The 70,233-nt window shown below is 37.3% G+C and overlaps 10 protein-coding genes across 14 annotated transcripts; all 10 read left to right on the plus strand.

Moving 5' to 3' along the window:
- Positions 1-4,093: 4,093 nt before the first annotated feature.
- On the plus strand, positions 4,094-4,704 carry LOC108972419. The gene is made up of 2 exons (XM_018938980.1): positions 4,094-4,209; positions 4,297-4,704. Exons 1-2 carry the CDS (start codon positions 4,128-4,130, stop codon positions 4,680-4,682), a joined length of 468 nt encoding a protein of 155 aa, XP_018794525.1. The 5' UTR covers positions 4,094-4,127; the 3' UTR covers positions 4,683-4,704.
- Positions 4,705-11,363: 6,659 nt separating this feature from the next.
- On the plus strand, positions 11,364-11,930 carry LOC108972413. The gene is made up of 2 exons (XM_018938974.1): positions 11,364-11,461; positions 11,673-11,930. The coding sequence occupies exons 1-2, from the start codon at positions 11,422-11,424 to the stop codon at positions 11,876-11,878; spliced, it is 246 nt and encodes an 81-aa protein (XP_018794519.1). The 5' UTR covers positions 11,364-11,421; the 3' UTR covers positions 11,879-11,930.
- A 6,021-nt stretch (positions 11,931-17,951) lies between these two features.
- Positions 17,952-19,191, plus strand: LOC108972368 (dentin sialophosphoprotein-like). Its single transcript, XM_018938921.1, has 2 exons — positions 17,952-18,432; positions 19,106-19,191. The coding sequence occupies exons 1-2, from the start codon at positions 17,952-17,954 to the stop codon at positions 19,189-19,191; spliced, it is 567 nt and encodes a 188-aa protein (XP_018794466.1).
- A 2,194-nt stretch (positions 19,192-21,385) lies between these two features.
- On the plus strand, positions 21,386-22,114 carry LOC108972416. Its single transcript, XM_018938976.1, has 2 exons — positions 21,386-21,447; positions 21,577-22,114. Exons 1-2 carry the CDS (start codon positions 21,408-21,410, stop codon positions 21,942-21,944), a joined length of 408 nt encoding a protein of 135 aa, XP_018794521.1. The 5' UTR covers positions 21,386-21,407; the 3' UTR covers positions 21,945-22,114.
- Positions 22,115-26,279: 4,165 nt separating this feature from the next.
- LOC108972407 (clumping factor A-like) lies at positions 26,280-27,555 on the plus strand. Its single transcript, XM_018938968.1, has 2 exons — positions 26,280-26,331; positions 26,459-27,555. The coding sequence occupies exons 1-2, from the start codon at positions 26,292-26,294 to the stop codon at positions 27,436-27,438; spliced, it is 1,020 nt and encodes a 339-aa protein (XP_018794513.1). The 5' UTR covers positions 26,280-26,291; the 3' UTR covers positions 27,439-27,555.
- A 1,878-nt stretch (positions 27,556-29,433) lies between these two features.
- On the plus strand, positions 29,434-30,269 carry LOC108972414. 5 transcript variants are annotated; one of them, XR_001993631.1, is made up of 3 exons: positions 29,437-29,524; positions 29,579-29,692; positions 29,846-30,269. XR_001993631.1 is itself a non-coding variant. In XM_018938975.1 (2 exons), the coding sequence occupies exons 1-2, from the start codon at positions 29,485-29,487 to the stop codon at positions 30,166-30,168; spliced, it is 363 nt and encodes a 120-aa protein (XP_018794520.1). In that variant the 5' UTR covers positions 29,434-29,484; the 3' UTR covers positions 30,169-30,269. The 5 variants fall into 5 exon arrangements, 1 of the variants encoding a protein (XP_018794520.1); XR_001993632.1 differs by having other exon boundaries at positions 29,579-29,672; XM_018938975.1 differs by lacking the exon at positions 29,579-29,692 and having other exon boundaries at positions 29,434-29,524.
- Positions 30,270-34,080: 3,811 nt separating this feature from the next.
- On the plus strand, positions 34,081-35,013 carry LOC108972418. Its single transcript, XM_018938978.1, has 2 exons — positions 34,081-34,299; positions 34,602-35,013. The coding sequence occupies exons 1-2, from the start codon at positions 34,260-34,262 to the stop codon at positions 34,868-34,870; spliced, it is 309 nt and encodes a 102-aa protein (XP_018794523.1). The 5' UTR covers positions 34,081-34,259; the 3' UTR covers positions 34,871-35,013.
- Positions 35,014-37,517: 2,504 nt separating this feature from the next.
- Positions 37,518-38,543, plus strand: LOC108972369 (dentin sialophosphoprotein-like). Its single transcript, XM_018938922.1, has 2 exons — positions 37,518-37,687; positions 37,990-38,543. The coding sequence occupies exons 1-2, from the start codon at positions 37,648-37,650 to the stop codon at positions 38,541-38,543; spliced, it is 594 nt and encodes a 197-aa protein (XP_018794467.1). The 5' UTR covers positions 37,518-37,647.
- A 2,712-nt stretch (positions 38,544-41,255) lies between these two features.
- On the plus strand, positions 41,256-42,107 carry LOC108972370. The gene is made up of 2 exons (XM_018938923.1): positions 41,256-41,346; positions 41,674-42,107. The coding sequence occupies exons 1-2, from the start codon at positions 41,298-41,300 to the stop codon at positions 42,105-42,107; spliced, it is 483 nt and encodes a 160-aa protein (XP_018794468.1). The 5' UTR covers positions 41,256-41,297.
- A 2,362-nt stretch (positions 42,108-44,469) lies between these two features.
- On the plus strand, positions 44,470-45,843 carry LOC108972417. The gene is made up of 2 exons (XM_018938977.1): positions 44,470-44,560; positions 45,325-45,843. Exons 1-2 carry the CDS (start codon positions 44,521-44,523, stop codon positions 45,714-45,716), a joined length of 432 nt encoding a protein of 143 aa, XP_018794522.1. The 5' UTR covers positions 44,470-44,520; the 3' UTR covers positions 45,717-45,843.
- The last annotated feature ends 24,390 nt before the right edge of the window (positions 45,844-70,233 follow it).

Consider the following 70,233-nt stretch of genomic DNA (forward strand, 5'->3'; position numbering starts at 1 on the left):
TTCTTCCCCCAATAAAAACTTTGATTGACGCGACGTGTGTTGAAACTAAATGTCGCCGATATCACAAGCTTCAATTACAGGCTCAAATAGTCGGTTATGATGGCGCATTAACGGTTGTTATTGAAGGATATGTTCTTATTGGTCGTATATTTGTAGAAATAAACCACACTAAACCATAGTTTTTTCTGGATGAAGTGGCAGATTTTGAATCTGTTCAGGTTGCCCTTCCTTCTAAATGTTTAAATTTTTCTTATTTGCACCCTTTGAGCAAAATTTTTTTTTTGAAAAGTCAAGTGGCTTCTGTAAGCTGTATTTTGTTTGTTTTCAATTTATAAGCGGCAAGTCGTTCCATATGTTAGTCCGAGTTACTGTAAACGGCGCCGAATCGACCGTCCACGGTCTTCATGTACACTTTCAGCTATAAGCAGGACTTGAAAAAAAAAAAACAAAAAAACAGAACAAATGGGTTTTTCGGCAAAATCCATTTATTTTATTAAAAATAGTCTCCTTCTGCTGCACGGTCCAAAAGGATGTCAAACGAGTGATTTATCTTGTTGGCAGGTATGGCCGCCAGGATGCCGGTGCAAGCCTTTTGAATGGTCTCTACGTCTGTATAACGCTTTCCTTTGATGGGTACGGTGCCATATCAGGTGAATACGGGGAGTGGTTAATGGTTAAAATGTGATTTTTGTTCAAATAATCGTCCTTCTAATGTGGTATTCTGAGTAATTTTCGGTCGTCAGTCAATTTGTGCGGTACAAACCGTGCACACACCTTTCGTAAGTACAAATGTTGAGTCAAAATGCGATAAATCGATGTTTTGGAGCTGTTCAATTCCATTTCCATAAATTTCCATGATGATTTCGGCTGATTTTCGATGAATTCACGCACAGTTTCGATGGAATTTCCGGTGATCACGGATTTTGATTGGCCCACATGTTGATCGTCATTTATGTCCTCACGACCACTTTGAAAACGTTTGACCCAACCATTCGTGCACTCTGCTACGGGATAGGCAATCACCGCCATAAAAATTTAATGTTGTCTCTTTGTTCGAAGTTTAGTTTTGCACCGATAACACAAACATACTAACCTTAAAACGCAATAACTTCCCTTCTAATCCATGGGTTGTCATGAAATTCTCACTGAGCAAAATCGATAAATATAGTAGATTCTAACGCACCAGTTGACAGGGGGGAGCGTTGGTTTCAAAAATTCTCTACTTTGGAACTTACCTTGTAGTTCTAAGGAAATATTGCACATTTACATATTTATCGATTATGACTGAGTGGAACCCGATTAAATGTGGACGCAATTCTTACATAGATTGTAACAAGAAGGCACCCGGAAATTGCCAATAAAACGCAAAATATTTCATTATTCATAAATATTTAGTTGGTCGCCTTCAATGTAATCCCCACCAAATATAATACACTTATGTCAACGATTTTGCTCGTGCTCAAAATTGATCTCTCGATCCACTTTGAAGGCTTGGTACCACTTGTAGACTTGTGTTTTTGATAAAACTGAATCACAGTAAATTCCGCATACGAAATTTGGTCAGACAAATTTTTTGTTCGATATTTTTATCCATTGTAAAAATCGCAATGCACTACTGTGATGTACCGACATAAACAGCTGTTGTAAATAAACTTGTTGACAGATCGCGCTCATATTTGACATATTTGGCCCCGATAATCCAAAAAAACTGTGAACATAGCCTTGATTTTTGACCTAATTTGATGTGTTTTTTCGCCTTACCTTTGCCATGACATTAGGTGTATTAATCGTCTGTTTCCGGTTGAAAGCATAAATCCTAGACTAATTTTTTCATGACATCTCGGTAGTCGGAAAGCATGTTTTAAGGACGTTAGCGCGACGCTGATTTTCGAAAAAAATTGAGTAGTTTTGGAAGCAACAGTGCTTTCACTTTTCTTAGGGCCTTACATAAATTGTAATAACTGTTTTGAAGGAGATTAAATTCATTTATATTCCGATATTTTTTTTTGCATGCAATTTGTATTTATTTTTATTTAATGCTTGTTTGGTATTTTACACAAACATATTGACATATTTGAATATAATTTTTAAATTTGCAATTGCTGAGGTGTGACTCTTTTACCCAAACCTCAATCGTGAATGCCTGGACTACGCCTTGGAACAGACTCATCATCTAAAACTCCTTCAGATGCGCTGTGGTATTCGCTGGGATCATCATTCCCTGCAGGCTTTTGACATTTTTTACTAGCAGCGCTATCTGGCAGTTCGCAGGCGATTAAAAGCACTGTAATGTATAAACATTTTATGGATTTAGGATGAAAAAGTATAGATAAGCTTGCTTACCAACGAGCATGACAACTAAAATTTTTTTCTGCAACATCCTTCTAGAAATGTAATCGGAACTTGAAAACGATTGAAGACACCTTTGCGTAAACTGAATATTGACAAAACTGCGCACGTTCTTTTATAGTACCAATCGGGAGATAAAATACGCGTTAAAACCACAATAGAATAATTGATTTTACAATGAGGTATTGTTGAAAGCGAAGATCGTGCAAGTACATATTAATTGTTTTAGTTTACACGCAGATAATTTCAATTTGCATCAGGATCATATGTGACAGATATTCACAAATTGTGTAAGATTTATATATAAGATATATATGAGACTTGCGATAAGTTCAAGCTATAAAAAATATAACAAAGTACAGGTTTTGCTGCTCGAAGGTATTTAAATCTGATGAGCGCAAAAGTCAGTAGTACTAATTTGTTAGGAAGAACTGTACTCCGAACTCTCTCTTGCCATAGCTTCAACAAATAGTGAAAAGAGCTGTTTATTGCCTTGTTTGAATAAAGGATACGTCAAAAGCTGTAATAATTTTTCCTCGACTTCAACTTAAATTACAATCTTCTCAAGCAATCTTTAGTCCTCTAATGAAGCGATCAAATCAAGGAAAACTTCGAGTTAGACTGGCATGTTGCATTTCGTGATCTCGACCAGAAGATGGGAGTTAGTCACCAAACCATCTGCCGAAGGCTGGATACACAAAAAAGCTTGATGTTTGGGTGCATTCTGGACCGAATCAACGTCTGCGATGTGCTGCTGAAACGGAACGAACTCGAGCCATTTTTGAAGCGGATGATGACTGGCGACAAAAAATGGATCACACAAACAACATATCAAGCGGAAACGGTCGTGTTCGAAGGCCTGTGAATCGTCTCAAACAGTGGACAAGCCGGGATTGGCGGCCAGAAAGGTTTGGCTGTATGTTTGGTGGGATTACAAGGGAATCATCCACTATGAGCTGCTCCCGTATGGCTAGACGCTCAATTCCACCATCTACTGCGAACAACTGGACCGCTTGAAGCAGGCGATAGACCAGAAGCGTTCAAAATTGGCCAACCGGAAGGGTGTAGTGCTCCACCAGTACAACGCCAGACCATACACTTCGTTGATGCCTTGTCAGAAGTTAAGGGAGCTCGGATTGGAGATTTTATCGCTTTCACCATATAGCCTGGACATAGCGCTAAATAATTACCACCTGTTCCCGTTCATGGCGAACGCCCCTGTAGGTGCAAAGTTGAACTCAAAAGAGGCTTGTGTTAAGTGACTGTCCGAGTTCTTCGCAAATAAGGAGGGTGGCTTTTTCGAGGGGCGTATTATGAAGCTGCCATCTAAATGGAAACAGATTATCGCACGAAACAGCGCATATTTGAACTAAATCCGATCACTGTAACACCTTTTATAAAGCATTGAATAAAGCGGAAGGGAGATATTGACAATCTATTATACAGAATTTACATTATATAAATAGAGGGATAGGTAAATCAAATATCGCAAATGGCAAATGCGATTGAAAAATAGTTGTACGGTGCTGTTTTATCTAACTGTGTTCAAGAATGTAAAATATACAATATTATAGGTATATCTAATTAGCAACTAACTAATCGAGTCAATGTATATTTGCATTTCATGCGAAAAATTTTTACTTATTGATATGCAACTACACGCTTCTGTTCGTAAACTTTGAACACTTTCTTGACAGCATGAAGCATATAAAAGTACTCAGTTCGCAAATATAGGCGTTATTTAGACTATTCTATTTTTACTCTCGAACAAACTTCTCATGTCACCGCAGGAAGGGCTTTTCAGTTTATTCAATCATATAAACAAGATGTGGCCAAAGTACGTATATCTAATCGTTGAAGGTAGGGACCATATTTCATAAACATAGCAAATGATATTTCAGAGAACTAAAACTTATCAATTATTCTATTCTTACAATATTTGGGTAGCTTTTATAGTCACAAGCCTGTTTAGAAGATCTCATGCGCAATCTGTGAGTTGCGACAATGCGGTGCAAGCTCCTCTAATTTCAGCAAGATCATCTCTGCCGATATTCCAAATCGCTAATCCAAGAGATACCGATGCAATAAAAGCATTGATCACCGATTTGCTGGCCGAGTTGGCATTTGATGATAAGGAAAGGCAAAATCCTGAAAGTGAAAGCAGGTGTCCATTAATGGATATAGATCGTGAAGGAATTGAGGGATTAATTCAAATTCTTTTGGAAGAACTAAAGGACAATCTTGGGATAAATGAAAATATATCAAATATATTTGTAGAAACTTCACAAGCCAACTTGAATGCCAGAAGGATGAGGGCATACATGGATAGATAAAAATAAAGTAATGAGCAGTATACAAAAGCAGATAAAAGTACAAGAACAATTTTTTTATGTATTTGAAACTGTAGCTTCAATTTATAAATAATTATTTAACTAATAGGGAAAGACAAAGCTACCCAAATGTTCGAAATGTTTGAATCTTCTGCGCTGACTAAGTCATGTTGTTAGGGTGCAAGAGGGCAATTTGGCTTTGAAGGCTTGTGTTTTAGTACCCGCCGGTGGAAGCAGAGCGAGAGGAAGGTCTCCACTTCATTGCGGAGATCAGGTGGAGAAGAACTTAGCTGCACTTGGTATCACGAATTAGTGTTAAAGAACGAAGAAAAGAAAAAACAACTGGATCATATGGTTTGCTTTAAAGATCTAAAAGATTATCTACATTCGACTGCACCGATAGCTGTTGAAAGCATTTTAGATCATCAATGCTGCTGGCAATAGTTGTTTCTCTATTGGACTCTGACCAGCTTAGGCTATATAGCTCAGAGCTCTCGGGGAATGTGTTTCTTTAAGAGTTGTATCAGAATATGCCTTCTGGTTTCGAGTTTTTTGACTTGTTTTTGTTAATCTGGTAGGGTTAAAGAATCAAAAGAAACATTGGTACAATACTCAAGAGCCGACCCGATTTAACCCAACCGGAATTCGCAAATCGACTATGCTGGGAATGGTCTTTTGGACCAATTAGAAAAATCTCTACTATTTTTATTGCGAAATCATGCCTTATATGCAAAAACATGATGTAGGATAATGAAGCGGAGTAGATGCCCTTAAACAAAAAATAGAAGGTTCAGAGTATATTATGTATGCTTTAGTTTTTGTACAAGTATAAATGACTTCGTTTAAATCTTCGTTTAAAACCCTCCAACTGCTGCAGAAGTGGCAGAGATTTTAAAGAATAATCACATGGCTTCCGTTATATATTTTCTTCGTTATTTCCTTACATAATTGGTGAACAGTGCATGCTTGAGTTAGTCGTAGTGCAACTAGGTGGTAAATAATAATGAATTTAAGTGAAAAACTAGGGTCTATTATATCAGAATATTTTCTTTGGAATTCGTCACACTTTTTTAATAAAATTGCTTTATCAGCATGCAATAGAAATTAAAAAAAAAGTTACAAAATCGAATTTATGACAAACTGCACTCACACCAATAAAACGTGTATCTAATTGAGTTAGTTACTGTGTCTAGTACATTATTCGAAATTTTAATTTTAAATATATTTTCCTGGTTTGGGAATCGCTGATCAGCAGCAAATTTATCAAAAAGTTTTTTAACTTTTATTTAACTTCACAACGAAGTGCCAAACAAATGGCTAAGGAACTGAAAAGATCCGATCGCAGCATCCGACGCATATTGAAAGATGAGCTCAAGGTCAAGCCTTACAAGTTCCAAAAGGCCCATGATCTCATACCGAAGCAGCCAGAAGTAAGACTTGAGAGAGCAAAGCAGTAGCTTCGCTTGGCCGAAAACGGTCAAATTCCGAACATTGTGTTTTCTGACAAAAAAAAAAATGTTTTCAATTGAGCAACTCGTAAACTCTCAAAACGGTAGGGTTTACTTGACCGACCATTCTAAGTCATCGGTTGGCCACCAGGAAGCAGCACCCGCCACAAATAATGGTTTGGGCCGCTGTCACCGCAGATGGGCGCTATCCAATTGTTTTCATCGCGCCCGGCGTCGAAGTAAATGCAACATATTATCGGGAAAGTGTTATGAAGGCTGCTTTGAAACATGGGCAAACAAAAGTTTCGGTCGCAAATCATGGACGTTTCAACAAGACTCAGCACCGTCTCACAAAGCGTGAGTGAACCAAGAATGGCTGAAAAACCACGTTCCGAATTTCATTACGACCACACAATGGCCCTCGAATTCACCAGATGCGAATCCAATGGATTATTCTCTCTCTGCCGTTTTGAAGAGCAACGTCCGAAGTAAAAAATATCCAGTTTCGAGATGCTGAAGAAAGCCGTAGTAAGTGAGTGGCAAAAAATACGAGCAAGTCACATTCGGGCAGCTTGCGATTCGTTTTTGATCGTCTCAAGGCCATAGTTAAGGCAAAAGGTGGTCATATCGAGCAAAAGTGAATTGGTCCCGAATTTTTAATTATTTTCATACAGTTTGTACTTTAAAATAAATAAAAATAATTTTCAAACCAAATTTCGAATTAAAAGGAGAATGTAAATTATCATTTGAAATAATATTCTTTGGAATTTATTTTTTGAATAAATGTTGGCTCTGTCGCAGATGGTCCATCCGCTGATTCTAATTTTTGATGACTCGTTCGAGCATTTCGACTGGTACTTGACTTGACTTTGACATTACATACTATCTCTACAGCAAAAAAGTTTAAAGGTGTAATATCACACGGTCTTGTTGGCCAATCGACCGGTCCGAAACGTTAAATTATCTGCTCACCGAAATGTTCTCTCAATAAATCTATTCATTAGTACCATATGTGGAAAGTGGTGCCAGTTGTATTTTGTACGCTTCCAACTTAAGATCTCTACGCGAAATGCACTAAGTCGTTCCATACGTCAGTCCGAGTAGCTGGGAACGGCGCCGAATTGACTTTGCACGGTCTTCGTGTACACTATTAGCTACAGCTGCTCTATTTTCTTCCCTGTGTGATGGAAATGGCCCATTCGGTCGGAAATTATCTAATAATGAAAGCAGGGTTTTATTTGCCTAAGATCATGTTATCAAGAAAAGTGGACCGTGTTAGGTAAAAAAGCTACTAAAACTACTTACAAATTTATGTGAAATGGAAATAAGGAAATACTGCTTTATGTAATGATTTAATAATTTTTCCAACTCCCAAAATATATTTACATGTTAAATTACATATATATGTGTTGTGTCATAGATGATTATGTAAACTCTAATAAATTTCTTGCGGTTTTGCAAAAATTCCATTGTTTGGTATTCAACTTGTCGCTCTTTCAAAATTAAGTTGGTGAAAACACTGTTAATTTTTTTTACAGTTAGTACGAAGGTACATCGGCCATAACATGTTGTTGTTATTGACCGGCCTTCTCGTGTACTTTTATAGGCTGTGAAAATACAACTATTTCGATTTGTGGTGGATCGTATTGCGGAATTATTTCGTCATCGTCCGGAGGATACCTTGGATACTTTGGTAGATGGTTCGGTGGATACTGCTTCGGATATTGCGGCAGAGCTGATCTTGCCTTTCTTATAGAGGTTGGCGTCAGGTTGTCATCATTTGCCGATTTTCCAGATGTATTAACGACTAGGCTTAAAAGGAGACAAGCTGCAATTGAAATGTAAGAATGAGCTTTTGCAATGGAAAGGGAAAAGATATAAATTTATAAAAAAGAACTCCTGTCGGAATGAAGATTTTATCTGAAGAATTATTCTACAAATAATTAAAGATGGCGGCATTGATATGCTCTTATTCCCTCTTCTCTAAATAATCTTGTTTTTAATATTTCTGCTATATGTCCTTGTAATACTTGTAGATAGTTATAGAATATAAATACTTGCCACCAATCAATACATATACCCAGTTGTTTTCCGACGCCATCCTGCGTGACTGATTTTGTAGGATGTGTCTAGTTTATAATGAATTTTGGTGGTGAACACTTTCCCAATGTCTCTGAGACCTCTTGTTTGGGTTGTTTAAATAGTAGTAAGATCGATCGCAAGTATTGATCATTTATGAGCTGATTATTCGATTTACACAAAGGTCTACGAAAATATGTATGTATGYATGTACCTCTCATTGTTTGTGACCAAAACGTGTAGTTGCATTCCAATGAAGCATCGCAGTGTTATTTGAGATGTGATTAGGAATTAATGCATATAATTTTTTTTCTAAAATTAGAAAGTTAGAAAAATAGTCGATAATACCACCCAAAGTATAGAAAGTTTTCAATAAAAAAAGTACGGTGACTATAAGCAGAAACCAGACTTCTAACTTATCTTCTCTTCTGATAGTTTTTGAAGTATGGTATCAAAAAATGTATATTTGCAATATGAAAAGGAACATTTACGCAAAATTTATTTAACGCAAAATTTATTTAACCAAAATTCATTTAATTTAAAAATAAAAAACCAGACCTTTGTTCTTTTAATTTTCACATTAATTTTGAGGTTAATTCTTATCTTTTCCTTACCTCTGCATTCCAATATAACATTTTTTGAAAAATCGGTAGTTTTGTCGCGAATCGCGATAAACCGTTTTCAACTCTTAAAAATTCAAGCAATTCCTCGCCTTACCTTTCTCGACCTCTGATCATCAGTACATTAATTTTTAATTAATTTTTACTATTTAATAAGACTTTTTTGTTTTGCTTTCAAGAATTACTTACACTGGTCTATATAAAAATATATTTAAATTGTTTCTTACTTTTTAATATTACGTGATCGTGAACAAATTTTCATATACCCATACTAATACATTTACATATAAATTGTTACCCTCACGAAGATCCTGTGGAACCTAAAACAGGAAAAGGCAGTATTTCAGGGTTTCTTTCCGATAGCACAGCCAGTTTGCTGTATATTTTGAGGCGGTTATGAATAATAACTCCCCTTTTCCACGACAGATCAGTCCATATAATCGTAACCAAGAACTTTTGCTTCATTTGATTATCCTATACCATTACATAGAATGCAATATATCGCAATAATTCAAGCCCATAATATACTCTGCCTGGAGGTCGTAAAGGCCGCACTCATCAACCTCTTGCATGTTTCATTTTTGTTTGAAGAACACTTGCACTGTCAGCTTGAAAAAAAAAAACAAAAAACTTAAAGAGGTCAAAAGAAGAACGCATATTCTGATATAACTTTTGAAGAAAGTCATTCGGCATTAAGAAGTAAGATAGCTAAGGGATATGTAGGCTAAGCTGAGCTGAGCGGATTCTCATAGTCTAGAAAAAGCAACAATCGCCTTATGATAACCTAAATTATTATCATTAACTATAGATGTAATTGAATTTATCGGATGCTTTGTTACTTTGATGAAAAGAAAAGAAGACGGAGACAAAGAAAGACATCGTGGTTGAATTTTTATTCGCTAAAACGTTTTATCTTGAAAACTACTGGTCTAATTATATACGGATTTTTCAATAGGGACGCTACAAAAGTGGAAAAATAGGGACCACAAACGATTCCATATTTTTTCACGCTCTTTTAAACATTTCTCTTCAGTAAGGTTTGCCATTTCATCATGGAGAGATATACGATCCAACAACGAGTCGAAATTTTTAAAATTTACTAATAAAATTGAGAGTCAGTAGCCTCAACTTTAAGAGCGCTATGTGCACTATATGATCCTAATAACCGTCCTGTCAGATCAACAATTGAGCATCTATTGGAAAAATTTGAATCCACAGGCTCAGTAAAAATTACTCACATACCAGTGAGACAGAAGAAGACACAAATCGGTCTCACGCACGTCGTTTTCGAGCGTTGGACATCGCTGAGACGTCGTTGTTGTGAATTTTGGGAAAAGATCTTGGCCTACATCCTAACAAGATCAAATTGGCGAATGAACGGAAGCCGCTATGTTCGTGAATTGGGCTGAGCAACAACTTGAATATGATCCGGATTTTCATCGAAAAATCGTCTTCAGCGATGATACTCTTTGCATCTCGAAAAATGTACAGTTTGGTGTGGTTTATGAGCCGACCGCGTCATTTGGCCGCACTTCTTCCATCATGATCAAGACCGACCCGTTACTGTGAATGGGAATCGCTAACGCTCAATGATAACCGAATATTTTTGTCCGAATTGGTTGATATGGACGAGGACAATAAGTGGTTCTAACAAGACGGCACCACAAGCCACACAGCGAATGTCACAATAGATTTTTGAAAACCGAGTCAATTGGCCGCTTCGGTCGTAAGATTTGACGCCGTTAGACTATTTCCAGTGGGACTACGACTAGTCTATGATCTATGCCAGCAAGCCAGTGGCGATTGATGAACTTTGCACGTATATCGAACGAGAAATTGCAGCAGTATCAACTGCTTCGTGAATGAAAACCGTCGAAATTACTTATAAAACTTAAACCAGTGAAGGGTACTATAGCTTCGGTGCAGTTGAAGTTCTTGTTTCTCCATATTTTGTTTTAAATCGAAAAAACTAACAGGACTGCACTAGTCGAGAGTTTAGGAAGCAGAGAGAGCTGATTTATTAGGATTATTTTGGGTATTTTAATCATTTTAAAATGTTCAGTTTCTCAAAATTAAAATTTTGATAGCTTCTTGCTAATTTCTGACAGTTTTCCGTTTCAATATTTTTTTGTTTTTTCGCTCTTTGTGAGAGTAACTTATCAAATTTTAATATCTGCTTCTTCCCGAAAGCTTACAACTACTGGCACTCACGAAACAGACTCATAGTGATAGTAGTTTTTTTATTGAAATTTTCTATATTATTGCTGGTGTTTCCGACTATCTTTAAAATTCACAATTAACACGAACTTAAAAAATATAGTAAAAACATTAATTCCTAATCACATCTCGTAGAACACTTCGATGCTTTTTGGCATGCAACTACACGTTTTAGGTCACATACAATGAAAGATACTTACATATTTTTGAAAACTTTTGTGTAAATTGAACAATCAGTTCATAAATGATCAATACTTCCGTCCATTTTACTATATATAGTGGTAACCAAAAACAGAGGACTTCGCAGAGTTCACCATAAATTCAAAGGTTGAATATATACTCAAAAGTTTCTACACTCTATAAAATCATTCACGCAGGATGGCTTCGGGAACAAACTGGATATATGTCATAATTGGTGGCAAGTATATTTTTTCTATAACCATCTATTTTCAAGGTCATATGGGAAGAGTTTGCAAAGATTGTCCATATTCTCAAACAACTTATTTGTGCCAACTTTAAATGGGTAGGAAAATAAATCTGTAGAGAAAATCTTAGTTTCAATTTGTATATGTTTTAATCAATACTTTAACTGTCCATTGCAAAAGCTAATTCTTAAACTATAATTACAGTTTGTCTGCTTTTAAGTCTAGTCTCTAATACTTTTGGAAAATCGGCAACTGATGACAAGCTAGCGCAAACATCTATAAGAAAGGCAAGATCAGCTCAGCTGCAGTATCCGCCGCCGCGTCAGCCAAAATTTTTGGGCCGCATAGAATATGAGTTCAGGAAAGAGTTTAATCGTCCGGGGTCACCATATCAGCATAGAGACATTTAAAAAGAAATAAGATATTACAAAAAAAAAAAAAAAAAAAAAAAAAAAAAAAAAAAAAAAAAAAAAAAAAAAAAAAAAAAAAAAAAAAAAAAAAAAAAACAACCGTTAAAAGGAAATAAGGCGATGAATACTAGCATGAAAGAGAGATGACTGCGACGATATGAGTACAGGAGAAGGCCGAACGCGAATGCCTAACTAATTTGAAGAACGAATCTGCCTATGGCAAATAAGATGTATAAATTTAGACAGTATTTTCACTAACTAAGTTGTGCAAGACCAGAAAGATAAATTAAATTACTATATGAAAAAAAAAAAAAATTGTTATATTTAATGAGTGTCTTACATTTTCCTTTTGAACTGATGCGTAAGTATTTTTAATCGATTTTAGATTGTGGACTTAACATAGCCGCCTTGACAGACACTTAATCACTTAATGCCCAACTAGCTTATGGCATAACCTACGCCACATCTTAAAAGAGCCACATCCTCCTCTGCTTTCTAATTCAGAAATAATTATTGGCTCGGAGAGTTGTGTCCATTTCCGGAATCTATTGTCTGTTTACATCCCCTGTTGCAGGCATCTCTCGTTTCGCATCTGTAACAGCGAGCGTAGAATCCTGTTTTGCCTTCTCTAAATATATTGCTCAACGTCCCTTGGTCGCTTCTGTTCTCGTTTGTTGCTTTCATTATTTACGTTATTCATGTATCTCGGCTCGATCGTACGGTTGCATTTTCACCTCTATAGTAATCTGTGCATTTCAGACCACACGAGGATTGATGCGAGACCTTGTGGGAGCCAGTCTATAGCACTAGTCAGGATTATAATCAACTGAGGCTGTACCGCCAACCTAATGTAGACATCGTATCGAACGTACATGAACACTTCCGTAGAAACGGAGGTAACAGCAGACCACAACCTTCAGCCCCAGTTGAACGTTTCCAAATGGTTGGTCAAAATCACGGTTTTTTTTCCGTTGTTTAATTTTTTGGTATGTCGTCTGTGTGTTGCTCCAGGTCGGTGGCGGCTTGTTTGATATTTAGAGTTAACCGACGTCTTGCAGACCAGAATCTGTGACCCCGACTCAGCTGAGCTAAGTAATTGAGAATTCCGACAGCTTCCGTTCGAAGCGTTTGGCCTCGGATTTTTGCTTACCTCTCAAGTAAGGATGGGATGCTTATTTGCTATCTTGCTGATTTCGAGCTCTTTTAAGCTGAATCTTCTTCTCCTGTCGCTCTTGATCAGGAGCTGGTTGTTTGGTATTAAATAGCTGCTTAGGCGATCAACTGTTCGTCAAGCGTAACCCTTGGTGGTTAGAGCTTAGCCAAAAAAATATTTGGTAGTACTACGAAAACAACTTAAGAGGTTTTTTTTTCAAATCACAAATGAGTACGTTTGAGTTTTTTGACAATTTCAAAACCTTCGTTTCAGTAAACGCAAATCAAGCCCCTATAAAGACGGGTAAGGAGGTTTCCATTTCGTCTCTGGAGAACGCTTAGTAAATTCTAACTGGTCTACAATAGAAGGTTTTAACTACAAGTCTGTACGTGATTCCCGTAAATGCCTAAGCGTATTTTATTAAGAATTAAATAATCAATATATTTACTGGAGTCACATGTTTTTTGACGCAAGCAATGAGCCTCATTAAAATGTTCGAACTTTCGTGTAATTCAGCAAAAAGTCCTACTGATAAAAGTGCAACAAATTTGTTATAAACCGACTGATTTGACTATTTAAACAACTTCAAACGATGTCTTCACTGGCAGTGTAGAAAACTGCCTTTATACGTCCAGACCTCCGGTCGATCTAGTAAGAACTGGAACGGTACAAACTCATGCCTACAAGATGGTTAAGAAAATATGCTTCATATATGCGGTCGTAATTATTTCTTCTAAAACATTAAGATGAAATGTGAACCCAGAATGTATCATAGTCAAAACCTTCAGGACTAGAACCTGCGGGTACTATTTTAATTTAGATAAAAGAATAAGATAGCAAAGGGCAGCGGAACTGGCAATCAATCCGATTTTTCGATTATTATTTACTACTGAAATGGTAATACTCTTCCTTCATTATATCATTGCAGCTTTGTTCGTCATAAGCCACATCTCAAGTGTCTGTGGAAAATGCTTAAACTATGAACATCAGTTAGAACAAATACTACAGATCACTTTACAGGGAGGCACAAAGGGTACAGAAAAATATTTTCATGAATAAAATTTAGCAGCAGATAAAGACCAGAAAATTGATCCTAATGTAGCAATAGAGATAGAGGTTTTAAAGGACGACCATCACCAGCTGCCGTAAGAATCATCAAAAATTCTTGAATTATTGGATGTTTATAGCTTTTCAACATCGCTTACAAAGAACTTAAAGAGATGCGAGGTACAACTGTCAAAAAGCGAAAACAGTTCGAATGCTAAATTTGTTTGTCGGTGAAATTATAAAAAATTTCTTAAAATATTGCAAATTTTTGCTGAAGATACATACGTAATGTAAGTCTAATGAAAATGTAAGAAAACAGGATATAAAAATATGTCCCATTGACCCAGATATGGGCCTCGTTGAAAAATAAAATTTGTGTAGAAGACTTTGGATCTTCTTGGAACATTTCAAGAACCCATAGAGCGAAGCGATATCACTTGGGAAAGTCTAGCGGCTTCAGTTCTTGCAAAAACTGTGTTCTGTATGCTTTTAATTTAAGATATTTGACATGAAATGCGCCAAGTCGTTCCATACGTCAGTCGGAGTGGGAATTTTCAAACGTTTGTAGAATATCTATTCTTGTCCCGTCCATCGCATTTCTTGGACGGCGCTGATGTCAGCCCTCATTTTTGCGAAGACATCCCAATTAAGGGACGGGACATTCCAGGTGCATGCCCTCAATCATGTCGTCATCAAAGTGGGGCTTCTCATCCGATGCTGTTGTTGCTTTTTCATTAGGGGTATTTTTTTACGAGGCGGGTCCCAAACCCAGTGCACAACCCTATGCAGGGGATGTTTCGCCTTCTCACTTTAGCTCGCCTTCAAACGGATGTTCTTAGGCTACCCAGAGGATACTTGGCCAAGGACGGGAAGTCGTGAGCTGCTTGAGTCATTTGTAAAAGAATCGTTTCTGGCCACTCCCAAGTGTATGGCAAACAGAGAACTTTCCTCACTTGCGTGAACTTCTACACATGACTTCATCCCACGAGGACATGACGAAATATTTCCTGTCATCAAACAAACAGTCGCCGCACACGCGACTTGGCACTCACGTCACTGTTGACAGTCATAGCTTTGAAGTTGTAGATGATTTCGTCTATCTTGGAACCAGCGTAAACACCACCAACAATGTCAGCCTAGAAATCCAACGCAGGATAACTCTTGGCAACAGGTGCTACTTCGCACTGAGTAGGCAATTGAGAAGCAAAGTCCTCTCTCGACAAAAAAAAAAACCAAACTCTATAAGTCACTCATAATTCCCGTCCTGCTATATGGTGCATATGCTTGGACGATGTCAACAACAGATGAATCGATGTTGCGAGTTTTCGAGAGAAAAGTTCTGCGAAAGATTTATGGTCCTTTGCGAGTTGGCCGCGGCGAATACCGCATTCGATGGAACGATGAGCTGTACGAGATATACGACGACATTGACATAGTTCAGCGAATTAAAAGACAGCGGCTACGTTGTCCGAATGGACGAAAACACTCCAGCTCTGGAAGCTCTTCCTCCAGGAAGAGGAATACCTCCACTCCGTTGGAAGGACCAAGTGGCGAAAGACCTGGCTTCACTTGGAATATCTAATTGGCGCCACGTAGCGAAAAAAAGAAACGGCTCACTCGCTGTTGTTAACTCGGCTATAATCGCGTAAGCGGTGACTGTGCCAATTAAAAAGCAGAAGGATACCTATTATCGTATGGTAGATCGTAGAATACGTATTGTATTGACTTAAAAATTCCTTGGCAAGACAATGAAATATTAACAGTTATTTTCCGCTCTGCCAGCTATGATCTCCTATGTATTCTCAGGAACGTAACAGTAAAACAGTATATTAAGTTGTGGTTCTAAAGTAAGCGCTTACTAATAAAAAGTGTGGTTTTCTAAGTCATGTGGTTTCCAAGAAGAAATAAAGCGCATATAATTTATATGGACAAGAACTTAGCTTTATTGTAAAGATAGGGTTTGCCATAGTGTTCCAAGAATAATTTTGGGCTGGGGTCACATGCCGCCGTTGCGAGATAATACGCTCTCGAAAAGTTTCCATCAATAAATTATTTGTTGCATTCGGTTGTGTGGCATGTAGTGCCGTCTGTCGGAACCAATGTCGTCCACATAATCGAATTATGGCATGAAAGAGTCATTAATTAATAATTACAACATTTTGGCCAGCTTCAATTTTGAAGAAATATTTATCACTGTTTAACTCTGCCCATTGAGGATACCAAACAGTGACTTTTTGCGGATTTAACGGCGTCTGAACAATGACTTGTGGATTAACATCACTCTAAATCCGACAATTTCTTTATTAACGAAGCCATTTAACCAAAAGTGAGATTTATCACTGAAGAACATTTTCTTGTGAAATTAGATCGATGGCGATCGCGTTTTGACCCATTCAACGAACGTGCGACTGGCTTGCTGGTCGTTCTGCTTCAATAAAAAAAATAAAAAATAAAAAGTGTATAAAGCTAGAATGGCCAACTTCAAAAAAAGTACGGCCTCATGGAATGAATTATTGATTGATCTTTAGTCTTACTATATTATAGTAGTATAGCTATCGATCCTCTGTCATTATAAGAGAACAAATATAACCCACTATCACTGTTAAAGCCAGATCTCAAAATTATATCGCCGTTATACAAGTGGGGTTTTAGCACTGATCTGTAAGAGGCTAAAGAACTGAAATACTGATACAACGAAGCAAAAACTGTAAAACGATTCTACAATCGAAATAGTTGGTGTTGCGTCGAAACTTTGTCGTGCTTTTAACAAAAAGGGGAACAAGTAATTTATTTTACTATCAAGAGCGCTACATCGTAAATAATTTAGTTCATGCTTTATAATAACGAGTTTGCGATAGGGTTACAGCAAATCCCAAACGTCATTGAAAGTTTCCGAAGCACAAGAGCAAAGGGATTACAATTATACTTTGGGACTACAAAAGGGAAGTTATTATCGTGGTGTGGTGTACCTATTCATTCCAACGCTTTGAGCATATTATGGACGAAGAACTCTTGGCTTTTTCATCACGATACAGTCATTGGTTTTATTTTTTGGCAAAAGCGCACCGCATATTTTTCCGCAACCACCTTGTTCGCCTGATTAGGCTCCTGGCGATTTCTGGACTTTCTTTTGACACGATTGCGGAGACAAAATCCGAATAGAAAAAGGTCATGGCTATTATGTTGACAAAATAGCGTTTTATTTGTAAGAATAAAAAAGAACGTAGATTTTTTAATCAAACTCATCTTACTTTTTGATCACGGTTTAAATACTATAATTTTTTCCTTTTCGCTGCTGCTCTCTTCCCTCTGACAACAAAGAAACCTAAACCTTTTCAAAAACCATTCTCTGTTTATGAGCTTTGACTTAGTCTCATTGTCTACTCAATGCACTCACATGTTTAGTGGCGGTTAAAAGATCAGATAAGTATGTGGATTGAAAGTTATTGTTTAAATGACACTATACTAGACTGGTTATACTGCATACTGTACTCGTATTTAAGACAAATAGCATAGCGTTAGACAGTTATTTTCCATCTATCGAACTGTACACAATATGAAGCCGAAATCTCTGTGCTTATGCGTCCTCATAGTGGGTAGGTATTAAGTATTCGTCAAGCGCAATGAAAGCTGGAGGTCTACTAGGCCGTTCTATAGAAACTGTGTATCCACCGATGAACTAATTTGTAAAGGAATAATTTATTAAAATTATTTAACTTTTTTTCAGCGTTTCTTCTAGCCTCTGAAATGCCAAGAGTCCATGGAATATTTTTACCTTTCGAGTTGTTAGGATTTGCTGCAAAAGAACTCAACTCTTTGATAAGAGGGATAGCTACTGGCGTTAGCGGTATTCTGTTATCAGAACGTTCCACAATGCAACCGATTCAAATTGTGCTGCAAAATCTAGAACTAGAGAAAGATGAAAGGATGAATAGAGAAAGTCAAACGTATGTGGATACATATAGTTTGCAAGAACCAGATACCTCCGACGAAAATAAGGAGACGGAAAGCTCAACAAAGAATAATGAAAGCGAAAATGGGAATAATTCGAACGAAACAGATACCACCAACGAAGATAAGATGACGGATACCTTGGAATCTGAGAAGAATGAAAGCCAAAGTGGAAATAATTCACAGGAAGATAATTCCCAGAAAACAGATGGAACCGATGAAGAAAAGGAGACAGARAACTCGGCGGAAAAGAATGGAAGCGGAAGTAAGGAAGGCGAAGTTTCTATGGAGACGGCTAATACGCAGAAGTCAGATAATTCACAGGAAGATAATTCCCAGAAAACAGATGTAACCGATGAAGAAAAGGAGACAGAAAACTCGGCGGAAAAGAATGGAAGCGGAAGTAAAGAAGGCGGAAGGGTTTCTGTGGAGACGGCTAATACGCAGAAGTCAGATAATTCACAGCAAGCAGAAAAATCATCAGAAAAGCAAGAATCAATAGAAAATTTATTAAATTTGGATAATTTTGTGAAAAATCTTATAAAGAGCTTAAAAAAATGCGAGTTCAAACAATCAAAAAACAAACAAAAATCGTATTCAAATATATTATGCCGTTGGTAATATAAAAATTTCTTCGAATATTATAGTTCTTACTTCACGCAAGTACTGTAAGTCAAAAAGAAGTGTAAGAGAAGAGTAAATAAAAGTAAATGAAATACCTAATGTTATTGAGTCTTTATTCATTTCAATGTTGCAACGGGTATTATGTACTACGGTCGGAGTTTTGTTAAATATGTAAAAGGAGGAGTCGCACTGTAGATCTTAAAAGCCGCCGAAGTATGCGTCACAAACTGTGCTTGACTCGTCTTTCCAACATGTACCTTTATTGCCCAGGTACATATTTTCGAAGTCCATTACCAGAAAATGAATGTTTCTCATATATCAGTGGGATTATCATTAGTAGGTCTAGTAGAATTTAATTGAGATAATGCCAGGGATAGCGTGGCAATCCATCCCTCAATATCGTAGGATTTATTCTACTGTTTAACCGTTAGATTGAGTTTTAAATTTTTCAGGAATTTTCAGGAAGTTTGAAATTCGCACACAAGAGCGTGTAAATGATCAGAATGACGAGCTGAATCGATTTTGCGAATCCTTCTAGATAGTAACAAATGCTTACTCTTAAGTCGTTAAATTGGTTAACATAATTGGCATTGCTTTTAGAAAATCTCTTGTAGTTACACGAGAACAAATATAGTCTACTGATCCCTATAAAGCGTGATCTTGAACCTTGATTGCCCTTAACTTACCTTTTCGTCATTTAGAACTTTCAGAGATGATCTAGTGTTTGTACTGATGCCCAGAGCATGGTAGAATTATGGAGGGAACACTTCTCCAGCCTGCTGAATGCCAGTGAAAGCATAATACCTGGAGATGTTGAACCCGATTCAATAATCGATGGCAATGGAGCAGATATCTCATTGCCCGACCACTAAGAAGTCCGAATAGCAATTACTCGCATATAGCGTATTTCGTGAAAAATAAAAGCCCACTGTCAACAAATTGTTTGGATCTTATCATCATGCGCCAAAACTAGGAAAAGAGTCGTGAAAAGAGGATCGACATAAGCCACATCTTCGTTGATTTTAGAGCAACTTGTGGCAGCAATGCCTTTATGCCGCTAATATGACGTTGAGCAATACCAATATCTCCGTTAACATGCTTTCCTCCAAGCCTTTAGGCACAATTTCCTAAAAGCTGACGTACGCCGATGACACCAATATTACTGACCATAACAACCGCGCCTTTAGTTCTGTATTCTCCAGGTTGGACAAAGAACCGAGTTAAATGGCTCTGATGGTGATCGTGGGCAAGACGAAGATATATGCTGCTTTGCGCATTGACAACGGCGAATACCGCTGTCGATGGAACAATGAGCTGTAAGATATATACGGCTACGCTGCCGTTCGAATGGATGAAAACAGATCTGAAAGTCGTCGCAGTATACGCCGGGCGAATTAGAGATTTATTATATGGTCATCAGCGTTGCGGAGAAATATCGTCATTACTTGAGTTGACGCATTATCTAGTAATAATAATATAATAATTATATATTTTACAGCAAATTCCTGACGTCATTCGATGTTTCCGAAACGTTTTTAAACGCAAGAACAAAGGAGCTAATTAGACTATATAACATATACGAGTATAATTTTGTTTTCTTGTGTCTGACAACTGCTAGTACATACTTTTCTTCTGCTTCTTTAATGGCGTAGACACCGCTTACGTGATTATAGCCGAGTTAATAACAGCAGGCTGATTGCAATCAGAGAACTTTCCTCACATGACTCCATCCGCCTAATAATTTTACAACAATCAATGAAAATACAATGGAATGGAATAGAATAGAAGTTTTTCAGAATTCCTGTTCTGTTTATAAGCTTCGACGTAGTTTCATTGTCTACTGAATGCCTTCACGTGTTTTGTGACGACTAATACATCAAGAAGGTATTTGGATTGGAGTCTATTATTTCAAAGACACTAGTTCACAAAATTGACGAACTGAGGAAATCGCAAGTAGCATGAAGAGCAGCACAAAAAAAAAACAAAAAACCAAAAAAACAAAAACAAAAAAAAACTTCCGTAGATCTTTTAAAAATACTGAATATTAAGTGGTATGAATTTTAGACTTTATCCTTGCTTTGCTTTGCAAAAAAATTAAAAAAATTGAAGCTCGCATAGCTGCGTCTAAAATCTGCATTGATGCTTTGACGTGCCCGAGCAGGAGCGAGAGTAAGGATATTATTTCAGCTACATTCAGTGACATCAGGTGTAGGTAAAAAGATTTAAGCTCACTTAAAACTTAGACTTTGTATTGATAAAAGGATCTATATCGCAAAATACAACAAAGGGACCAAACGAAGATTTTTAGGCAGTCGATAAACAGATTACTTACAGAACTACTTAGACTTACAGATTGAAAATGATGTTACCCCCCTTAGCATATAGTAATAAAATGAAAATTTGCTTAATACACATTTTAAATTGTAAAACCTATGTAAACATGTAAGGCAAAAGCAGTGCACCGAAAATACTGTCAGTACTTCAACCCATGCGCATCATGACGATATTTTGACGAAAATTGCAAACTTAACCGGATTTTTTATGCTATTCCCTTACAGACTCACAATGTATAGTGTTAAAATGAATTCTCTTTAGATCTCTAAGTTCCATTAATTTGGGTTAAATAAAAAAGTAAACATGTGTTAAAAGTTATTTACAATTTGTAGACTAGTTAATGGATGGATTCTGTATTTAAGGCCCTACAAATAAGCTATAGTTTGCCAGTTATTTTCCATCTGTCGAACTGCTCACAATATGAAGCCGAAAACGCTGTGTTTGCCGTTCCTCATTGTGGGTAGGTATTAGCGATTCCTTCAGCGCGTTGGTAGCTGCTAAACAATTCGAAGGAAATTATTTTTTAACTGATGGACTAATTTGTTGAGAAATAATTATATTGATTTAAGTTGCAAACTTTTCTTTACAGCGTTTCTTTTTGCCTCTGACATACCAAGCGTTCAAGGAATGTATTTAACTAACAATTTGTTAAGCCGTGCAGCGCAAGAACTTAGTTATTTGATAAGCGGTGTAGGTACTGATATTAACGATGTTCTGTTCGAACGCTCCAAAATGCGGCCATTTACGATTACCGTAAACAATCCAACAGAGGCGGAGAAAGACGGAAGTGAAATTGGAGATATTTCGCAGAAAACATATGTAACCGACCCGGATAACGCAATGGAGAACTTGGCAGAGAAGAATGGAAGCGCAAATGTAGATCCGCAGGAATTATCAACATTGGTGGAAAAGTTATTGAATTGGATAAGTTTTTTAAATATCTTAAAAAGTATTTAAAAGGACACAAAGTAAAACTGTCAAAAAGCAAACACCAAACGAATACAAAATGGGCATGCCATTGGTAAAATATAAATTTTTTTAAATAACAAAATTTTTACTTCACAAAAGTTTTGTAAGTCTATTGAAGGTGTAAACAGGAGTAAATAAAAATAATTGAAGCGCCTAAAGTTATTGGGTCTTAATTTATTTTGGCGTTGCAACGAAGATTATGGTCTAAAATATATAGAATGAAAGCCAGATCGCAGATCGTAGAAGCCACCACAGTATGTGCCCAAGAAATTGCTTAGCAAATGAAGTTTTCGTAGATATATATATCAGTGAGACTATTATTGGTAGGTCTAGTAGAACCTAATTGAATTTAGCGAATAGCGTGCTGTCATGTACGATAATCAATCTCTCAATATCGAAGGGTTTATTCTGCTGTTTGAACGTGAGGTGGAGTTCTAAATTTTATGGATAATAATGTTGGTTCATTAAGTGAGTAAATTCCTAATCACATCTCAGCGAAACTTGAGCGGTTATTTATTGGTATGCAATAACACGGCTCATGCTACAATTAATGAGCTAATTACATATTGGACTCCATTGTCGAATTTTTAAGAATTCTGTTATTTGAATTTTTTATTTTATTTATATGCAGATACATGAAAAAGTTAAGATTTAAAAATTTGAAAGTAAAGTTAAAATAAAAATTTTGTTGAAAGTAAAGTTAAAACTTTTGAGGTAAAAATATAGCACATCTAAGTAAACTTATTGATCACCGAATAAATCTAGAATTGAGAAAAGTGCCGGCAAATATCAGAAATTGTAGTAAAATGAACTGGCAGGTGCAAATGCAAGATTTTTTTTTTTTTTTTTTGCAACTACCTGTCTTCATTTAATTAAATAAAAATACAATTCGATTTCGCCATTTCCATCGAATGTTTGAGCATTCATTTTGTGAAATTTTGAATATTTCATTATCATCGTATATTCAGCATTTGTTTGTCAACTCTCTTCATTGATATACGTCCAGGGAAGATAGCAGCAACAGTGAGATAACGTCCGTGTCGTGGATCGCAGGCAGCCATCATGTTCTTGGCAACGAACATTTGTTGTGTAAGTTCTGGCACGGTGAGAGCATGGAACTGTTAAGATCATCGTGATGTAAAAGTACCAAAGTAAGGCATGAAGAAATGCAATCGAGTAAAACGAACATATTCACTAATTTGTGTAAGTAAACGTATATATAAAAGTGTGGATTAGTGATAAATTGGATTCCTGCAGGTAAAGTGTTAGAAAATAATGTAAGTATATTAAGCGAAAAGCAGTTTCAAGTTCTTCAAATCGCCGGTACCTGATTTATTATGCCCGTATTCAGTGACTGCTCAGTCACAGGACTACTTTAGCAATACCCAGGACCATTTTTGAAGGGGCGCTACTATATTCTCTCGTTATTGAGGAAAGTCAAAAGAATATATAAACTAAAGGCATGACAAAGCATACATACGGGTCCAAAAGATTTGAGATCAGTTAGTCTTCCCACATTTCTCATAAAAATGTAGGATAATGTATTAGAAGTACATATTTTCTTATGTTTAAATTAAGCCCAGAAAACTGGAAGTTTCAAAATACGCTAAGGAAAATCCACAGAATCCGCTTTATGCTCGGTAAAAACTTCAAAACGTAAACGAGTACACCCTCGTAGCTTTTATAGAAAAAAACTTCAATAATATCCAGCTTAAAAATTTGTACATCTCTGAAACTGTAGAAAAATGTATTTATTATACGGCGTACGCTGATGATGTGCCAGTTTCGGTTAGAGGTAAATTTGTAAACTCTCTCGCTAAACTTATGCAAACAATATTAAATGACATAAATCGGCGGACTGTTTCTGGCGCAATAAAATTAAATGCTAGCAATACATACTAGATTTGTTCACTAAGGAACACGGAACCCAAAAGTCATGCCACCATTATGAAATTGTAGCAGGCTAATAATTGGGTATAAGTCAAGCTTCTTAGGACAAATTTTATACAGGAAGCTTTCATGGAAACTAAACTCAGACAGTATAGCATTTCGTCTATTAGAACATTGGCGTGTCCTCCTAGCGCTTATCACAGCAATAAATGAAACATTCATGAAGTGGAAACCATAAAATATCATCTATACGACTGCGAAGCTTTATATACGAAAGCGACTGCAATTATCGGGAAAGGGTTTGTTGGTGATACTTTTAGTATCTGTGAGATGGTTTATCTAACAATCTCATTACAGCTTTCCTCCTCCCCTTTCAAATCCACAGCAGTGTTCAGTGATCTGTCTAAAAAAGATAACATCGATGGGGTTTCCAAAAATATTAACAGAGAATAACATAAAATATGATGTCTCTGCTTGCTACTTTTTCCTTGGTCTCTCTCTTCCATCTTTTCAAGCAGTTACTTCGTTCATTAAAATAACAAGCGTATAGGGCGACATTGTGGAACATTTCTAAGATATCCTACATCTTAACTGGGATATAACGGGTAAATTGAAAAGTATCCGGCCTATCATAGCAAACAGACTTATTAGACAAAATTCTTCCAACTTTTCGATACCATTTTTATAGCACGATTTGTCCTTTGCTTCAAAATAAGAATCTGTGAGCAGGAAATAATCGCTGAGTGCATGATCTGGATAACACGATAGATGCAGAAGTAATTTGAAGCCAAGTTCATGGATTTTTGCCGGCGATTTCCTTCGGTCATTCCTTTTTAAGGTATTCAATAAAACTACTCATCCCAAAATTCGGAGGCCATAACATTGTTAGCCGACTTTTGCGTTTTTCCACGCTTTTGAGTGGGTACAACGTGTGCAGTTCGTTCGTACGACGGACGAATGTACTTTGCAGTAAAATGATGGAACCAAGTTTCAGTAATTGTCACATACTGACGCAAAAGTATGGGTTTATTATGACTGAATGTCTCCAAACACTGATCCGTAAAATCGACCCGTCTTTGTTTTTGGTTAAAAGTGCTCACGTGTGGCACCCGCTTTGCACAGAGTTTTCACTTACCTAAGTATTCGTGAATGAAGTAATGTAAACATTCAGTTGATATTTTAGAATGCCTGATAGCGTGAATCACTTCACTTTACAGTCATCCAAAATTACTTTGTGGACCTTTTTGACATTTTCGTCAAAATCAAAACTCTTTTGGGCGTCCACTGTGCCTGAGGTGGTCATGTTGATGGTTGATTTTCCTGGGGTCATGTTCGGCGGATGGAGCCATGTGTAGAAGTTCACGCAAGCGATGCTCAAGCAGTACACGACTACTAGTCTTAGACCAAGTATCTTCTGGGTAGCCAAAAAACATCCATTTGAAGTAGAATGAGAGACCCCCTCTTTTGATTCGTTTAGTTTACCTTCCCTTACACAGTCTTATTTTTTGACATCTGACAACTGCTAAACATTATTTTACATCACTCGAATTAACAAATAAATCTAAACGTGTTCAAAAATTCTATTATGTTTCCAAGCAAACTTAGACTTAGAATGCCCAAACACGTTTTGTGGCGATCAAGAAACAAGTTACGTATCTGGTTTGGTTTAAATGACACTGCTTAACCAAATTTTCGAACTGAGAAAATGGAAACGAAAAAAAGAAAAAACATAGTAGGCTCAGGAAAAATACCAAAATGCGTTCGGTAACACTTTTCCAAGATACTGAGTATTTTTGACTTTTTCTTTGGTTTAATTTCCACAAACATTTAACCTTACGTATTTGCAATCTCTACAATATATTGACGACATAAATGCCCGAGCAAGAGTGGGACTGAGAATAATTTTCCAGCTACATTCGAAAATATAAGGGATGGGTAGAAAGGGTTTAGCTCACATAAAATTCAGACCTAGTATTTGTGTTGATAAAAGGGGAGATCTATATTGGAAACCAGAATAATAAGACAGAACAAAAGAAGTATTTACACCTCGCACATAAAGATATTGTGGAGATTGAAAATTATGCTTACCCCTTTAGCTTGTGGCAACAAATTTGAAGCTAGCGTAAATTCGGATTAATTTTTAACCGCTATGTAACCAGGTACAGTTCAAGCAGTGCCCCAAAAATAGTATCAGTCCTTCAAATTACTGCAAAAGACTTAGAAGAAAACTTAAGTGGAATTTTCTATGCTATTTTCTCATTTAGTCTTAATATACTAATGTGAATTTTCTTTAGATTTCCAAGTCCTATTAATTTGAGGCAAATAAAAAATGAGCTCGTGTTAAAAATTATTTACAATTTGTAGACTGATTAAACTGGATGCTGTATTTAAGGCAAATAACTTATCGTTCGACAGTTATTCTCCAACATTTGAACTGTGCACAATATGAAGCCGCAAACTCTGTGTTTATCCGTTCTCATAGTGGGTAGGTAATAGAGATTTCTCAAGGGCACTGAAAGCTGGAAAGCTACTAAGAAGTTCGAAGGAAGCTCTCTTAACTAATTTATAGAGAAATAATAATATTAAAATGAGTAGTAAACTTTTCTTTGCAGCTATTCTTCTTGTCGCTGACATCCCAAGTGTCCACGGAATGAGTTTAAATTATGGGTGGCTAGGAATTGCACAAAATGAACTATTAGATTTTATAAGAATTATAATTAATTCCATAAACGATATTCTGCAAGGACGCCTCACATCTAAGATGCTTGAAGATATGATTGAAGTAAGCAATCTACCAGGGAAAGATGGTAGCAAAAGTAGGGAAAGTAATTCGCAGGAAACCGGTACAACCGATGTGGAGAAGGATACGGATAACTCGGCACAGAAGAATGGAAGCGAAAGTGGAGGTAACACCGATGAAGACAAGGATACGGATAACTCGGCAGAGAAGAATGGTAGCGAGAGTGGAGGCAACACCGATGAGGATAAGGATGCGGATAACTCGGCAGAGAAGAATGGAAGCGAAAGTGGAGGTAACACCGATGAGGATAAGGATACGGATAACTCAGCAGAAAAAAATGGAAGCGAAAGTGGAGGTAACACCGATGAAGACAAGGATACGGATAACTCGGCAGAGAAGAATGGAAGCGAAAGTGGAGGTAACACCGATGCGGATAAGGATGCGGATAACTCGGCAGAGAAGAATGAAAGCGAAAGTGGAGGTAACACCGATGAGGATAAGGATACGAATAACTCGGCAGAGAAGAATGGAAGCGAAAGTGGAGGTGACACCGATGAGGATAAGGATACGGATAACTCGGCAGAGAAGAATGGAAGCGAAAGTGGAGGTAACACCGATGAGGATAAGGATACGGATAACTCAGCTGAGAAAAATGGAAGCGAAAGTGAAGATGAGGAGAAGAGTGATGGTGGAGATAGTTCGCGGGTCATAAAAGAATCAGAAACTCGTTTGTCAACGGTAATAAATTTGGAGAATTTTTTGAAATCTCTTACAAAGAACTTAAAGGGATGCAAGTTACAACAGTCGAAAAGCGAAAACAAATCGAATACAAAGATAATCTGCCGTTGGTAATATACATTTTTAATTTCACACAAGTATTGTAAGTCTATTGAACGTGTAAGAGAAGAGTGAATAAAAATAATTGAAGCGCCTAAAGTTATTGGGTCTTACTTCATTTCGACTTTGTAACGAAGTTTTTGTATTATGGAGCAGATTGGAACGTAGAGCTTTTAGAGTTTTTGAAAGTTTTTATAATATCTACCAGAGGATTTTAAATATCCGAAGTCTGCAGCAGACAGTCCAATGGTCTTGATTCTCTATTCCATCGTGCGCCAGAAAATGAGGGTTTTTTTTTTAGTAACAATACGGCCTATAGATAAATTTGGAAGTCTTTGTTTTGACATGAGATCTAATAAAGCAAGCAATCAAAGAAATTGACAACTTAAAGAAGTGTAAGTGTTAACAATAAAAGTGAAGCAAAGACTTGGAATATGTCCGCATAAGAAAGCTTCAAATATAGACCTACCAATGTAAGTTGTTTTTGAGTATGATCGGGCTGGATCGGTGCGTAAGATTTTTCAGGCGGCTCACTTGTGAGAAGTCCTTTTTCGAACAACTAAGTAAGAGTAAGAGATTATCCATTAGACTAATTATAAACAAATAATCCTTTGATTGCGCAGTTCGTTGTATAAAAAAACTACGGTATATCTAGCTTTGAAAGGGTAATTCAAGATCCATTAGGCTTTAGGAAACTTCTGAAACTCTACTGAGCTCAACGACACCCAGTTTTCTAAGCAATTACTTGGCATGAGTGGGACCACATATCTAGGCCACAACAATATCATATTACAAACAGTGTTCGCTGTTCGCTGTTGTAGGAACCGACTACTATCGGCAAAATGCTTGCTTTGCATGTAAAAAGAGTCTTTGCACTTGGCTCTTTGTTACTTAAATTCTGAAGACAAAGCTTTAATCTGGTTAATAAACTGCTATAATTCAATAACGATTAGTATTTATAAGCGTTCTTGTTTCATTGTTTGGTCACGTCCCCACTAGAAACTGAGAGATATGCAAAAACACGCCAGTCTCCATTAAATAAAGAATATTTTCCTCCTACACTGAAACACCGATATTTATTTTTCATTTCAGAGTTTCTGAATTCAATTTGTACTGCATACGAGCATGATTATACCCTGAAGAGGGTATATTGAGCTTGCCACGAAGTCTGTAACCCTCAAGACGAAACGTCAGAATAGCGTGAGTCGTTTAGTTATGTCCGCATAACTGTCCGTATGAATATAGTTTTGAGATATCGGTCTGAAATTTTGCATTCATCCATTTTCACTTCTAAAAAATTGCTCATTTGTCAGAATCACCGGTATCCGACTATTACAGCATACAGCTGTCATAGAAACAGATCGATCAAACTCAAGTCCTTTTAGCTAAAATAGGACGGGTACATTGTCCGCTTATGCTCAATAACAGATTAGTTCGAGTACAATCATTAAATATAGAACAAGGTTAATATCCAGCCAAGCACAGTCATTGGGCCCAAAGCTCAAGCGCTAAATGACATAGGTTAGGTTAATCTTGTAGGCCAATAAGCCATAGCCCAGTTTTGGTTCTTTGACCAGTTGCAGTTCAGTTACTAGGTCCATGAGAAGTAGTGATGCTTAAAGATACCTCGACCTGAATTTTAACAGACTCTGTGGCCTCACTATCGATACCTCCATCAATATATCGTGCCATGGGGACACATATGCTTACCTACCATTTTGCACATGACTTTTGCAGTTTTGCACCCAGATAGCTTGTTCCATCGGGCTGCGATGACACAAGGGAGCGGTCCATGCAAATCGAAGAAGTATACGGTTTTAATCTGAGACCGCACGAGCTCAGTGGACACTAAAAGTTTCACGAATATTTCGTACCTGCCAATTTGCCTTACTCTTTTTGAAGAATTTCCTTCAAGAACTCAGTTCCAAAATAATACTAAACTGTGTAGACTAGTGTATAGCTGCGCCATATAAGTTGCCGTAAACCGTTGCTCAATGCAGTTCTCAGCTACTTATCTAATTGAGTGATTTAGCTAAAATTCTACTAAATTTTGCAAACAAGATGTCACCGTTGCCTATGTATTTGCATTTGATGACTGGGAGTAAGTACAACTTCTTTACCGATTGGATGAGCGTTTAGTGAAATACTTTTTAAGTTGTCTGGCTTGTCTTAAATTAAATAGAGAGCATGACTTCGGCACAAAAGGGGAACTGCTAGCGGATACTTAAATTGCGCATTACCGCAGCTAGGTACACAGCAAATCACTAGAGTAAGGTCACAGCTCATAACGGGTGGATTTGGAGATACGATTTCAAGTATCAAGCGTGCTCCGGAAACCACAAAAACTTTAGGAATAATATCCAATAACCTATGATAATAACAACACTTACAATTTATAAAATTTTAAAATTTTTCCTTATAGTTTTACTACTTGCCAGCAGTATACTAAGAATTAGTGGAAAGCCTTTGGAAGGAGATGCGAGTGCAACACAATTGATCTCAAAGTCAAACGATGGAAAGATGTCTGCAGAAGTAAACAATGACACAGTTAATCTTCAGATAAATAACTTTAAAGGAAGTGGAGCTTCTACGCACCGGCAGAGTATTGAAATTATGACAAAACAGTTTTTTGGCAAGCCATCTGCAACGGAAAGTGATTCTAGTGATTACAGTAGTGATTACAGTAGTGATTTAAGTTTTTTATCCTATATTTGGGGTATAAGTGAAAGCGACTCAAGTTATTAAGTAATGATGGAAAAAAATTTAAAGTTGAATGTATTATTCAAAGATTTGTATATCCGTTTATTATGATAATGGTTTGATTCAAGTTAAAATAATTTTGTTGAATTGCGATAATACTTTCTTTAAAGAAAAGTTATCTAAAAAGCGCTTATTATGTTACTAAGTAAATTGAATATATTTAATAAACTTAACTGCTTCGTTTGGTGATTATTGAACATAATTAAGTCGCCACAACTGGTCAAACCTTATGTTGAAAAAAAAAAAACAAAAAAAAAAAGAAAAAAAAACGACATTGACTTCAGTTGCACCGAAGCTATAATACCTTTCACATTTGATCATACGAAAAAGTAAAAATTAATCTTATCTCGATTTCGATCGGTCAGTTGTTATAGCAGGTATAATATATATTATCGTTGTCCGATATCGGTTCTGACACAACAAGTAGCTTCTTGTCGAAAAAAGAGCATGTTCAAATTTCAAAACGATATCACAAAAACTATGGGACTAGTTTACCCTAAGGTAAAAAAAAAATTTCTCATATGAAAAATTAAGTATTTTATTTGAAATGTATATACTATATAATCATAGTTACAAACATGCATTATTAACACCGAAATCATGAAAGTTATGGAAAAAAATATTTGACACTCAGCCATAGAGCTCGGATGAAAGAAAAAGAAATCTGAAAATTGGATGTTTGAAAGAAAATTAAAAAAAAAACAAAAAAAAAAAAAAAAAAAAAAAAAAAAAAAAAAAAAATTCTGTGAAAATTTCGCGTATTAATTTTTTTAAATAGTTGAAATGAAAAGAAGTCCTTCGTTCAAATCTTTAATAATTGTATTTCAAAGGCCTGTGCAAAATTTCATGAAGATCGGTTGAGTAGTTCTTGAGAAATCTTGCAAGCCGACTTCAAAAACACAGTTTCGAGAAAAACGCGTTTAAAGACGGCGCACTTAGCCCAGCTAGTCTCTAGCGCACTACTACTCAAGGCTGTATCTCCAAGACTATTACTCGGATCAATTTAAAAATAGGCGCAATATTCTAGAGGAGATAATGAAATTCGACTGTTGAAACCCGTAACATGTAACCGCCTTAAGGGATAATTTCCACATGTAAGTTCCAAAAAATGTGTTTTTTTGTTAATTTTTTCTGAAGAGGATTTTTATTGAAGATATACATAAAATATACGAACATTTAGCGAATTTAACGTATTAAAAAAATTCGCATTTTATTAACAAAAATAGTGGGTTTCGTCGTTCCTGTAGAAGATCTCCAGAGAGTCCTCCACAAAAAGGTCTTTGGCGGTGCGGAGGATATCCCTGATCCAAATTAACTGTAATAAAAAGTCAAAAATATTAATTTTAGCATAGATTAATACAAGTAATGTCAAAAATTATGATTTTAGACAAAATGGCGGCTTCCCAAATTTTTTTTTGCAAGAGAATTTGCACTTGAAAGTGACTTAAAAAGTTACGAAATTTTTATCAGAAACTTTATTCCTTCGATCATTAACTGACTAAGAAGATGCTGTGAAATCAAGTTAATCGCTCAAGCCGTTTTGAAGAAATATTCCTCACCGACTTACGGTTACGGTTACGGTTCCGCCTACTTTTCGGCAAAATCCATTTATTTTGTTCAAAATAGTCTCCTTCTGCTTCAATATAGCTTTGGAACGCTGCTTGTATATACACTTTATAAGGTTTTCGAAATATCTTTTTGTCAGTTTCAAACATCATGGCAAACTTAAAATACATTATGCACGGTAGAAAAATTGTTTGTCCGTAAGTAATCTAGAATCTTGTTACCATAATCATCTGAACGCCCCCCTGTGTTTCATTACGATTCGTCATATTTTGTTCATTTGGGCGGTGCTGGATTACAGAATTGAGTAAGATACAAATTATTGCTTTGGCTAGTCTTTAAGATATGTATGCAATTTTAGAAGAATACACCAGATAAGTCACTGGTTCTACAAACCAACGAATCTTAATAGCAAATATGCTTTCATAGAAGGATTCTTTATCTATTCTTCTAGGTAATACCAACAGTATACCATAAATCATCTGGATGGCTAAACAAATGACAACCAAAGACGATGCAGATTTTTGCCAAAGTACTTAATTACAAATAAAAAAAAAAAGGTTGATCTTGACAATATGAAAACGAAACGGAACATATTAATCAAGAGTTTTAAAATGCCTAGGTGATTAGCATTATCTTTTCGAGACTAGTTACGGGACTGTCAGAGTCGATTCAAAACTGGTAGGTGCGTTGGAGTTTCATCTTCGCTAATGATAAGCCAATGCCTGTCTTTACTTTGGGGCTCGTACCGGGGTTTAGGAGAATAACTACCTATTATTACTGATGCTGTTAATTGAAGAATGTACGCCTCCCTTTCTTTGGTAAAGGAACTATAAAAATTAGCTGCTTCTGTCCATAAATGTAAAGAGAGGCATTTTCTGTAGTGGGTTTTCTATATAACCTACCAATGTTGAACTCAATTTCATATTATATAAGTTGTTAACATTTTTTCATAACAGAAAGGTTAATGTTTAACTTTAGTGGCCGAGATGCGATAAAGGAAGTAAACCCTTTAAAAGAAATCTCGATCGAACTGAACTTTTCAAAATTTCTCCCATTTTCAAAATAAATTTGACTGGTTGCAATCCCACTTTAATCATGAGAACTCAGTTGAGAGAAATTTATTGTGTTTCTTTTTCCTTTTATTTTACTTTTAACGTCGTCAGTGAACAGTGTGTACCTACCTACTCGCTATCTACTCGAGCACAATCTAATATGGTATTGTTTAAATAAATTAGAAAACTAAAATTGTGTATAAAAAGAAGAAACCCAGGTGTGCATTTAAAAGCAAACAATGCAAAAAAAAAAAAAAAAAAAAAAAAAAAAAAAAAAAAAAAAATAAAAAAAATAAAAAAAATTTTGTTGATTTAGAAGTTGAATAGCGATTTCCAAATAGGGAATAATGTACTAGACACAGTAATTAACTCAATTAGATACGCGTTTTATTGATATGAATGCAGTTTGTCATGTCATAAATTCGATTTTATAACACCAACATTTTTATTGGATGTTGATAAAGCAATTTTATTACAAAAGGGCGACGAATTCCAAAGAAAATATTCAGATATAAAAGGGCCCAGGTTTCCACTTGAATTTATTAACATTTACCATCTAGTTTTACCGCAATTAACTCAAGCATGGACTGTTCAACAATTATCTAAGGCAGTAATGAGCAAATATGGAGTGCTAGCACTCACAGAGCACAGAGAAGGCGACCTAACGGAAATATTTACAGCATTGTTATTGTTCTTTACAAATCCTGTCCCTACTGCAGCAGCCGAAAGGTCATTTAGCAAATTAAAAATAGTAAAAAATTATTTAAGAAATAATGTAGGTCAAACACGACTCCGACAGTTATCGCTAAAAGCAATTGAAGACAAAACCGCATCAAGCCAGGAAGAGATTGATACTTTTCCGAAAACTAAAGCTAGGAAAAATTTTAAATATATTTTTATATTTAGTTATTTGGTACATCTTTATAACAATAAACCCTTGAATCTTCTTTATTTCCTTTTGTTAGCCAAACCTAAACCAAGTATTAATGGTAAATCAATTTGTTATTGTTTAAAAGCTTAAATCACTTATTTTTAAAGTGCTTTTCATATTTCTAATTGATATAACCTAATCAGTTTGCATAGCAGTGGGGCCCCATTTTTAAACTGTCCCAGGGCCCTTGGTTACCCAGCTACGCCACTGGTAGTGAGCTAGGTATGTACTTAGGAAACGCGTGGAATACTGTTTTTTGTTGTTATATCACGTTCCCAGGTCCCATTTTAGAATTATATTCGCTATACAAACTTTTCTCGCTTAAAATAGACGCAGATCGGTTTTGAAGTGGTATTGTTAAAATTGTACGGAGATACACAGCTTTAGAACAGTCTAAAATATAAGTATATATAATATATAAGACATACTCTTCTACTTATTTTTACGAATCAGTCCCGTTGAGTTCGTAAGGCCGACAACTTGTCAAAATTAGAAATCCGACAATTCTACAGTTTTCGCGAAACAAGATGCTAAGAGAATCAATACTTTTGTCCCTGACTATAGCTGGTGAGTACACTTATTTACTGTTATGAAATATTACCTGAAAAAGCGACTGATAGGACAGATGAGTGCTTGAAGATACAACACCTAATTTGTGTTCTGATAATCTCGAATAAAAATGGAGAAAAAAAGTTTTGCAAGAACTTTCATGTTTAGAACTCTTTATAACGAAGTTGATTTCCCAGCAAGTCATTAGTACTCATGTAGTCCTATTTCTCGTCTTAGGAGTCACTTGGCACAAAACAGGCGTTAGAGGGCATTACCATTACACTTCTAATAGATACATTTTCTGAACTTTTTGGTTCCAGTTCTACTCTTTGTCAGCATAATTCCAAATATTAGTGGAAAGCCTCTTGAACAGAGTATGCAAGGAAAAGAAGATCAGCTTTATCGTAATCAGGATGGAGCCATTGTGATTGTAACATCTTGTGAAAACTGCTCCGAAACTAGACCTAAAATTGTAAATGAGTATGCAAACATGTCACATGGGTCTGCAGAATATGGTGGTTCATCGCAAGCAGATAGTGGCATGGCTGAAACGAATGATGTATCAGAATCATTAGAACGCGATGCATGAACATGTGTATAGTTTTGTTTAAAGCTGGAAGGTTCTCGAAAAATTACAAATTTCTGAGAGCTCAGAGATAACACTTTGCCCAAGAGCGTGATTTTTGTAAAAATCTAGTACCATAGCATAGGAATTAAATAAAAAGCACTAAATTATATGTGTTATCTAAAAAAATGTTTATTACTATATATGAATATTGATTTCGAAATTGTATAATTAATAAAAAAGAAAAAAAAAAAATCAGAATATATCTACTCCACTATTATTTGCAATTCTTTTTGGCGCATATACATATGTACCATTAATTTTATTGTTATTTTTGTCACTAGAACAAACGACATAGAACTGGTGATGTGAAAGATGTGTGTTTCTAAAATTAATTCCTCAAGCATTTACGAACTGGTCGTGATGTAGTTAGTGTAGGTCGCCTCCAAGTTGGTGCATACTGAATAACTGTCCTTTGCCGGATAGGAAGCTTTCATGGAAGCCGAATATCGAAGAGAAAAGAAAAGATATCGGTTGATTTTTACTGCTGGAGACGAGCCATTGGCAAAATGTGAGATTTCTCACCGAAAATGGTCCTCTGGCTTTACGACATCATAGTAACCAAACCCATTAATTATGTTCTATAGAGTCTTTATGTGGAGGAGGGCTCTTGCGAAGACCACACTTGCAAAGAAACTCGAGAGCGTTCAACGAGCGGTGCTCATCAGTATGTGTGGTGCAGTAAGGCCCACTCCAACCATGGAACTTAACGCCATCTTTCACATATTGCTCGTAGACATCGTCGGAAGGTGTATGGATGCGAAAGTGGCTATCACAATAAGAAATCCTTTCTCACTTCGACTTCATATCGAAACACTTGGATCATGGAGTTGCTTTACCGAACTTTGCTGGCTTCTTCTCTACCCACATATCGGCGAGGGAGTTGTGGGTGGAAAGAAGCCGTTGTAGGAGAGAGGCAATGATCTTCTTTTCAGGGGGGTCAAAGCTTAATTTACTGTCAGGAGCTCTCTATCATCAGCAGCTTCAGACTTCTTGACTATTACAGTGTTTTCCAAGCTCAGGTTGCAGACATTAAAGTAGCAGTAGATTTACGGCTCTGGAGTGCAGCCTCCTTTAGAGAAGTGACCATCCAGCCAGATAGCGTTCAGGGCTGGTCAAGGAGTGCCTATCCTCGCTATCAATAGCATCGAGTGTCTTTGTGATAAGGCTGCTATGGGTGCTAGGCCACAGCGTAATCGCGGGAAATTGCAAAGCTGATGAGCTAGCAAGAAAAGGCACCCTAGAACCGCTATCGGAAGAATGGAAGTAGGTCGGTAGTATAAAGCAGGGCTTCGCAGAATCCTTTGACCCAAGATCGATCGGAATAATTAATTGATCTTTTTGCACTCCGTAAGTCCATGTCCAGTTGTGAGGCTTTTAACAGCACATTGCCATTTTGGAAGTGAGGTTTGGAAATTCTATTAGGGACATCTACATAATCTGTATGAAAGAAGATGAGTTAGAAACAACTCTCTTACTCCTTGATTGTCCCTTGTTTGGGAGGTCAACACACTTGAGAGCGCATACCTTTAGTCAAATAAAACAACAACTCCTCCAGATTGATCGATATGCAATAAGAATCTTATATTTATGCTTAATTTCACCTTCTTCCTTAGTACCACAGGTCTACTACAATAACTTTAAGAGATTCAGTCAGAACACCCTTTCAAGTCTGGGAAAACAATGCTAACACAAATTGAAATTCAGGAGCCATGAAAGCAAGATGCCACATTAATATTTGTAGCAGACTGCAAGAGCTGCTGTCAAGCCTCTATTGTAATTGGAAGACAATTTTGCCCTTCACATGACATTCAAAAAACAGCAATAAGTAGATGAGATTAACTACAGGTATACACGGCACTTAACATAGCCAACAGAAAGCAACACAAAAAGCCGCTTAGACCACCGAAAAGCCTCTACAACAATAGCATCAAGTTACTTCAGCATGAGACTTGTTTTGGTGTCAGCTTATAGTGGAATCGCTGAAAACGATTTCTCAGGAAGATGAGTTACTGGACTTTGTCCAATTGGCAATCATAGAGTAAGTCTAAAATATTATCGGACACCAGTTGTTATAGTTATATGGAGGAGGCTATAGTGAAAACACGTACGAACGGCTTCCGAGGTTAAACATTTCGGCAGTTTTGCCCTCAGTGATCCAGAACACATAGCCGGAACTCAACTCACATTAGCCGTCCTAACAAAGTTGTCATAGGCTCAAAGCGTGTTGTCGATGTGCAAGAGTCTTATGAGTTATTATACAGGCGTTCTAAGTACCACAATGTATTGGCGTTCTAAGCTGTCCAAGTGCAATCCCTGTTAACATAGACTTCTTAAGATAAACTAAGCATCTGTTTTTTAGATGTTCCTTTACTCTTTCAAATGGAAATGCGATAATAATAAATTTGACGTCGGATTTGATTATGATCTATTTAGAACCGGTTTCTTTTGTATCATTTTACGATCAAACAGTTAAAATTCCTTTTTTAAATTAAACAATATGCGACTACACGTTTCTGCAGTTAACAATAAACGCAAAACATTTATGAATTGCAGAAAGCTTAATTTATGAGCATTAAGAATTGAACGACCAAAAACTTGAAGACTTTCTGCGTCTACTTTCCTTCAACAATCAGTTTACTTGAGATCAGCGCAATAATTGTACTGAAAAAAGTGCTTAACAGTTTATCTAACTGGGTCATCATCATTTGCAGAGGTTGCTGCTAAATGTAAAAAATAAAATGTCACTGGGGCGCAAAAGTTTTTGTCTGACGATTGGCGGTGAGTACAAATTTTTATAGCTACCTTACCATTACGTTAAGAAGAACATCGACGTGTCGATAAATATTGCTTAAAATAACTGCTGGTTGGTACTCAATAAAAGAGGGATAGGATAGAGTACCAGGTTTAATAAGAAGTGTTTGTGGTATTGATGTCGAGTTTTGGTGTGGTCTTAATTAAGTTACGGAACAAAAGCTACTGCTAAGTGATCGAAGAATAAACCTGAGATTAAGGAGTAGTAGCTCAATAGCTTCTCATTACTAACATTATGCTAACAAATAAATTATGTTTCTTCGTTTCAGCTCTATTCTTTGCCGGCTTAACGAGTATGTTAACAGTTAGCGCAAATGCAATTGAAGTTCAAACAGATGACCCATCGGATCGATTGATCCAGGAAGGTTACGAAAGAGCTACTGCTCTAGCAGAAACTGTGGTATTTTTTAAATCGAAAGATGGAAAGCTTTCTGCTAATATTACTTTAAATACTCAAACTGAGCTAAATGTTACCGATAATGGTGAAGTTATCATAAATAGCGCTCCTGTTGACACGATAACAAAGGATACTTCTTCAGAAGTTAGTTATAACATTAACATTGATTCTTCAGATTCGAGTTATTTTAGCGTTAGTGATTCTGCAGATTCGAGTTATTTTAGCTTTAGTGATTCTGTAGATTCGAGTTATCTTAGCGTTAGTGATTCTGCAGATTCGAGTTATTTTGGCGTTAGTGATTCTGCAGAATCGAGTTATTTTAGCGTTAGTGATTCTGCAGATTCGAGTTATCTTAGCGATAGTGCTTATTCTGTTTCGCTTTCGCGAAAACTTCAAGACGATACCTCGTTCAGAAAACTAATGTAAATAAATAAATTTAACAAAAAAATAGTAAAMGTAAAAACTGTCAAAAATTCTAACTCCGATATAAGTATTGCCTCATTGAAAACCAGATCAAACTTCGTGGCAAAGTTGGTTCAGCTGTTCACGTGTGTTCAGCCGAAATTTAAGTTTTTTCGATATACATATATGTGACCTGGTCTACGGAAAGGGGGCTTAGGTGTCAAAAAATCCAAAAAATCAATTTTCAATTTTTAGTTGATTCGGATGGAAGATGAGATGCTTTTTCACGTGATAGAATCCAAAAAGTCATAACTTGTTTGAAAGTTCCCTAAAAATGTAGAGAAAGAATGAAAACAAGACAACAGCAGCTGCGCGTTATTAGAGTAAACGTCACTTCTTCAGTGTTAATTTTTTAAATTCCACACTAGCAACTTACACAATGAACTATAATAGTATTCCGAACAAAAACAATACTTACTGAACGTCCTTGAAGCCTCTGGAAAGGAGAACAATTAATGAGATAACGAGAAACTGACGAAACGAGTTGTTTATTTTTAACAGCTGTTTCCCAGAAAACTAGTTTTCGCACGTTAGCTCCCTTTTCGTAGACCAGGTCACATATATTATAGATTCAGTGAAGCTGGTCGGAATTTCTGAAGATCCTCAGTTTCTGGCTAATGAAGCGTGCTTGTCGATAATTTATAAGTCTTTAATTTAAGCATTGATATCACTCGCTAATCCATTCGTAATCTTTATGGGATTTGTTCAAAAAACTAAAACCTTAAAGCCCTTGAGTTTATTGGTAAGTAAGTCCTTCTTATTCTGGTCGCTAGTAAATTTTACAGGTTTAAAGAAACACTGATAGAGTCAAATGAGTTTTTTGACGGTGGACTTCAGTCGCGTATGCTTTCATCCGACGATATCTTGTAAAGAAGCTAATGCATGCACCTTATCAGTTCTTCGCTGCCATATTCGAATAGCCCGGCCGGTAATTCATCGGTCCCTGCTGCTTTTTTGTTCTTCAAGCGGGTGATTCCTATTCCAACCTCATTATAGTAGGTCAATGGAACATCTGTTCCATCGTCATCGGTTGGGGAATCGGGTTCGCCATTTCCAGATGTAAGGCTGGAGAAGTATTCCACAACTCCACAACTTCAGTATGATTTTTCGATTACCTCTGCCAGCAATTTTCTCAAACTCCCCAATTTCGGTCACTTTCTTTTTGCTTTGCCTGCATATGCGTGTCGCTTCTCTTTTCAATTCTCAGCATCTATCCCACTCCGCTAGCGTTGTGGTCGACCGCAATATTACGAGGTGTCTACTTTTTCTCCACTACGACCTGACAGTCCTCATCGTACTTTTGCTTGCATGACCTTGAAATGCCGTCATACAGTTCTTTTATATCGAGTTGCTGATGAGTGCTCTCAGAGACCAGGAGTGCAAGTCGAGTAGAAAACCGTTTCGCTGTCGGTTGTCGTAGCTTCCCTGTGTTCGTTGGTGGTCGTGCTTTGCTGAGCAGGGGCGGGTGCGTGTCTTCGCTACCACAAAATGGTGGTTCGAGCTCATGTTATGTCCTGGGAGCATACCCACATCTAAAACACTGGAGACCTGTCGTCTGTCCATCACAAAATGATCGATCTGGTTAGGAATTTTTTAATCCGGAGGCCTCCAAGTAGCTTGATATATTTTTTATTGATGGAATCTAGTACTACAGATAACCCTATTTCGGAACCATACGAAGTCGGTCTGCCTCAACCCATTTGAAGACTGAATTTTCCGTCTGTTGTACCAAAGGTAACATCTTTGCGCACCCTGGTGTTAAAATCCCCAAGCAAAAGTTTTACATCGTCATGAATGGCATCTATGGTCATATCGTCCTTTTTTTTGGGCCAGAGGCCTGTTGAAAAATATTGTTCTGATGCGTATTGTGGCTAGACGCACATCGATCGAAATGGATTCCACTATTCGACAAATGAGTCTTTCTCTCACCACGAATCCCACACCGAGTTTGCGCTTCTTTATATGGCCGCTGTAGTACACGTCATAAGGATGTATTAGCCTCGTCCATCGCATTTCTTGAACTTTGGTGATGTCAGTCTGTACTTTTACGTGGACCTCAACCAGATGGGCATCGGCACCTTGCCAATTTGGGAACCGGACATTCCAGGTGGAAGCCCTTAAACTGTAGCCTTATTACGTTTGCCGTTGTTTCCTTTTCATTGGGAGTGGTTTCTACGTGGTGGGTGCCAAAGACATTTATATAGAGAGCCTCTCGCTTCATGACCGTTGCCCGCTATTAGATTTCAGTGAACCCTTAAATCTCTCCTCTCTTTTAGCCGTAACCCCAGGTTCCTCACGGGTTGGCTTCCGCATCTTTCACAAGGGTTACTCACGTTTCCAGTGTGCCCGGCGAGGATGCCAGAGAGGGAATTGGATGTGATAAGACCAGAGAAATCATCGCTCGATGCGACGCCAATATGTTGTGAACAGAAAATATATAGAGGTATACATATTTACTTTTTCAAATTCTTAACTAAACAGTTTTGGCAGGCATTACATCTCAATTTAGACCAAACAGTATGCGACTACACGTTTCTTGAGTTAAAAATTGACGCAGAGCATTTATGATTTGGTATTGTGAAAACAAAACTCAATTATACGAGTGAAAACTCTTCCAACACTTAGGTATTCTTAAAATTTTCTTCACAAATTAGTCCACTTGATAACGTATGCCGGTCAACTTGTGAATGTCAGACATCCGTGATATCTACTAACGAAATGGCAAAGATGTTACCGGGATCAATATGCTTGCTTTTGACTATTGTCGGTGAGTAGAACAATTTACTGATATGAATTAGAAACATAAAAGGCAACTAATAGGATGGATGGTTGTATAGAGGTAAAAATTACATTGTTCCTCTAGTTAGTATGAAGTAAAATGAAGAGAACAAGTTTTACAAGAACTGTAAACTGATGCTTAGATCGTCCTAGTACAACAAGCTTAAACACCAAGCAAGTTATCAGCGTTCATGTAGTACTAAATGTCTTTCAAGGTGACACTAGGCATAAGGAATGTTTTACAGAATATTATCCATTACCACCAAAAAACCACTAGACTTATTATAAATTTGCTTTCTAAATTCTTTGATTTCAGTTCTACTGCTTGCCAGCAATATGTCAGGAGTTAGTGGAAGGGAGCTTGAACAACCAGCGAGTGCGTCGGATCCTATCTCAGTAGTAGTAAATCAACCACAAACAACATTAGTTATAGGATCGGATTTTGTTAAAGAACTTATCACAAGCTTACTTAGTGTTAAACTAGCTGCTGATGGAAATGAGAATGAGCTTTTTAAAATTGTGATAAATAATCCGACGGAAAAAGATAAGGAGAAAAGTAATGAAAATAAGAATGACAGCTCTGAGATTGCAACGACAAAGCCCGAAGAAAGTTCAGAAACAGCAAAAGAAACAGATAATTCTGAAAGTACGACAAAGAAATATATTCGCCCTAAACATGTGCAGGATTATTTAGATTATCTTGATAACAAACAGAATTACTATGGCAATGGGTGGTGGTTGCTAGGATAAATAAAACTTGACAGAGCATGAACATGTTCATTCAATTTTATTTTATTTATTTTTTTTTTGCTGTAATTTATTATTCGACCAACGTTGTCGGCAGTTTTGAAGTTTTTCAGTATTTGGATTCTGCAGGGTTTTGCCTAAACCTCCCCAGTTCGGAAAAGCTTTGCAGTCATAATCAAATTGAAATTCCGAAACTATAAAGGCAAAACACACTACCAAATTTTGGTAATCACTACGACGACACTGTTGAAATAACTACCAAACCATTGCCTACATACTCGCTGGTCTTCTTTACGTCCATCCATAACTTTTCCATTATGATCCACCACTCTCTTATTATATTTACGAAGCTTAAAAACGTAAATATAATTCTCGACTACCATATTCAGTTTCAGAAAACAGCAAGACAGAAAAGGAAAGTAAGGAAGGGCTAAGTTCGGGTGTCACCGAACATTTTATACTCTCGCATGATAAAGTGATAATCGAGATTTCATTATCCGTCATTTACATATTTTTTTATTTTGCTGTAAAATTCATTAGATTAGACCAATTTGTGTACTTTGAGTATTGAATCGTATTTTCATTTATTTTAACTGTATTGATTTACTGATATTTTGGGTGGAAAATTAGGTTAACCACTGAGTTCTTCGTGATCGATATCAGGAACCTTGAAAAGTTATAGTTTCCAAAAGGGATACCTCAGCTCAAATACCGTATTTGTGTAAAATTTTATTCCGCTATCATCATTGGTTCCTAATGTATATATATTATACAGAGGAGGCATCAGATGGAATTCAAAATAATTTTATATTGGAAGAATGCGTGGTTGTGAACCGAGTTCACCCATATTTCGTACATGTCATCAGAGTGTTAAGAAACTATTACATACCGAATTTCATTGAAATCGGTCGAGTGGTTCCTGAGATATGGTTTTTGGTCCATAAGTGGGCGACGCCACGCCCATTTTCAATTTTTAAAAAAAGCTGGGTGCAGCTTCTTTCTGATATTTCTTCCGTAAAATTTAGTGTTTCTGACCTTTTTTGGTAGTCGGTTAACGCACTTTTAGTGATTTTCCACATAACCTTTGTATGGGAGGTGCGCGTGGTTATTATCCGATTTCTTCCATTTTTGAACTGTATATGAAAATGCCTGAATGAAACAACTCTGTAGACTTTGGTTGACATAGCTATAGTAGTTTCCGAGATATATATAAAAAATTTAGTAGGGGGCGGGGCCACGCCCACTTTTCCAAAAAAAATTATGTCCAAATATGCCCCTCCCTAATGCGTTCCTTTGCGCCAAATTTCGCTTTAATATCTTTATTTATGGCCTAGTCACAGGAGATCTAATTGCAGACTATGAGCTCGAGTTGCAGCGAGAGTCGAGAGTGTCCCTTACGCAGTTTTATTCTGGCAACGAGTTCCCGCATACTCCAACCGCCTCTTCGCACACCCAATTAAACCTGCATATGTATATATCTGAACTGTCAGCAACGCACATCTGTTGACTACGCAGGAATTAGTTTTTGGCGTAAAATCTAACAATGCCGCCTCTCTGTCTGTCTATAGTTCTTTTACCGCTTGGAAGATACTAGCTGAGTTTGGTAGACGAATAGAGCAAGAGGTATAACGAAGTCCACAGAGTATACCTCCGCCACTATTCCGCAACCTATTTTGGACCCGTTGTTCTCGATCATCTCCTACTAAACCGAATCTCCATTCACATCTTGAGGGAATGCATACCATGAAAGAACTATTGAAATCCAACTTTGGGAGAAAACAATCTGATTTATTTAGATATGTTTGATATACGTACTGATTCAGAATATCGTTATGTCCAGAACTTTGCTTGTTCTAATCAACATTCTCCCTAATTCCAATAGCATTTTCATTTCGGGCAGGTTTTAGTAGCCGCGCTAAGCGTACATTTAGCCAATTCAGTGCAACCACTTTCAAGCAACCGAAAATTTATACAAGTATCTGTACTCTTTCAAAGTGCTATGCGGGCATAAAAATTCCTTCCAGGTTTCCTTTGATTTATTTTACAGCTATCTAAAGTTTGAAAATTTTACTGTCATCAAGTTCAATTTTAAGCTATGCGTCTACACGTTCATGAGTTAACAATAGATACCAATCACTTATGAATTGCTATTGTTAGAATTATATAGGTACAGTTTTCCAGAGAATTTTTGAGAGATTGAGTAAGTTCCTTTCTGACAAAATTCCACTTCTGAGCACAGCATCGTCAACTTGCGAAGTAAAGTAGACTGATTTCACCAAACTAGGTGGTGTTCAAAGATCAGCTCTCTGAAACAGCATCAGAAATCTAGCTCAATTATTCGGGTTATAAAAGCCCTTGAGGAAGTGGCTTCTTTAGGTAGTATCGGTTAGTGTTTAAAAGCGTTGATTGCCGGAAAATGCTCTCGAAAACCAAATTCGTGTCGCTGGTTTTGTGCGGTAGGTACTGCGGGTTTTTTAGCATTTCAAAAGCGATTTTAAGCATTCCTCGAACTGATGCTCTTAAGAATTAGTACAGTGTTGAAAATGCTTTAAGATAAGGGAGTTTGTGATGGTGTTTTTCTAGTACCAGTCTGTTTGCTATGAGTGTTGGTACGGATAGTGGGGATTTAAAAAGAAATAATTCATTTTAAGGTAAAAATTGAACCGCGATGGAGTATCTACGACACAAACTATGAAGGAAAAGAGTGGGAGATTCCGAACTTATAAAATTAGTTTTAATTCCTTTTTGAGGAACGCAAATAGCTCTTAGTAATATAATAAATCATTAAAGCAAAGAAAACCACTATTTTCTTCAATTGGAGCTGGCGGTTTGTCATATCTATTGAGGTTATCTGCTGAAACTACCGATGTGTACTTAAGATAATGTGTTTGCTTCAGTAGTAAAGGTGAATGTTTCGTTTTTTGCATGCAAGATTAATAGATTGGATGTCTTCTAGCTGTCTTTAGGCTCGGCTATGCCTTCCTTGGTTGATCAGCTAGTTGAGTACAGGAAATTTTTTTTTTCAAAAAAATTTTTTTTTTCCTAACGTTTTGTGATATATTTGTTCCAGCAAAATTTTCAAAAATTTTTTTTTTTTTCCTAACGTTTTGTGATATATTTGTTCCAGCAAAATGAAGGTGCTGAAAACTCGATTCACTTGACCGTGTTTTTTTGTTTAACTTATATAAACAGCCAACAATTTCACATATTCTCTTTCCAGCCGTATTTTTCAATGGCGAAATACAAAGTGTCAGCTGTAGACCTTTTATACGAGAACAATTTCAAGGCATTATCGAATCAGCAACAGATACAATAAGAAGTATTGTGGACTCAATTCATGCAACTGTGATGGATAAAGCGTCAACCTTGGTCTCCAATATAGCCACAAAAGTTGCCAAAGATCTTTTGCCTGAAAAATGTGAAGATGGCGTCGACTGCGATCGTTCCTTCCTTGAATCCGTAATCAGCAAAACTGCTATCAATCTAATTACTGATAGGTTGAACCCAATGACAACAACAACAACTGAGATGAAAACAACTGAAGAACCAGTAACCGATGCATCAACTACTGATGCGCCAACCACTGATGATCCAACAACAGATGCACCATGAGCAAGCTATGCGGGTCAATACTACGCTCAAATTAAAATGTCAAAGAGTAGATTTGATTGAATATACTAATTATAATGTTGGTGTATTCATAAAGAAATGTATACGAAATAAAAAATTGTAACCACAAGCCTTGCAGTTAATGTCGGATATTTTCACGAGAAGGTTACAAATAACTCCGACACAAATCGTTCGAAGCTGATGAATGCGGCAATAAATATTGCAATCGCTTGATTTTCTCATCTCATGTCATCATATCATTCTAGAACACCTACAAGTAGAGTGGAAAAATAGCAAAAAAAAAAAAAAATTAAAATCGAAATTTAAACAACATATTCGCAGCTAGTGAAGGCTCTAGCTTTCAAGCCTAGAGCTTGTGTTGTTTAGCTGTGATATGTTTAACTTGAAACGGTGCTGTATCTTCAACCTTTTTTGACTGGTAAATACTTGGGCCAGCAGGTTTCAGAATTTCTAACGTTAGGAGCAGCCAATGACTAGGATTTTGTTTTGAACTGAAACTGAGTTCACGCTATTAGTTTATGCTTTCTCCGCTCAGTCTTGATCACTAGGCGTTCATTAATTTACAACTTTTCGCATTTTTAAGCGTCCATGCACAATCGAATAGGTGGCATATTGTTAAAGAAATATGTAGTAGTTTCCTCGGAAAACTGAAACTTAGTTTGAAGCTTTAAGCCATCGGTAGAGTGGTTCATGGAACATCGGCCGAAAATCTGGTTGTCGGGTCTGAAACTAAAACCGTTGGAAAGGTGACTGAAGCTTTTCTGTCTACTTACGAAATAATCTCTCCAACTTAATAAAGCTGAAAAACGCTTTTAAATTAGAAATAACTCAAATTAATCTTTGCAATCTCGTGCAACACGTTCAGACAATTCTTCATGCCGTTGAGTGCAATGAACGTGGCGCTGTCCTGCGAAAACAAAGCAGCCGCATAATTTGACCTCATGTGTTTGCTGGTAAATCGTGTCTGCCATGAATAGTGACTACAAGACTGACGATGTCGTCATCGTCTATTCTAATATCCAATTGTTGCATATCGTCTGCGTGCCACACGTAACCATACGCCGGTTTCCACCACTAAGTATAAGTTATCAGCTAAAAACAACAATAACAGACCTAGAGTTGACTGACGCGTTCCCCCAAGCGTGAGCCAAAGCGAGCAATTGTTAGCCGCGTCACGTTGTAGAAGCGTCGCATACTCGTTAAAGCGACAGATGCTGCTGCAATAGGCGGCGCCAGTCTGCACCCGATTGACAACATATCCTTATTGCCCTTGCACACATAGACAAACTCGTCTTGTACGGGTATTTGCGTTTATCGTGCTTGATGTATGTATTTCAAGCCTGGAGACTAGCCGATTTAGCAGTCGAGTGCAGAATCTCCCAGCCGGATTATGGCCGCTGATGGCTGGGTGTCTGCCGCCAAGTTGTCGCGCCAGTTTTAATAATTGGCGCTGGAAGCTGCGTCCGCTTGGCGCAATGCTGAGACACGTAAACGTCACACTGTGTTAGATACATAAGTTGTCCTTCCTTGTTTTGATTTTCTTACTCATTTAAGTCATATCTGTTTTTTGTTCTTCTTTGTGGTGAGCTTTTGCTTTGTTTTAGACTTCAAGAGCATTGAACTTCAGGGAGATTGCTTGATGAAGCATTCATTAAATATCAAATCAGATTAGTTGTGTGTGCGTTTCATGCTCTAGCAACAAATTGGAGTTTATTGAGAGCAGTTTGAATTCTACAGTGATTATCACAAGTTCACTTGGAATGACCGATATCCAAGTCTCCTAGCTCTCTAAGTAATATTTTAGTATCGAACTTTATTTATTTACTCCTCAAAAGCTGGAATGCACTAATGAGATAACAAGTGGGCTTCCAAATATTTATATTGGCATGTAGTGGACCCAACGTTCTCCTCTGATGACCTTCGATTTCGCATTGATCGCTTACCATGAGAGCTTTTGATTTCGTTTAAACTTGTTTAAGAGTTCCATGTCTTATGATATCAAGGCATATTTCAGAGTCCATGAACCAAATACGGAGTGAATCCGGTAGCGCTGCAACCTGCACTTTGGGTAACCAAATATCGAGTTTTTATTTGAATAATTGGTCTACCAATAATGAAACTCGGTTGTTAAGGAACTATATTCCAAGCTTGTGTGAAGCCATGAATCGAAAAATTACCTCGTTGCGACTAAATTTCCAAACATTTATTTGTAATGGAAGGACTTGGATAACATGGAAAAAAATTGCCCCACCGGTCGCCAAAATTTCTCATTTCCTGGAAAGTAAGTAGTAAATGAAAGATGGAGCCATGTGTAGAAGTTCACGTAAGTGAGGAAATTTCTCTGAGTGCCATTCACTTGGGAGTGTTCAGAAAATATTTTTTTTACATATGGCTCAAGCAAGTCACGACTTTCGGCCTTAAACCAGGATTCCTCTGGGTAGCCGAAAAACATCCGTTGGAGTTGTGCGCTGGGTTGGGGAACCGCAAAGAATAACATACCCCAATGAAACTGTCAAACAGTCTTGGATGACAGACTCTTGAAGACGACTAAATGAACTATTTAACTAAATACACCGATAAAGCAAAGAAATTTTCAGAAGTTTCCAAAGTCTTTAGTATCTGGTACGCTTTCAGGTTTGAACACTACAAGGCGGACGACTCTCAGATAAGTTGAAGGAACTTCAAAATATATTTTGAAAGTGTGAACAAGTAGAAATTATGCATTGCTGAAATTCCTGAAGATAAACAGAAAACGCGTTCTTGTTAAAAAATCAGTGAAAGCATCGAAAGAAGTTATATACATACAAATGAAGATGAGGTCGGTTACATCAAAGAATGATGGGCGACTAGCGGAAGTAGAAAAACTTTTTAGGAAAAGAATTCAGTGACTTAGAAAATAAGTTGAAATATTAGTAAGTCTGTCATGCTTCATTTCAGCATACGACTTTAGAGTATAATCGTCTATTGTTACCTATTTACCTTGACCTTTTGCTCCTGCCAATGAAAAACTCACTGTTTACTGCTTCGAATCTTGACTCTTGCATGGTTAATGAGCGGCGCTCGACGCACATACTGCTTTGTCTTTCAGAGCATATAATACATCATCTCATTCTGTGAACTGTGCGACCGAGTAGCCTAACCTGTCAAAGGACTAAAACTATGATATTTCAGTGTTTGTATGTACCATATTTCAATAGCTTTAGTGTAGAGCCAAAACCAATTTGTGCAACATGCAGGCTTTTGTTGTTAACTGCATAAACAATAACAACAATACATTCTATAAATAAGCAGGCAGGATTCTAAAATGTTACATTCGTCTACCTCTATATGCATAGTCGCCAGGCAGCTCTCTAACCAGTGTTGACTTACAAACGAGCAGCTGTCTGATTCATCGCCAAATTGTGTGGCTTAGACAGGACTCATTTAGTAAGTAGAGCCAATATAAGTGGCTACACCACATCAACAGCAGCTCATACCTTGCTGTAAGGATTCCCATACTACACCTTGTATTATATAAATAACAAATAAGTAGCCTAACGCATTCCAGACTATGCATGTAAATCATTGTCAAAGAGGCAATTGCTTTTTGCTCCTTTCACCGCTTGCAGTAAACGCATAAATCATTTCCTGTTCGGTTGTGGGTATGGGCTCAGTAAATTGGACTTAAGTTGCTGTTAATCCAGTAGAAATTTTGTCACGTGCTATCTGATTACTTTAATTTACATAGAACAGCTATTGATTTGACAAGCGAAGAGGAAACTAAAGAAAGGGCTGAAGGATACCATGATATAGCAAAAGGCGACTAAGATATGTTCATATATTTTGTAACATTCTTCTCGCCCAGGCGTATTAGCTGGGAATCAAAAATAGCCGCCTCAATAGATTTGTAATAGGTAGTTAAATTCTTCGTCGACACATGAAGGTCGGTTATGTAGTTCCCGTCAGGATGGTAAGGTTCAGATGAGTTGTCATTGAGGTCATCCAACAGTAGGCCCAAAAAACGTGCTGTTTCGACGGGGTCAGACCATAGGGAGAGGGGTGAATAGGGTTAGCTGCGCATGCAAAGGTGGTTAGTGTCATGCAGATAGTCATGCCCCAAGTTGTCATGCTGAACATATATTTGATATATATGGTTTGATTTTAGATAAGTAGGGATTTCATCTGATACAGTATCCAGAACGAAGCAGCGCAACGGTCACTCTCGATTCTCGCGGTAACTCGAGCTCGTCGTCTGCAATGGGTGATGGTTTGACTCCAAGTACGCAATTCACTGAGAGTGAGTCGGTGAGGGTGTTTACGACTCCACTGTGAATTGTCCAATGCCATTGACGTAGTTGAGGAAGGCCCTCTTGATGCTCCTCGGAGGCGGTTCCGCTCCAAGCAAGTGACTGCAGGTACTGCTACGTGCCTGGCTTTGCAGATGTTCGATAGAGAACATCAAGAGGTATCCCGTTATAGTCCGGAATGCAGTGTTCTTAAAAAGCGCAAATGTAGTGCGATCTATAGCAAGAAATTAGGTAAGGTCTGAAAAATAATAAAAGAGAGGTGTAAGGGAGTTTGTAGAGCATGGTTACGACTCCCGCTATAGGCCGGAATGCAGTGTTCTGTCATGAAGGTGTTATCGTTCAACTCAAGGAGTGTTTGGTCTCACAGGCAGTGATGTTTAAATTTTACAAGGGGATATTAGTGATCTTCTGTACGACTTTTAACATAACATACCACAAGGTTTGATCCAAGTTCTGCCAAACTCTGCTCGATCCACTTCGAAGAAAGTACATTCTAATTTAAATTCTTATAACTAATTTCGGTAGATAGTTGAAAAGGTCTCAAATAACCAGCTTACATATTATATAAAATACAAAGACTTTTCTTAATTTATGAATCTATGAATCTTTAGGTATGGAGAAGTAGTTAAATTGCTGTAGAAAGCTATGAACCTTTAGTATAATACAAATCAGTGTGTTATTTCCAGACTACTGCGATTATATAACAATATTTGAGTTGCGTATTTATATTTCCGTTGGAAATTAGATCAAAAATTGCAGTATTAGTTTTTACAATATTGGTTTTAGAAGCTATCTATCGTTTAACTGTAATTTTATAAGCTAAGAGGAAGGAACAAAATTAAGGAAAATTTCTCCCTTGTCCGAAATTGTCAGATGGTGCCGGGATCTACTATAAAATATTTCTTGGCAGACTCTTTTTCTCTGAGAATTCACTACAATCATCCTCGAACTACGGTTTTTTCTCAACAACCCTGCATGTACACATGTCTGACGCCATTAAGGTGTAGGATACAACTCATTATCGGCTAAACTGTTCGTAAGTGTGTATTATATTATAAAGAATGATCCATTTCATGATTTCGTATTTGTTGAAAGGATTATTGAAATATTATCTCTTTTAAATATTGACCACAGCTACGACTCAGATGAATCATCCGTTCAGTCCGATATTCGATGACTCGCTTGAGCATTTCTGCTGGTAACTGGCGAATGACACGCCTGATGTTTTGCTGCAAGGATTGAATCGTAGCGGAGTTGTCTGCATATACTTTACACCTTACGTATCCTCACAGAAAAAGTTTAACGGTGTGATCTAGGACGATCTTGGTGACTAATCGACCGACCTAAAACGTGAAATTATCTGCCCACCGAAGTGTTCTCTCATTGATTGATTGGTTAGTATAGGAAGTGGCGCCTTCTTGTTGAAACCAAATGTCGCCGTGTAAACGAACGTCAATTTCAGTCATCTAATAGTCGGTTATCATGCCCCGATGATGCCACCGGCTCACAAACCACTCCAAATCGTTTTTTTTTTTATGAAATTACAACTTTTGAACTTCTTGAGGTTGCTCTTCGTCTTAAATGCGACAAGTTTGCTTGCCTTTTAAATATAAGTTGATATTATGCAAACGAGTAAAGATGATTAGTGGAGATTAACTCTTCTTATACCGATTCCTCCAGCAATGTGAAGAAGTCAGAGAATATTTATCGATGTGATCTATTGGGTAGTTCAACTAATCGACGTTTTCACTGTGATTGTACGAAAAGATGGTGTCTAGATCACGTCAGTTGACCTGCAGTAATATATGTAAATAACATCAGTATTTTTCCTATTCACGAACTAAAGTGTGGAACCTATATGTGGTGGTATGTCACTCAGAACATCATTCTCAGGAAGAAGCTACCAAATTTGTTAACTGTCAATTTGTGAATGAGGCAAGATCAAGGCATTGAGAGAAGTTTCAGGTGCTATTAGCAGAAACATGCTTTTATTTATGGTTCCTGAATATCTGTTTGCTCCAGAATTTGCTGAAGAGCTAATTTCTCAATCTCGTCCTAAATATTCCAGTAGATACTGTTAAAAGAGTAACTTCATGTAAAACTATATAAATCTAGACGCTGCTCAGCAAAAATCATGACTTTTTAATTATCTGCTTTGAGTCAAATCTCTTCTTCCTGAGGCGTCGGAAAAATACCGATATTTATGTCTTGATCAGCGCACATTAGGTTTACTATTAGTTCTGTAAGTATATATAAATATGTAAATGATCACTGTGATGAGCTGAGTCGACCCGTTTGTATATACGCGAACGACTCCCTCAGTTTTGAGATGAAGGTATCAAATTTTACGCTCCTCCTTTCCTCACCAAGATGCTGCCCATTTGTAAAACAGCATACAGCTGTTATACAAACTGACAGATCGAGCTCAAGTCCTCATATGACACATATAATTATTTAGAATATTAAAGTCGTAGCATGCGGTAAGGCACTTATCACAAATATTTATTCACCTCAAAAAATTTCCTAGAGGGCCTGTTTACAAGTGCATCGTTGCGGCATGCTTAGCCCATGACTTGCGATTTGCCAACACGTTGGTGTTGTGTTGGAATTTATAGCTGCAAAAATGCGCACCAACATAACATTTTCACACCAACAACACTTTTGCACCAGGGCTCCACCTGCGCCTGCCCTTTGAACCCTTGAAATTGTTAATGCAACTGGCATTTGCATATATGTGAAAGCCTTGCAGCCTTTCACATTCTGCATGTATTTATGTGTGTATGTGTACATGTGCGTGTGTGTGTTCGTAATTTTTATTGCACACTTGAGGGCGACACTTATTGTTAGGTGTACAAGCGCTGTCAAGATTTATTTATGGCATTTAGACGAAACGTTTTTCTATTGTTGTTGTATGGCGCTTAGAAAGCAATGATTAATGTTTAGTGGGCTGCAAAAAAAAAAAAAAAAAATTAAATAGTATGCAAGTAGTAAAACGGTTGTCGCGCTGCATTTTAGGAAAGAAAGTACTCTGGGGAATTTTAGTGCGGAGACGTGCCAGCAAACTAGACTATAGGTCTTTAATTTTGACCACTGAGAGATTTTAACTTAATAAGGACAAACTTTCTTGTCTTACATTGGTACATTCTTAAAAAATGTATCGTATATCTAAACAAGAATTGACAACTCTGTTATAAAAAGGTGAACATGCTTCCTCTCTCGTGAAAATCGTCTATTCATCTAGAAAGATTTAAAGATTGGCGATGACAGTTTTAATTTTTTTTTTTCAACTACCCTTATACATAAACTCATTATTCAGGTTAAAAAAATGTGCGTGAGAACTATCTGTTGGACACTAGGCGATCACTTTATAAAACAAGTCACCATCAGCTGTCAAGTTTGTTGCTAAATAGCTCAAGAAAAGAGCGTCAGATTAAGTCTGATTTCAGCACTATATTTCTGAGTCATTGCAACGCTGCGTATTACCGAAAGTCAAATAACCATAACTCAGATTCAAAAACCTTTCAAAAGTGAAATTGTTGAAGCAATTTGTGATCTTTTTTCCCTGAAGGCTATTAAGAATGCACCGATGACACAGGCCCAGCGCGCGAGATGATGCGTTCACTGGCACGTAATGACGTCTTAACGGAACCAAATATTGTCCACATAATGTTTAGTTAAAGCTTTTTGCGTGGACCGAACGTTGACTGTGGCATATGAAGAACCTAACTTGGTCAAAAGCAATGATTATAGGTGGTACAAAATGTTTTCAAAGGGTCGAGAAGATGTCAGCAATGAAGAGCATGCCAGACGCTAAGTAAAATCGAATGTAAAGGTTTCGCTAATAGTTTACATCAATTGCAGAGGCGTCGTGCATCATGTGCTATTGCGCAAAGGTCGTACGATCAATAAAAAGTATTACCAGCAAGTTATGATAAGCAACCTGTCGGAAGCGCCTATATTTGTGGAAGAAAAAAAGTGGCTTTTGCACCAAGATAACGCACCTGCTCAGAAGTCGGTGGTTGTGCGCGTATATCTGGAAGTGATTACAGGGTCCGACTGTCCAAGTGTAACCAACTTCAGACCGTTCACGTAGCTGTCGCACTGGAATCAGCTGTTTATAAATTTGCTGAAGGACAGTTCGGAGTATTGTTCACAAGTACACTTGGCGTTTTGCCAAAAATTAACGAAAAAAAAAGTGATCAGCGATGGAATTCAAACGTAATAGTGTGATTGCTTTATCGTGAGCTCAAACACCTTAATGTGAATAAAGTTTTTGTTTATGGCACCATCACTCGTTACAATGATACTGATGATGGTTGCAAAACGCCATGGAGGTGGTCATCAAAAGACTGCAACGTCACTTGAGATGGTTCGGAAAGTGAAGAAGCGATCAAATGGCTAAAGAACTGAAAATATCCGACCGCAGCATCCGACGCATATTAAAAAATGAGCTCAAGGTCTAACCTTGCAAGTTCCAAAAGGCCAGTGATCTCACACCGCAGCAGCAACAAGTAAGATTTGAGAGAGCGAAGCAGTTTCTTCGCTTGGCCGTAGGCGATCAAATTCCGAACATTGTGTTTTCTTACAAAAAACTTTTTCCAACCCAGCAATTCGTAAACTCTCAAAACGATAGGGTTTACATGACCGACCATGCATTCGTGAATCTAAGTCATCGGTTGGCCAACAGGAGACAGCACCCGCCACAAATAATGGTTTGGGCCGCTGTCACCGCAGATGGGCGCTATCCAATTGTTTTCATCGCGCCCGGCGTCAAAGTAAATGCGACCTATTATCGGGAAAGTGTTCTGGAGGCTGCTTTGAAACCGTGGGCAAACAAACATTTCGGTTGCAAACCATGGAGGTTTCAACAAGACTCAGCACCGTCTCACAAAGCGCGAGTGAACCAAGAGTGGCTGAAAAACAACGTTCCGAACTTCACTACGACCACACAATGGTTTATTATCTCTGAGCGATTTTGGAGAGCAAGGTCTGGAGTAAAGAACACACCAGTCACGAGATGCTGGAGAAAGGCATTGTCCGTGAATGGGCCAAAATACCGGCAAGTCACATTCGGGCAGCTTACGATTCGTTTTTTTGACCGTCTCAAGGCCATAGGTGGTCATATCGAGCAAAAGTGAATTGGTTCTCAATTTATGATTATTTTCACACATTTTGTACTTTAAAATAAATAAGTGGAACGATTATTTATAATTATTTCTCTTTTAAATAAATAAATAAAAATAAAAATAAATAAATATATTTTTCCAAACCGAATTTATGGTTTTTTTAAGTAGTTACACTTCGAGTGCCGGAAATGCTTTAAAAAATGCTTTTCGGACGGCTATCAAACATTTCACATGTTCGTTGAATGCACCCAAAGTGAGATGGCCACCGATTCCGATTTTCACAAGAAATTATAAATTCTTCCATAAAGTTAATGGACATAGCTTCAATTGCGCGTTAGCGGTTGAACTTATTGGGGTCTTCTTCGATATGCTGACGTCCTCGGTGGGCACTGTGCGGTGTCTCTGTCTCAATTCCAAACGATATTCCAGAAAAAAACACTTTGTAAGGAAACTATATTCCACTTTTGAATTATGCTTTGCTATTGCTATGAGGGAAAAATAGTAAGTTTTTGTTCATAATTTTAAAATTCGTAATTTATTTTTCAAAATCTATGTCGTCCTCTTCAAAGTAACACCCTTTGGCCCCAATACAATTGCGCCAAGGTCGGAGGAAATTCGGAGAACACCACACATCAATAATCGAAAAAAACCGTCAACATACCCCTGATTTTTTACCTGCTTTGACGTGTTCTGCTCACATTTGCTACGATATTCGGCCGATTGAGCTCTGCCTCCAGGTCGTGATCTAGAGACGCTGGTAGTAGGCAAGCATTGTTTGAGAGACATTAACATTATACAAAGAATTGGTGCTTGGGAATCTACGCTTGACGCGTTATTACAACGATGTCAGTAGGATTTCTGATTGTTAAGCGTAGTTTCTCAAGCACCAATTCTTTATTTTATTGACATGTTGATCATCAGTTGATGTTGTTGGCCGTCTTGGACGTGGTTCAGCGAGTTCTACATACTCTTTGAATAATTTTTACAAATCGAAAGCGCTTGCTCGCAACAAATAATTATCACCGATTCGGGTTTTCGTGAAAAATTTAAAATTATTAGTTCTACTATTATTTGCCAACAGTAGCTGATGCTCGAAAAATTAGTTTATATCACAACAACAAACAGAAATATAGTTTCAAACTAGAAACTTTCAATATTTCGATAATATATATGCCTTCGCTTCAAGTCCTTGGAATTTCTGTACAAAAACCTGTCTGCGCAAATGAAAAACAATAAATTATTAACAGCTGTAACTCCGCATCATTTCACTTCCTCCATTCGCCGCCCCTTTGCTATTGTTTGCTTTTATGTTTTTCTACGGAGCTCTCTGCTTGCTTTCGTACTTCAATACTCGGTTGCCGACATTATTTGCAATTTGCCAAAACCTTTTTGCAGGCGCATTTTTTAACGTATTTTTTTTCACGTATATTTCACCGAACTTTGTTGATTTCAACCGAAAACGGAAACTTTATGTACACAAACAATCAATGGCATCAAAGGAGCAAAGTATGCGTTGCAGGCTAAAAGGAAAACATAAATAAATATCGAAGGAAAACTCTCGAACTTGCTGTTTTCCTTAGTCCATGACCACTTCCGTTTTACCGTTACCGTTACCTTACTTTCTTCAACTCTAGTTGCAACAAGAAAAAAAAAATAAAAAAAAAAAACACAAACGGAGTGGACATTTCTGACCCGAAATTCTTATGTCTGCTACAGATTTTTGCATCATTTGCCATTATAGCTAGGTATGTAAATCTAGTTTGTGCTGCGCAACCTTTTTTCGACACGCCTTCAATTGCTGCCAATGTTGCATCCGGTAAATTTTCTCACCATTTGACAAATAAATAAATTGAACAATAAATTTTGCAAGCAGTTTTTCGCACGTGAGCGAATGGTCAATATACGAGCACACGGCATGCTGCTATGTCGTTCAAATTGCAGGGTATATAGCGGTACATGCATACATTTGAACAAGTGGAACGGCATATTATTGAACAAGTGGAACGGCATATTATTGAACAAGTGGAACGACATATTATTGAACAAGTGGAACGGCGTAGCTGCAAAAGTGTTTAGAATTTAGCGCAAGCGAAATATATGGGAATTCGTAAACAATATTTATTGTATTTTTACTGGCATTGTTGCTGTGAAAAATTGGCAATGTTATGCAAATTGCAAAATGTTTGCCACGCAGACTATGAAATATTTTTATGCTTGCTTGGCGCGTTACCTAACACCACAAATAACTGTATTGTCATAAAACAGTATTTTATACATACCATTTGCGCACTTTGAGGTTATGTAAATTTATTTTTTATGGAATAGAAAAAGAAACGCGTGTCGCAAATCTAAAATCATAAAAATTAGAACCCAATCGTAAATTCCAATCACTCGCTCTTTGTAATTGCTTCAGAGAATTGAATGTGTCGCTTCGGTTATGTTTAAATATAAAACATTTGTATTTATACTTGTTCGGTTGTGTTGTCTATTTTTGGCATGACTTGACTCGTTTGGGCAATAAATTTAAGAGGCGTAAACTTAATATTAAAATCTAAGCTAAGCTACCATAAATCCTTTACGAATTGTTGAATTGAAATCGGCGAGGGAATGAGTGATGTTTTTAAATTTGTAACACATTTTTATTTTAAGTCATTGATGCTGAAACACAATGTAACAAGCAAGCAAATGTAAAAGTAACTGTTATGCTTTTCAATATTTAGAGTCAGTTTACTTAAAATGACGATACTTCTGGTGTACAAATTGTAATTGAAGAAAATTTTACATGTAGCTATATCTTGCGAATGGTACGATTCCGAACACTTTGTTTGATATACATTTATACACAATATTTTTCTCGAAATGCATCCAAAATTCCTAAACTCTTGCTGTCGTCGATACGATTCATGATTCAAAGTTGAACAAAAATGAATTAGTCTCACATTTAAGTAGAGGGTGACGAGGAAAGTATTGATTTTACATTATGAAAACTATCTCAATCTATAACGACGGTTCCGAAATGCACTGCAAAAAAGGGACGGGGGTTTTCTATGAGAAGCTCAACATAACAAAGACAATGGAGTACTACTGAATAACTGTGAATAACAGATAACTTCAATTGCGCATAAGTAGTTGGACTTATTGGGGTCTTCTTCGATATTCTGACGTCTTCGGTGGACACTGTGCGGTGTCTCTGGTAACTTGCGTTATCTAATAGGATAAACGTGGTGTGAAACCGATAGGTCTTTGCATAATTTATGATAACAATAGAGAAAGCTGCCATGTCCACAGATAGCCAGATACATAGTCTTTGTTAGAAGGCTTTAAGCTTACTTGTTGATCAACTGCACTATAATTTGCTTCACGATCCTAGGAACCATTTCAGTAACAGTAATCTGAAGCATAATTGAGCCCTAAAGCTCAACATTCTTATCTACCACATTTTCAACACAAAAGCCACATTGAGATTTTAAGAAGTTGGAGCTACTAGTTAAGGGTCAGGGGGCGCAGCTAAGGCTACACCGTCATCATAATAGCTGGAACACTGCATTTAGTAGTCAACCAGAACCACAGTAAAGTGTTCTAAGATATTATCGAATTAAAATAACACCCCACTTGTTTCTTTTCACTGTTTGGCGCCAATTCAAGATACCAAGTGCAGCCAGGCCTTTCTCTACCTTAAGGCTTATCCCACGGTAAGTAGCGCAGTTTGTAGGGGGGGGCCTTTACAATTGGGCAGAGCACACTTAGGTTCCAATCCTCAGGCATGATTTCTTCCGACCATATCTTGCAAAGAAAATGATGCATGCACATTGTCAGTACTTTTTTCCTGCGGCTACGCTGTTCCTCAGTAGGGTAATTGGCATTCGAACCTAATCATCCTCATTGCATGCAAGGCTGTTGTTTCCGGTTTCAAAACCAGCACACATCGCCGCTCGGCGAGTGATATACGACTTTATATACATTTATATAATGAGTCGCTTGTTTCAAGACCGACTCCCGCTCGCAGCCGCACCTCTGGTAAGCAGATGCTGCAATCAGGCTCCAGCGAACCCTTAAATCGCAGCTTTCTCGCTTTAAATCGTGACCCCAGGCTCCAATAGAGTTGGCTACTGCGTCTTACACAATGGTTACTCATATTTTCGGGGTGCTTGCGGGAACGCAATGATTTGATCTCCTGGCGAAAGTCCAATAGAACCGCAACCGCTGTGGGCTCCCACAATGTTCAAGTGGAGCTGCGAATAGAGGAAAACGATTTTGAGACTGTTTCACGGATAGTTCTATACAAAACAGTTCTAGAAACTAATTGCTCTTCCCTAAGCAAATTAAATGAGCTTGTGAGATTCTATGTAGGTCATTATAGGCTATGGTATTATCTGTACAGATCCGTTGTCTTGTGGAGCTATACACATATTTATGTCTTCTTCTTATTGCAGAGTCAGCGTTGCTTCTGTCTTTTCAGAGTAGATCTATGACTCAACTTATCACTAGCACTGCGTATGCGGATACAGTGCAACACGTCGAGGCAACTCGAGTACTTGCCGTCTATATTTAACTAACTATTTAATTTATTTATATTTCGCCAACCATATAATAGCACTAAATGTGTGTCAGAAAGCAATGAGAGACCGAAGAGCTTATTATTACGAATTCTTAAAATTTGTGGTCTTTTTAAACGAGATAACAACATTTGCCCCCTTTTACAATAGAAATAAAAATGGCTTTCTCAGAAATAAGAATCTCATCACAAAAACTGCACTTTTCTTCTCATGTCTGGCTCGCTTTTATTATTTTACATTTATTTTCGCGTCATTGCGCATTTCGCTTTCAATTTTTCATTATTTGTGGCGAAAGTGCAATAACAGTAAACACTAAATGAGTGTAAAATGAATTGCTAACGGCACAGCCATACCCAAACACCTTCATACATGCACACCGCAGCCGCAATAAAAATTTATTATTCACTTGTTCAGTTGACAAAAGCTTCACTTCGCCGTCGACTTCGTCGCTAAACAAGTAGCTCATTTCCATAGCGAATACATTTTTTATGGCACCTTGTAAAAGGTTTACACAACAGTTGTGTGAATTATTTATGCTAATCATAAATAAAAACCTAAACTTTTTGGTGCTACGAATCTTTATTGCTGGGGAAAACTTTGGACTCTGAGTATTTCACGACGCAGACCAAAACGATTGATGTCAGCTACTGACTCATTTCATTAATTTTTAGGTTGGTAAGCATTTCACATGCCACATATTATACTACGATTTATGCGAGACTTCCTTCGATGAGAGGAGAATAACTCTTGCCAACAGCTGCTACTTCGCACTGAGTAGGCAATTGAGAAGTCGAGTCCTGTCGACGAATCAAGACTAAACTCTACAAGTCACTCTTCATCCCCGTCCTGCAATATGGTGCAGAGGCTTGGACGATGACAACGTCGGATGAGTGGGTGTAACGGGTTTTCGAGAGAAGTGTTCTGCAGAATATTTATGGTCCTATGCGCATTGACAACGGCGAATATCACAGCCGTTGATTGATATTTTGCCTTACATAAGCATACGAACTTAGATACTTCCGACATATCATCGCTGATATGAAGTGTAGAAAACCTATCGACTCTGGTATGGATCGATAAAATTAAGGAAGTCGGTAGGCTCAATAAACACAACTGACTCCGCGCAAGTTCCTCTACTCACTAAATTGGCACGAAATTTTACGCAAACTTGGTTGAGGACACTTTCTAAACACTTCGTCCCAACTCTTCAGCTCAGAGAGCATTCAGAAAGAATTGGTCTTCGCGGCAACAGTAAGATCTTAGTAAAGGTGGATTTATTTAGTCTTGGAATTACTAGTATTCATTGTTTAGGCAATCGATAGAGCTTACGAGTTGGTTGAAACTATCTTTTATAAAGACCTTTCAGGATGGTCGTATTGGTGTATCTAACAGATATTATTCGAACTTCTCAGCTTCAAAGGTTGCCATAGAATTTATATACCAGCTTGTGTTGTTCGAGCAAATTTATGAACAGTACTTAAACTTACTTCTGATAATCAGCATTACTAGTGTTCTAGGTATCTTAGGCTCCTCAAATTCGACTGATATGGTAAGATTGGGCTCAGCAAACAGTAGACGACGCTAGCGTTTTACAGGCAAAGTCGAGGAATGCCTTAGTTTAAGCTAATGTTATGGAGTCCAGCCAGAAGAAGACGACCTTAGCATTCCGTGAGTAACTCGACATATTACAAATGTTAAGCATCAAAATTATTAGAAGCTCTCATGCTAAATTGAGCAATTTACTTTAATTTCTTTTTGAATGCTTATTGAACTTATCAGTTAATTTAATTACTTTATGAGCCCACATTCCACGACACGATTACGACCGCTTACAGACGATTTGTGGCAAAATGAAACTAAACATACGTAGATGCATTAGTCATATTTTATATCGAATTTCGCTTTCACTATAATTGGTTCGCTCACGAAATCTCAATAATTGTATGCCAATAACAATTACGAAACTTTTCTCATTACATTTGCGACGATGACGGCAGCTGCCTTAGCAAACTTCTTAAAACGAAAAAAGTTATTAAATAACACATACAAACTTGTATATCGTCTCTTAAACTCGTATGTGGGGACATAAAGAAAACTTTGAATTATTTTTATTACATGTGTACAGCTCGTTTTGCTAAAAGTTCAATCCATGCGCGAGTGAACACCAATGAGTGTGCGAAGACATGTAGACATAATAATGTCTTTTATAAACGACCAAGATTTACTTTTCCTTCACTGAAATGCCGAAGAAGTTTACAGTAGTACGAGAAAGCTTTGAAAAGTCGAGGTTTTTGAAGGAAGGAATGGAGTAAAGATAGAGTACTGGTTTTACACAATGAAGGCCACAATTCAATTTGGATACCGAGGGAAAGAACTAGGCGACTACTTAAGGCCCATCTGCTGAAATAGTTAGATATCTGCCTAATCTCAGACGTATTAAATGTGTCACATCCCTACTTGAGTTTCGTTTTAAGCGGTCCGACATATCATTGATAAATGAGTTCTGTCACGTTCAGCCGAAGAAGGAAGAATGTTTCTAATGAGTTCTACTAGTTAAAGTTGTACCAGTTGTGTCTATACAGGTAAGAAATAGGCTTTAACGAAGTGGATAAGGTCATGCCGGACCCCATTGCTCCTCTTTTGAGTCTCTTGAGCACTTCCAGGTAAAATTTGGCGTTGACGGTTTGTTCAGGAGGAGCAAAAGGAGGAGCCTTTGATGTCAAGAAAGGCAATTAGCAACGTTTCCGCTTTGGATTTGCTCATTTTACCCGTTTTTGGGCGATGAGAAGCCAGCATATGCCTGGTGCCACCGAAACACATCACTTGTTGCTAAAGCAACATCTGGTTGCATTTACGGCTTGCACCACTCACAGAAAGATGTCGTGCGAAAACGTTTGTCCAGACTTTCCAGTTGCTCGGAGACAACTCGTTCGTTAGCTGGTAACGTCATCTACAGAATCCAGTCGGTGCGTGCAGGCTCCAAAGTACAATCGTGGCGGAAGAAAATCAGTCCTATTACTTTCCGAACAATAGCTGTAGTAAGATGTGCCACAGGTAGATAGGTTCTAGCCCATAAAACCACGTTCAGTCGAAGAAAGGTGTGACTGATGAGAGCTACATGGTTAAAGTGAAGTGTCACGAAATAGATCACAACTAAGTCAAGTATTTGCAGTTTTTGTTTCTCACTCAACAACTATGTTTCACTGGTTCTATGCTTCATTCTGACTGATAAAAAGCCCAAAAAGCTGGGCTCGGCTGTGTAAGCTGACATCGAGAAATGCCAAAAGCTCCGCCCGGTTCGCGAAGAATCTATCAGAGCCGTTTGATACCAGACGGGGATTCAGACAGACTCTCTACCGTGCCACTTCTTTAATCTAATGACAATATTTGATGAGTTGGCGTTACGAGTTTTCGTGGGAAAGGTTCTTCGGAAGATTTATGGTGCTTTGTGTATTGGCGACGGCGAACAGAGCAATTGATGGAATGATGAGCTGTACGAGATATGTCGACATGACGACATTGACATAATTCAGCGAATTAAGAGACAGCGCCTACGCTGGTTAGGTAATGTCGTCCGAATGGATAAGAACACCCCAACTCAGAGAGTATTCGTCGCAATTTCCGCTGGGTGAAGCAGAGAAAGGAGAATACCGCCAATCTGTTGGAAAGACCAGATAGTGAAGGACCTGTCTATAGTGAAAAGGAAGAACGACTAGCGCGCTGTTTTAAACTTGGCTATAACCCGGTAAGCGGTGTCTACGTCAGTAAAGAGGAAGAAGCAAGAGTACTAACTCATCAATTTCTCGCCGTGGAATTGCCATATGGAAACAAATAACTTTCGCTAATATAATTAGATTCGACCTTGTACCTCCAAATAAGGAAATCACGGCTAAATATATTTTTCTCGCTATAACATTTTTCTCTAACTGGAAAATCCGCATCGTATGTATCATACGACCATCCTAGTACACTGATTTGCCTTGCTGTTGCTAAGCAACTTCGTTGTGAGTTAAGTAAAGGCGGAAGAAACTGAAAGCGGCATAAATAAATCTTATATGTTTACTTTAGTCAACCCCCTTGACTTGTCCAATATATCGAAGTTAAATTGTATATATTTATATAAGCATTCGATTAGAGAGGCTTGTAAATCTGGACCCTTAAATCGAATAATTCTAAGTGGTTTTAAATAAGTTTTGATTCTGGCACAATACTTCTTGGACTCTAGTTCCCATAAATCCTGTGTTACTCTGAGCATAACAATTTTGCAGCTAAGTTATGTCACTTCATATAACGACATAACTCGAGGCTGAAGTATGTGTTCGCTTAAAACTCGTTTACTCTTCGTCAAATGCAATCGCACCAAAGACTCCATAGAGACGTTGAGGTGTTTCTTTCAAACTATTTAAGATGTACTTTTATCCATACATACTTACTCATATAGGTATGCCAGTGCTTATGTTCCTGTCTTTCGCTCTCAACACTCCACCTACCTCCACCTCACTGCAACTCTAGTCTACAGTTGCGCTCAAGTGTCATCAATACAACGACGTTGCAGTAACTCTGGTAGAATCACGTCCGCTGACAATGTAAATTGGAGCAAATGCGTGAGTGCGCGTGCCAACACTGAGAAATGCATATCCTGCAGCGACAGGATACGACAATTCAACGATAGTGGTGCCGAGCATGTAAGCTGCTACTCGAAGATTAATACATATGCGACAGATGCTGAGGGACGTTGCTGTTGGCGCGTCGCTGGCATTATACAGTTTAACTGTCACTTTTGTTGTTATTTGGTTGTTGTTGTTGGCGGTAAAGCAAAGCTATCACAGATAGCAGACCATTTAATGTGCTTCTTCAAAGTAGACGTCAGCGCACGGCAGAGGACTCACAGGATGCAGTATAATGTCTGACAAAGGATTGTAGCCAGCGTTGTGTGTGCAGTTCGAGGAGTGGGAAAGTGACTTACTTACTTAGTGGGTGGCGTTATACTAAGTGGGAGTACATAAGTGGAAACAAAGTATGTTGAAAAGGAAGCCAATCAATTCTAATTTGTGTTTATTAAAGTGAAATGATGGGCATAGCAAAAGATGTAGAGAAGGAAAAGAGCCAATGGGATAAACTCGGCGAACTTTAGTAATTAAATCTTTTTACTCATCAAAATGGCAGCTTTTCGCTGAAAAATAAAATTGGTTAGATAAAAACTTGCCGGATAACTTCTGTAACGAAAAAATGACAAGAACTGCTGACAGTAGAGCGTGTTTGTTAAAATCGGCTCCACCATTCATAAGTTCGAACTGACTGCTTAGAATTTGTATCTTTTTTGCTTTAAGAATGTATTGGGCCACAGTGCAGATGTGAGACTCAACCAAGTGTATCGACGATTTCGAGTAGCCCGCTACCGGTAACAGCAGATCAAGTCGATTAAAATATAGTGTAGAGCTCTGAAATCCATTTATATATATTTTAGCAAAAGAAGGACCGCCAATCTGTTGGAAAGACCAGGTAGAGAAGGACCTGTCTATAGTGAAAAGGAATAACGACTGCCGCGCTGTTGTAAACTTGGCTATAACCGGGTAAGCGGTGTCTGCGTTAGTAAAGAGGAAGAAGAAAGAGGTCTAACTCAACAATTTCTTGCCGTGAAACTGTCATTTGGAAATAAATAACTTTCGCTAAGATTCGACCTTGAACCTCAAACTAAGGAAATCGTTTAATTCGTTTTTTCATTTCTCGGCCAAGCGGAAACAAAAAAAAAATATTCTCTACGGTGGCATGCATCGATTACTTTTTAATGGTCTTCAGCACTAAATTATTTGAGCTTTTGGAAGTTTAAACACAAAATAAAATGTTGAAATACGATAACTATTTAGTTATGTTTAGTGAAATTGAGACGATCGATATTTGGAAGACGCAATTGTATATTATATTTTGTCTTAAATTTATTTTTTATTTTATTTTATTTTATTTTATTAAAGCTTACATAATAAACAAATTATTAAATAAACTAAAGTACGCAGCGCTAGCATCAAAGGCTTTCGGCTTCGTTATAATTTAAAAAGAATACGTATTTACAATATAATCCTTTAAAAATTTTAGCAAGAAAGTTGCACAATTGGCTACGTAACTATTATCCGGGGAACAAGAACCGAAATTCTCTATTTACCCAGAACGAGTACATAAACCATGGTATTGCTTCCCAATCAAGTCCGACTATCTCAATCTTCAGAGCCAATCCTTATCCCGAAGTTACGGATCTAATTTGCCGACTTCCCTTACCTACATTATTCTATCGACTAGAGACTCTTCACCTTGGAGACCAGCTGTCTTAAATTACCTGTCTAGGTGCTATGGAACCATGAAACTGTTTACTCTTTTGATTTGTCGAGTGTTATTTTGAGTTCATTTCAATTTTATGAAACGAGGTTCAGCTTTTAGCACTTTCCGAACTTTGCAGAGTATGCACTATTTTCCAAATATAGATACTTAACCGTCCAAAAAATTATTTTACTGGATCCTATAAAACTGAACTAAAATATGAGAGGAAAGCGTACACCTAATGCAAACGACTGAAAACTCTCCAACCTTGTGTTCGAGTAAAATACATGGTTTCTAGAAAGTCAGTTATTGTATTTTAAATACTTAGCTTTAGAAATATAGATAATAAAATGGCATAATTACGTGTCAATAAGTTAATTAATGTCAAACTTTGAAACCTTTCGACCTATAGTGTGAAATTGTTTGGGTATGGATAAGTTGTTTCCATGCTGTGTTCCTGACTTAATTGAAAATCTTGAAATAGCCACCATTCTTACCTGCTTGAGGACTATACTGATTAAGGATCTTAAAGCTGCAGCTATTGCCCTTATATAGCTTCAAATATAAATTGATGGTCAGATAGGTGCGTAAGAATGAGGTTTCTGTGGGCTCGGCTGGTGCAGCCTGCGCCATTTTGATGCACTATCTTAAGGCCTTATATCTTGATATCATGTTTCAACGCTGTGTTCACAGCATTTCGTGCTTTTACTGAAACTACTTAACTATTTTATGTTTTTTGTAAATAGACATTTAAGATTTGGTATTGGAGGGATTTCAAGAGTTCGATGTCAAGTTTGTGATGGAGCTCGGTACTTACAGAGGAAATGTAGAACCGTTTCCTGCAGCAAGCATTGTTATAGAGCATTTCCATTTTTAACGCGTGTTTTCCAAACGACCAATGCCTCTTAGTAGTAGCTGTAAGTCTATATACTTCCTGTGAGCGTGATCTCTGTGTCGGCTCGCCCGTGGTTATTAAGTAGAACCCCACAAATGAGTTAGCTAAACGGAAGGTTAGAATAGAATAGAATAGAATAGAACGGAAGGTTAAATACAGACATATTACAAAATCAGCTGATCTGTAAAAAAAGGATCTAATTGTATGAAATATAATATGCTAGTATAAAATAGATATTTATTTATTGAAAGCTATCTAAATACTATATATTCTATGTTCCATTCGACGTTCTCTCAAATATGTATAGTGAAAAAGTAGCAAATTTCCGAATTAGAAACAGTAAATTATTTCATTTCACTCCATACTGCAGCTTTTCCGCTAAACCACTTGAGTGTCGTTTTAATATGAAAACTCAACCACCTCACATTAATTGTGCAATTCACTTGTGCAAAATTAAAACTTATTTAATTGTGGAAAAAAGTAACTTTTTGTCGGAAATTTCCCGCTACCGAAAATAATTAATTTTCACTTAGTTTGACGGTAAAGTATTACATAAACTAATATAATAATCTGTGCTAAAACCGAAACTTAGACGTTTGCTAACATACAAACAGACTAACACTAACACAGGCATGCACACAGCTCATGGAAGAGCGCATGACAGCACGAGCTTAGCAAATTTCGACTTAAAATTTTGGATGAATAATTTGTGGCCACTTCACTTTGCTACTCAACTTTGACCACCAGCTTTGATTGTACGTGGAATAATGGCTCACACTGTACCTAAGAGCTTATACATATGTGCGTGTATGTATGTTTGCTCGGCAACTCAACGCGCTCGTGACCGCAATTTAATTAAGTTCTAATGACAACCACGTGGTGCTTAGGAGTCACACACAAAAAAGTAAAAAAGCAAAAACAAATAATACATATATACATATATATCATATATGTATATGTAAATGGGTCTCTGGTATGCTTGCTTTTTAGTAGAATGTCACGTTGTTTTTGAAGCGTTTTTAGCTTTATCAAATAATATAACATTTTTCTACAAAGATTGACATCCATAGGTGAAAATTACGATCTATGAGATGACTACCACAGTTCACCTGAAGTGGATATTATCCTTATCCGAAGCACTTCGTCATTTGGAGTGCTCAAGCAGTTAAATTCTATGGATTTAAAATTATGTTTTGGAAATCTGACAAATTTTACTAGCAGTTACAAAAGTTGGAGGCTATCAAATTGAGCTTGAAATCACTCTTTTCAACCATGAACGGAGTTTGCATTATTTTGGAACCTATGCAAGAAGTTCTGGGATGTTAGATAGATACTAGATTGCTTTGGAGATCGTTTGAAATATGATTTCATCTAATCTGGTTGCCTTGAAACCCGGCTATCTTTTCTAGAAATACGAAAAGTTGAATACTGCCTACTTGAACTCGAGATTTTAGCTTTCAACTATCCGCGGAATAGGCTTACTGTTGTGACTTAACATAAAATTCTGGGTTAATTTTAGCTACTAGACCCCTTAACTAAGTTCATACACAAAATTCGGGTCTGAGAATACCGCCAATGACTTCAGTTTTTATACTCTCGCAACAAAGTTGCCAAAGAGAGTTTTATAGTTTTGTTCACATAACGGTTGTTTGTAAGTCCTAAAACTAAAAGAGTCAGATATAGGGTTATATATACCAAAGTGATCAGGGTGACGAGTAGAGTTGAAATCCGTCTGTCTGTCCGTCCGTCCGTGCAAGCTGTAACTTGAGTAAAAATTGAGATATCATGATGAAACTTGGTACACGTATTTCTGCTCCATAAGAAGGTTAAGTTCGAAGATGGCCAAAATCGACCCACTGCCACGCCCACAAAATGGAGGAAACCGAAAACCTATAAAGTGTCATAACTAAGCCATAAATAAAGATATTAAAATGAAATTTGGCACAAAGGATCGCATTAGCGAAGGGCATATTTGGACGTAATTTGTTTGGAAAAGTGGGCGTATCCCCTTACTAACTTTTTTGTACATATCTCGAAAACTACTACAGCTTTGTCAACCAAACTGTATAGAGTCGTTTCTTTTAGGCATTTCCATATACAGTTCAAAAATTGAAGAAATCGGATAATAACCACGCCCACCTCCCATACAAAGGTTATGTTGAAAATCACTAAAAGTGCGTTAATCGACTAACAAAAAACGTCAGAAACACTAAATTTTACGGAAGAAATATCAGAAAGAAGCTGGACCCAGGCTTTCTTTAAAAATTGAAAATGGGCGTGGCGTCGCCCACTTCTGGATCAAAAACCATATCTCAGGAAGTACTCAACCGATTTCAATGAAATTCAGTATATAATATTTTCTTAGCACCCTGATGACATGAACCAAATATGGGTGAAATCGGTTCACAACCACGCCTTCTTCCAATATAACGCTATTTTGAATTCCATCTGACGCCTTCTCTGTATAATATAAACATTAGGAACCAATGATGATAGCGGAATAAAACTTTACACAAATACGGTATTTGATGAGAGAGTATAAAATGTTCGATGACACCCGAACTTAGCCCTTCCTTACTTGTTTTTTTTTTTGTGGCTTTGATGTAGATCGCTGGAACCTTAGGCATATTTGGTGGTTGGCAGGATTCTCAATGAAAATCTCGATGTTACTACTTATGCACTTACTTAGTACAGTTCTATGTGCTTGGAGTATGTTTTTGAAGAATCTGCAGCGCTTTTGAATGCCATGACTTGGAATCATAGGATAAATTGGTGCAGTAAGTGTGTGGTATAATCATCGAGAGCCGTAAGATCACATCAGGCGTTCGATCGGCAGTAGTATAGTTCTATGTGCTTTGAGTATGTTTTTGAAGAATCTGAATCTGAGCTTAAAATCATAGAAAAAATTAGTTCAGCCAGTAAGTGGCATCGTCATCGAGAACCTTGAATTCTCATCAGACATTCGAGCAGCAGTGTTCCAAGGCGTCGGTTGTTTAACTAAGATATGAGTTCCAGTTCAGTCGATAGCCAAGGTTCAAGTTCAGTCGATAGCCAATTATGTCTGATAACAAGGTACTGAATATTTTAAGTTTAAATTATAATTTTATTTTTAGTTTCCTTTCATAATTTAGTGCTAATTTGGTAATGAACTTTGAAAGCAATATGAGTACTGAGCTCTCAGAATGAAGCAGATAGAAAGATGGTTTATGGCTATGTCTCCTAAAGTAATGTCAAGTTATTTCATCTTTACGGCGGCTGAGGAAGTCCTTTATATTTTTCGTTCTGGTCAGTATTATATCAAGCTTCTGAAGTTGGGGTACGGAT

Source organism: Bactrocera latifrons, unplaced genomic scaffold (genome assembly GCF_001853355.1).
Source record: "Bactrocera latifrons isolate USDA-ARS-PBARC rearing strain unplaced genomic scaffold, ASM185335v1 scaffold_4, whole genome shotgun sequence".
In the NCBI taxonomy this organism is placed as follows: domain Eukaryota; kingdom Metazoa; phylum Arthropoda; class Insecta; order Diptera; family Tephritidae; genus Bactrocera; species Bactrocera latifrons.

Coding starts and splice junctions, on each gene's coding strand:
- LOC108972419 (XM_018938980.1), top strand. CDS start 4,128: ATGTCACCGCAGGAAGGGCTTTTCAGTTTATTCAATCATATAAACAAG. Junction 4,210..4,296: donor CGTATATCTAATCGTTGAAG/GTAGGGACCATA, acceptor ATATTTGGGTAG/CTTTTATAGTCACAAGCCTG.
- LOC108972413 (XM_018938974.1), top strand. CDS start 11,422: ATGGCTTCGGGAACAAACTGGATATATGTCATAATTGGTG. Junction 11,462..11,672: donor GATATATGTCATAATTGGTG/GCAAGTATATTT, acceptor CTATAATTACAG/TTTGTCTGCTTTTAAGTCTA.
- LOC108972416 (XM_018938976.1), top strand. CDS start 21,408: ATGAAGCCGAAAACGCTGTGTTTGCCGTTCCTCATTGTGG. Junction 21,448..21,576: donor TTTGCCGTTCCTCATTGTGG/GTAGGTATTAGC, acceptor TTTTCTTTACAG/CGTTTCTTTTTGCCTCTGAC.
- LOC108972407 (XM_018938968.1), top strand. CDS start 26,292: ATGAAGCCGCAAACTCTGTGTTTATCCGTTCTCATAGTGG. Junction 26,332..26,458: donor TTTATCCGTTCTCATAGTGG/GTAGGTAATAGA, acceptor TTTTCTTTGCAG/CTATTCTTCTTGTCGCTGAC.
- LOC108972414 (XM_018938975.1), top strand. CDS start 29,485: ATGTCACCGTTGCCTATGTATTTGCATTTGATGACTGGGA. Junction 29,525..29,845: donor TTTGCATTTGATGACTGGGA/GTAAGTACAACT, acceptor TTTTCCTTATAG/TTTTACTACTTGCCAGCAGT.
- LOC108972418 (XM_018938978.1), top strand. CDS start 34,260: ATGCTAAGAGAATCAATACTTTTGTCCCTGACTATAGCTG. Junction 34,300..34,601: donor TTTGTCCCTGACTATAGCTG/GTGAGTACACTT, acceptor TTTTGGTTCCAG/TTCTACTCTTTGTCAGCATA.
- LOC108972369 (XM_018938922.1), top strand. CDS start 37,648: ATGTCACTGGGGCGCAAAAGTTTTTGTCTGACGATTGGCG. Junction 37,688..37,989: donor TTTTTGTCTGACGATTGGCG/GTGAGTACAAAT, acceptor TCTTCGTTTCAG/CTCTATTCTTTGCCGGCTTA.
- LOC108972370 (XM_018938923.1), top strand. CDS start 41,298: ATGGCAAAGATGTTACCGGGATCAATATGCTTGCTTTTGACTATTGTC. Junction 41,347..41,673: donor CTTGCTTTTGACTATTGTCG/GTGAGTAGAACA, acceptor CTTTGATTTCAG/TTCTACTGCTTGCCAGCAAT.
- LOC108972417 (XM_018938977.1), top strand. CDS start 44,521: ATGCTCTCGAAAACCAAATTCGTGTCGCTGGTTTTGTGCG. Junction 44,561..45,324: donor CGTGTCGCTGGTTTTGTGCG/GTAGGTACTGCG, acceptor TTCTCTTTCCAG/CCGTATTTTTCAATGGCGAA.